We start from the raw sequence: 72,089 nt of genomic DNA on the forward strand, positions 1-72,089 counted from the left end.
AATACGGGTGTAACCATGTAAATATGAATTAAGTGGGGAGTCGAATATTACAATTCCAATCATTATAGAAGTGTAGATCCGCCACGTAAAGGATATTGATTTATTCATGCGATCTGGAATAGCGGGAGTAGCGGTTAAGAAAATGGAACGGGTGTGTGTGTTAGATGGCTCTAGCTATCTGCGGGTATGCAGATAGCTAGTTTAAAATAAACAGAGACCATTAGAGTAACGCGAGATAAAATTGAGAGAAAACTGTTCGCGTCGTAATTTATAGCTGTTGCGTGTTGTTGAGAAAATATTTTCATGCTTGTAGCGTGTGGGTATAGAAATACTTGCCGATAATCTCTGCTCAAACTTAAATCGCTTGTCAGGCTTAGTCTCCACGAAGTGTATCAAAAGTAATTTTGCCAGACAGAGCTAATCTTTCTTCACACTATTAGTTATCTCTTGTGTACGACTATTAAGAGAAGTGAAACGATTGATCAGACAATTCAGCTACTATTGCAGACAAGACATTGCCCACCTCCACATCACTCCACGGTGCTAAATTTAATTGATATATAGCATAATATGCTTTCTTTTTTCTTTTTCCACACTGTATAGACAGAAACTCCCATCTTACACGTGAAATATTTATACCACCAATTTTATTTAAAATTACGTCTTATATCTCCTAAGTTATTTATTTTTTATATGATCAATAGTATTTAAGTTTATTTACAGATATATTATAACAGCAATATAACATAATAAAACGAGAAGTACCCAAATTCAAAGAGCACCTAAAAACTAGTTGTCGTCTCTAAATCGCAACAAATTCATCGTTATAAAATACATTTCTTGAGAGAAAACAGGTCCATTTTCAACTCAAAATGGTTCTACTAAAAAGTAAATAAAATAAAACAGAAAGTGCGTCCGCGTAACCAGAAAATGTTGGCACTCCATCGGTTACGACGACGAGGATTCCAGTTGATCCGATCAACAGAACAGCCTGCTCGTGAAATTAACGTGCAAGTGGCTGAGCACTCCACAGACACGTGTACCCTTACCGTAGTTCTCGGGGATATTCAGCGTGACACAGTGTGACAAGGCTGGCCCTTTGAATTACAGGTACAACAGAAACAGGAAGAAAGAGTGAGAGAAAGTTGTGGTGAAAGAGTACAGCAGGGTTCGCCACAAACCCCCTGCCGGAGCCTCGTGGAGCTTTAAGTGTTTTCGCTCAGTAAACACTCACAACGCCCGGTCTGGGAATCGAAACCGCGATCCTACGACCGCGAGTCCGCTGCCCTAACCACTGGGCCATTGTGCCTCCACAACCAGCAAATAGGCGGTTGATATTTAGAATTAGTTAAGAGAAAATGTTGCGATATGAGTATTTTCCAAACAATAAAAACAACAGAAAAATCGTAGAAATCAATAACACACTAAGATGTAGCTTAGATATTCCAGAATGCAAACAACTGGAATGCACCCAGAAAGGACAATGTCCTGAATTTTTGATTAAAATATCTAATAATTACCAAATGAAGTACTTTCAAATATTTGACAATTTAATGAAAAAAGCCCGAATAGTCTACAGATGGGGAATCGATCCTCAAGATTGACGAAACAGAAAACACCAGAATTACAGATCTATAACTTGTACATACGATATACAAAGCATTATAAGGCGACGAGCCGGCAGAAACGTTGGCACGCCGGGCGAAATGCATAGCGGTATTTTATCTGTCTTTACGTTCTGAGTTCAAATTCCGCCGAGGTCGACTTTACCATTCATCCCTGCGGGGTCGATAAATTAAGTACCAGTTACGCACTGGGGTCGATGTAATGGACTTAATCCGTTCGTCTGTTCTTGTTTGTTCCCTCTATGTTTAGCCCCTTGTGGGCAATAACGAAATAGGTATTTTATCTGCCTTTACGTTCTGAGTTCAAATTCCGCCGAGGTCGACTTTACCATTCATCCCTTCGGGGTCGATAACTTAAGTACCAGTTGCGTATTGAGTCGATCTAATTGATTGGCCCCTCTCCCCAAAAATTTCGGACCTTGTGCCTGGAGTTGAAAAGAATATTAAAGGCGGTGAGCTGGCAGAAACGTTAGCACGCCGGGCGAAATTCTTAGCAGTATTTCGTCTGTCTGTACCTTCTGAATTCAAATTCCGCCGAGGTCGGCTTTGCCTTTCATCCCTTTGGAGTCGATAAATTAAGCACCAGTTGCGTACTGGGTCGAGTTAATCGACTACTCCCCCCCCCCAAAAAAAAAATTTCGGGCTTGTACCTTGAGTAGAAAAGAATGTACAAAGCATTATAACATTATCAACCTTATTATTGCAAAGGTTATTATATATGCCACCTTGAGAAAATTAACTGACATGGAAAAAAAAAACATGTAGTTCTAGAAGTTATAAGAGAATTGTACCGCATAAGTTTCATGTGGCTATAAGGGAAACTAACTATAACTAAGGTCTGTACAAGTAATAGGAAGGATGCAAGAATTCGATTGGTTTCATTATCAGAAGAGTTTTGAAGATGTTCCTTGATAGAGGTTTCTGAAAGCATCATCCGTGAGCACGGCTACATCATAGTTAACTGCGTATGTGAAGTAAAAACATAATTTTACAGATCGAAACGAAAGAGTTAACATTTAAAAAAATCCCCAAACCGATAAGTAATTGATAAGCTCTTTTTTCCTTTCTTTATCTGTCTGTCTCTCTCTCTCTCTCTCTCTCTCTCTCTCTCTCTCTCTCTCTCTCTCTCTCTCTCTCTCAAACACACACACTATCTCTCTCCATTTGGTATCTTTCTGATGCTAATATCTGTAACCACCATATTAAAAGATTAATTACAGATAAACCTACTGTGGGATGATAGTCAAACATCTTTATTTTGAAACATTACTATGTTGTAAGTCGCATATGGAAACGTCAGGAAATCTTGTTTCATACGTTGTACATATTCACTTGGGAAATAAGTTTGAACATGGATTGGAAAAAGGCGTCCAAGCAACCTCCAGGAGAGGAAAAGTGATAAACACCAATATCACATTAGATAAGAAATAACGTTTGGGCAATTAGATTAAAGACAGACAAATACTTCCCAAACTAATGAATTAGATAATTTACAAAACACACGAAAGAAAGAAATATTCGGAAGGAATTTATGGACACATTAGATCAATACTAAAATTAAGGTAATATGTATCAATGCTCTTATGGCTCTAGTAATAACTAATCAGAGATAAAATTCTCTATAGGCAGCCAAGTGAGAATAAACGAGACTAGATACATGAACAAAGAAAATAATAACTACTGAGAAATATCAATAACCATGAAGACAGGGAGATAGGGATCTTCCATTAACTAATAAACAGTTATAAAATATCTACAGAAGGACTATAAAAATAGATAGCAAAGAATATAATACAAATGTCTACTTAACATGAACGAAACAATTCTGAGAAACTGTTTGTTTTTTATAGATGTAGAAATGACAGTTGACGTTCAAATCATGTGGTTGGGAGTCTAATCGTAATGCGAGGCACCATGAAAAGTGTCCTTTACCATGGCTGGACGCCGACCATGCATTGGGTGAAATGATAGACAGACACTGTGCAAAATCCTCTAATATGCGTGTGTGTGTGAAACAGAATACACGTAAATGTGTTTGTGTTTGTGTGTATGTGTGTACTGATTTATATTCTGTTATTACAAGCTGAGAGAATTCCAATTTAAGGCAATACCCCGATACTTGAAGTTTCGCGGAAATATTTATTTAGATGATAGCTCAAGCAAATCTTATTAAAGCCATCATTATAAACAAATATATGCAAATATGGATGATTAAACATAAATATTTCCATACATGAGCGTGTGTGTGTGTGTGTGTGTGTGTGTGTGTGTGTGTGTGTGTGTGTGTGTGTGTGTGTGTGTGTGTGTGTGTATGAGGGTGAGTGTCCTCGCGGTTTGTGCGCTTGTCCACGACCATAATATTTTATCTACTACATTTTTCTTGTTTCAGTCAGTTGATTGCAGCCATGCTGGGACACCACCTTGAAAAGTTTTAGTCGAATAAATCGACCCTAGGATTATTTTCTTAGAAGCCTAGTACTTATTCTATCAGTCTCTTTTGCCGAATCGCTAGGCTACGGGGACGTAAACACACTAGCGCAGGTTGTCAAGCGATGGTGGGTGAGAAACATGGGCATACACACACACACGCGCACACACACACACGCGCACACACACACACACACACACACACACACACACATATATATATATATATATATATATATATATATATATATATATATATATATACGACGGGCTTCTTTATGTTTCCGTCTACCAAATCCCATTCACAAGGCTTTGGTCAATCTGAGACTATAGTAGAAGACACTTGCCCAAGGTGCGACGCAATGAGACTGAACCTGGAACCAAGTGGTTAAGAAGCAAGCTTCTTACCACAATGCCCCGCCTGCACCTGGTTTTTATTCCTTGAACGGGCGATACGCGTTATCCTTGAGCGTGGCACATTGCTTCGCATGACTAGAGTTTACTGGCTGGAGATTAGTATCACCTGATGGCTATTGCAAATCTCTCTCCCTCCATCCATCGCATCCTGGATGTTCCGCTGGATCAAAGGATAGGAGAGTTGAGAATGTGTCTGTCTTCTCACAACTACAAAGACATCTAAAACAATTAACGAAAGCATGATATACAGGGTGTCCACAAGGTCTGGGTACATGGACTAAATAAAATCATAACATAAACAATTAAATATAAGAAATTATAATTTTTTAAAGTATGTGTTAATCCCCATGTACCCAGACTTTGTGGACACCCTGTATGTTACTGAGTCATACTCGTGCGCGGGTGACGGCTGGCTCTCTTTCAGACATATAGGTAAGAGAAGTAAAAGGATTTTATTGATACCAGAACATGACCGGTATCTTTTCATTGTCCCCAGTAAAATTTGAACTCAGAACGTAAAAATCATTATTATGATGACGGTGAGCTGACCGAATCGTTAGCACGCCGTGCATTTCCTCTCTTTATGTTCTGAGTTCAAATACCACCGGGGTTGATTTTGCCTATCATCTTTTCGGGGTCGATAAAATAAGTACCAGTTGAGCACAGGGGTCAATGTAATCGACTTAACTCCTGCCCCGAAACTGCTGACCTTGTGCCAAAATTTGAAAATAGATGGTAGACTGGCTGGACTGTGTGGGCGTCTGACAAAAATGTCTTGCGGCATTTAATAACGATCTTTTTACATTTTGAGTTTATATTCTGCCGAGGTCATCTTTGCGCTTTGATAAAACAAACTGCCAGTCAGATATGGTCATCGATATAACTGACTGCAACTCCTTCTAAAATTTGGGTCCTAGTGTCAGTATATGAAAACAAGAGAAAACATCTTGTACAGTTATTATTGTTGTTGGCACTCCGTCGCTTAAGACGTCGAGGGTTCCAGTTGATCCGATCAACAGAACAGCCTGCTCGTGAAATTAACGTGCAAGTGGCTGAGCACTCCACAGACACATGTACCCTTAACGTAGTTCTCGGGGATATTCAGCGTGACACAGTGTGACAAGGCTGACCCTTTGAATTACAGGTACAACAAAAACAGGAAGTAAGAGTGAGAGAAAGTTGTGGTGAAAGAGTACAGCAGGGTTCGCCAGCATCCCCTGCCGGAGCATTGTGGAGCTTTAGGTGTTTTCGCTCAATAAACACTCACAACGCCTGGTCTGGGAATCGAAACCGCGATCCTATGACCGCGAATCCGCTGCCCTAACCACTGGGCCATTGCGCCTCCACAGTTGTTATATACAATTGTTATATACTCTCTCTCCGTTCTTTCTCTTCCTCTCCCTTTCTCTCTCCCTCTCTCTCTCTCTCTCTCCCTCTCTCTCTCTCTCTCTCTCTCTCTCTCTCTCTCTCTCTCTCTCTCTCTCTCTCTCTCTCTCTCTCTCTCTCACACACACACACACACGCGCACTCTTTTCCTCTTCTCTAGCTTGTGATTTAAGGTCAAACTTTCCTCACTGCGAGCATAATCATATTTACAGAGCTTAAATCTGTTGATTCATAAAGTACACAGCAGGATACGAAGAAAATTGCTTCAGTCTGCTCCGGCAATTAGTGAGTATAAACAATTTAAAAGGGAAATAATTAAGTTTACCATCACGAAAAATGAATGTCTTAAAGTAAACCAATTTATTCCTGTTTTGTTTTACCAATTCATAGACTGCAGATATTTATTATGTTCTTTTTACACGCAAACGTTAGGTCATTGACTCTATTTACACATATCTGCTTAACGTACCCAATGCTAACTTGATGAGTATATGTCTCGGCTATGATAAATTTAAATAAGGTGATTCTGACAATAACCATAGCTACGAGTTTTCTATTTATGATTATGTTCACCATGCAACTTCTCTCAAGACAGCATTCATTACCAGAGTGAGAAGAAGGGAAGACTCCCTTCGCTCATGAATTACCATGGGCTTGCACTTATAAAGTTACCTTCCGAGGCACAAGTCTGGGCAAGGTTGTTTATGGAAGACCAGCAGTCGCTCATGCATACCAGCCTCCCCACTCCATGCTACCGATGTTATCCAAAGGAAAGGCAAAAGCTGATGCAGTTTAGCACCAGTGACATCGCAACTCATTTCTACAGCTGAGTGAACTGGAGCAACGTGAAATAAAGTGTCTTGCTCAAGAACAAAATGCGCAGCCCAGTCCGGGAATCGAAGTTACTACCTCTTCATTGTGAGCCCGACACTCTAACCACTGAGCCACTGTGCATTACCACAGTACTTCACATTCATTTGAATCCGTCTGAAACTTACTCCTTACTTGTATTTGCCAGCCCTCGGTGGGCTATGTGATGGCTAGCCGTTTCTGATATAAGTACCAGACTAGAAATTTATGGGGAGAGGATGAGTCGATTAAATCAACCTCAGTACTTCACTGGTTGAAAGACAGAGATGGCTTCAGTGGGCTTCAAACTTGGATTATCAGGCACTAGAACAAATACTGCATGTCATTTTTCCGGAGCTCTAAAGATTCAGCCAATTCACCGACCTTATGCAGACTCAGGAATAGCAATTTTGAGACGATAACATTTAACAGATGTCATCGACCTTGTTACTTGACTGGTACTTTATTTTATCGACCCCGAAAGATAAAATGTAAAGTTAATCCCGTTAGTGGCATTTGAACACGAACTGTAAATAGCCGACGTCATAACGATTCTGCCTTTTCTCTGCCCTTTCATCAAATATTATAACACAGTTGCATTAACCTTATCCGACAACATTAATCTTCCAATAGGGTATGGTGTAAAATATTTCGGACATTAACCTTCCGTATCAGACTAAATTTAAATTGCGAATTGCAAGCAATGAGAATTTAATGAGGACATCGGTATTATTCAATCTACTAAAAAGAAATAGCAATCAAATCTCTCTCAAATTCCAACTCACTGTCTTCCAAAAAGGTGATAGTATAGAGCGGGATTTTTAGTACAGAAAAAAAAAGCGACTGGCTGACCACAGCTGACCTGGAGTTAAACAATGACAACAACATATTCTGATGTTCATTCATACGTTTTGTAATAGTTTAGTCACATTTATGATGAATATTTATTGTCAATACTTAATAATTTTCATGACATTTTTTAAAATAATTTTTTATCATTTTTGACGCTAAACCAGCAATCTTCAGGGGAAGGACAAGTCGATTGCATCGTCCCTAGTACTTCACTTTTATCAGATAAAAAGGTGAAAGGCAATGTTGGCCTCGGTGGGATTTGAAATCAGAACGTAAAGAGCCGGACTACTCGTAAATACCGCTAACCATTTTATCCGGTGCGTTAATGATATTGCCATCACACCGTCTTACATATTTTTCTGACTAACAGTTTTACATCGAACCAAGATCACAAGGATGAAAGGCAAAGTCGACTTCGGCTGAATTTGAACTCAGAACGTAAAGACGGATGAAATGTCGCTAAATATTTTGTCCGGCGTGCTCACGGTTCTGCCAACTCACCACCTTCCTATTTTTTAATAATCCTTTCAACTGAAGGCATAAGACCTGAAATTTGTGGAGAGGGGTCTAGATTATATCGGCTCCAGTGCTGGTCCTTATTTTATTGAATATTAACACTCAGCCCCTTCCACTATAACCAGCACAAGATCCAATCCCTGCTGCGATGTGGTAGTGACTTGCGTGCTTCAATGACCCTAGGAGCTATGCTGGGAAGATCAAAGGTTCGGAGCCAGACTAACATGAGTCACATCTAGCGAGAGATAAAATTGTTTTGCGTGAGACAAGCACTGCTTTTTAGAATAAAAGCAAAGCCACCGAAGCTTTGACAACAATACAAACACCAACAAGATGTGGGAAAGAAAAGCCTTCCATCAGAGAAGGCGGGATACCAAAAAAGCAGGGATCCCAATGGAAAGAAGCAGAAACTAGAACCCAGAATCGAGAAAAGCGGAGAAAAGTTGCCAATGGCCTATATTCCATAGGGAGCAAAGGATTGAAGAAGGAGACTTACACTATAATTGAATGAGTAGGTAGCTCACTTATTCGACCAACTACAAAACTCCTCTTCGAAACCGGCGCAGATCCATATATTTTTTGCTTTACCAAACTTATAAGTCGAAACTCTTTTCGGTGTTGAAACGCTATGATTAAACTTTACGGGTATTTAAAATTGCTCTGATGTGAACAACTGCATAACTATGTCTTCGTTCTTCCATCTACACTTTAGATTTAGTAGGCAATGAATTCAGACGATGTCTTGGAATTACTGTGTCTAAAACAGCATTCGGTTTGATAAACGGAAAATAAATTTGCCGCGAATATTGGATTGCTCAGTAAGAAACTAGATAAATTGACAAATAGACAAGCTGTAACCAGTTAATGGGAGCTTTTTTATGGTGAATTCGCTCTTACACAAAGACAAAGAGTATTCAATAATCTTAGTGCAATAATTTCAGATGCTAGTGAATGAAGGAGGCCATGAGATAAACTATTAAAACAGCTTAACAGAAGTCCACGATTATTTTCCCTATAAACTATGCTTTAATGGTTGGAAATGTTAAAATCGTGTATTAGAAATAAATATGCTGAGTTCAATCCCAGACTAGGGCTGTGTGTACAGAATGTTGGGGCTAAATTTGACAGTTAGCTTAAAAGGAAAAGAAACCATAATATTCCATTCAAAAATAAAAGTATTTTACAAAATCAAAAATATCAACTAGATTATGGCTTGAATTTAACAGAAAATATGAAAAACCTCTAATAAAAAAAGTAAAACACGAACATAGTCGTGTTTTTAATGAAACGTGTATAAAGGAAAAGCTGACCCTCAGATATATATATATATATATATATATATATATATACATCCATATATATATATATATATATATATATATATATATATATATATATATATATATATATACATCCATATATATATATATATATATATATATATATATATATATACATCCATATATATATATATATATATATATCAATATATTATAAATTAACTACCAACAAAAATAATTGGTAAGCTAATTCAAAAAAATCATCACCAGAATAGCAGAAAAAAGCGACAGTGAAGGTATGCAGAAGGTATATATATATGTATATATATATATGTATATATATATATATATATATATATATATATATATGTGTGTGTGTGTGTGTGTGTGTGTGTGTGTGTGTGTGTGTGTGTGTGTGTGTGTGTGTGTGTGTGTGTGTGTGTGTATATATATTGAATTTAACAGTTTATAGCTCTCAGTTTATATCACACCCTCGAGACAGCTCTCAAACCTGGCGCATGCTTCTTCATTGTGTCTGTGGGAAGAACTTCCAACACCTCCAATTTTGGTCACCAGTTCGGCCTTGCTGTTAGAAGTAGAGCGGTTGGTGTCTTTTTCAACCACACCTCACACATTAAATTATATCCATATATTACATATATTTCTTGGCATTGAAAATAGATCTCAGGGTTAAAGGGAAATCTCTATGAATCGTATCTTCTTATCTTAAAGAACACACAGGGATTCGGAGCCCCTTAAAAACTAGTTTTAATGAAAAACTGGATGGTTTAGCCTCCAATATCACCGTTGTTCTGAAGCTAAGCAATAACAAACACGTATTTGACTGATCTCGAGTTCTCTATCTCATCTTATCAGTTGTAGCACTCTGCTATTGCTATCATAGAGACATTCATACTTTAATCGTTCCAAGAATTTCATACAACAGTGGTGGTGGCAATCGATCGAGAAAACGTTTTCGTTTTTATTTTTTTTCTTCCTTTAGTTACGGGGCAGGATTTGAGCGTACAATGCACGGAACTGTAACAGATACCGCATAACATCCCATCCGATCCCTTAATAACTCTACCAGTTCAACGCTCTGGGGGTGGTATTTCTTAATCGACCCTTAAATGATAAAAAGCAAAGTTGACTTCAGTGTAAGTTGAACTCGGGGTGCATGGAGTCAAAAAAATACTATGCCATATTCTATCCAATATTCTAAGTTCTCTACTGCTACTTCTCTGCTTATAACAATAGTATGTCCAAATATATGACCGGAGAACCGCTATATTTTGCTATGCAGTTTACGATTCAAACATGCTGGGCTATCATGATAAATGATATGATAATAATCATGTTCCAATGCAAATTTGGACAGATTGTTTTAAACTAAGAACTTCCGGATTCAAAACGCTATAATATCATAATTATTAATCTATTCTTTACGCGTGGTTTTATTTTCCTAACAATAAAAACAAAGAGCGTGTTTTCTTTTCCATTTACATCCATTATTCATCATGCTGAAATAATTATTTTTACAACCAGATTCTCTGTCTATCGCTAACCACTCATACTTTGAACTAAAAATGGAACAGGTTTTTGTCAGGTCAGACAAACTGAAATAAAAAGAATTATGATTAAATGATGGTCCTGTTTTTTTTTGTTTTTTTTTTTTTGTTTCTTTCCAGTATTTGACCATAATTTTGTTTATCTTTGTTTTTCCCAACCTGTCAAAATCCAGTTCTTTTGTTCTTTCATTTGAATGTTGTGATAAACAGGATATCTGAATGTAGAATAAAACAAAAAAATACTTGGTTACATTAATATATAAAAGAAAATAAAAAATATAAGTTCAATAGTTCAAATATCGAGGAATGAAACAGTCGGTCACACCAACCACACAAAAAAGGATGAAAAGCAAAACTGACCTCGTTGGAATTCGAACTCAAAATATATAGGGCCTCAAGTAAATACTACAGAGAGTTTTATGTGTTGCTCTATCCATTCTGTCAATGGTTACTGTTTGACATAAACATAATTATTCCTTCTCTTACCCGGAGGTACATTACACAGAATCTTAGACAAGGTGTGAATTGAAAGTACAGAGCGAAAACTGCAGCACCACAAATCCATAGTCACTATACTATAAATAAGCTGAATTACTGTTAGTCAACTACTTTTTAGACGACAATGCTATAAAGTCTTTCTCTCCAACAAATATAAGTATTTAGTTAATTAGATAAACTTATAAGTATAATCAGTTATAAGTTGAAAACTCTAAGACACGTTGATTGCTTTCACCAAAGATTCTACTAATTAAATATAAATATTATCTAAAAATGTTGTTCATGACTGTAAAGTTTACTTGTGAGACATCATTTTACCCGAATGACCATGGTTACTCATATATGAATTCTTATATTAACTGAGACTGTAATATAAATGGATTTCAACAACGTTATTAAATCAAGTATGAACATTTTGCAAATTACCTTCAATATCAATATTTCTATGAATACATCAAGATGGTGTTTTGTCGTATAAAGTATTTGAGATGCTAGAAACAAGGAAACAGTTTCAGTTGAGTGACCAAAACCGTGTTGATTTTGTTGGGTGCCCTTCGTTACTGATACAAATGCTGATGCTGATGTTCCTTCTCAGTTTCGACATATTCTTCAAACACTCTCTGTTGCCACCTTAATATGAGAGTCATGATGAATAGAAAGCAAACTAAATGGAAGGGGTATGAGAAATTGCAGATACCGTACATCGACTTTAGCTTTGGGGAACTGGAAGAGTTTTAGTCCTATCATTTTTAGTTTCTATTGAAATAACTGGTTTACTGCAAGGATTTGTCTGCTGAAGGTTTTGAATTTGAGAATCGCATACTTGTTAAACATGCATGAACAATAATGTCCCTACCGTCGCCACAATCTATATCGAAATGCTGTTACCTACCTACCTAGTTACCATGAATTGTTGATGTTACTAAAACTACTTTTTCTCTTTCGTTGCTCTTGCTGTTACAACTGATGATGATGAGGAGGAGGAGGAGGAGAAGTTGGAGGAGGTGGAGGAGGCTGTTTAATAGCGTAACTGTTGTCGAGTTACTACAACCTTTTCATAATACGGAGGAGGATGTTAAATCTCTTGGAAGTAATCGCGTATCTTTACTTACAGATATTTTCTCCGAGCGGAAAACCACAGATGGTTGAGTAAACATTATATATCTTTCTTGATTATGTTTCAGCTTAACTGAAATTAGCCTATCCTTTGTTAACCCTCAGCTACGATGATGATCTTTAGCTACAATACTGTCAAATTAAATGTATACATGTAAACATCTAACCTTCATTAGAGGAAAAGAAATGTTAAAAGTTTCACTAGTGATTCCCAAATGTTTCCGGCTGCTGTCCTTTGGCTCAAAATTGTATTTCCAGAGTTCTCACTGGGGTGGGTATGTTACATAATGTTATGGAATATAACACCAGGTATCGCTCAGGGGCACTATAAATCAAATTATTAGAAAGGTATTGGGATTGTGTTAACTTAACGGAATGCTTGTCTTCTTATGCAACCCCAATGCCCTCTCAAAGTAAATACTTGAGAACCACTAGTTTATACAGAAACATTAAATCTGGGGATAATTCTACTAATCTAAAGACAATCTGTATTATTTACGATCAGGTAACTTATACAGCGGCCTTGCTGATCAAGAAGCTAAAACTACCCTGAAAACCAATGTATAAACATATGACCTTCGCACTCTTTAAGGAACGATGGTCAACGTTCGAGTATGTTGGCTTGGGCACAAAAACACCATCGTGAAAAATAATATCTTAAAATTAAATTTAAAATTTTTTAATGGTACAACAATCAGCATCGCAAACAGATAGGACGACAAACTGTAACGAGTTCCTCTGCCTCACTTTAAGTTCTAAAATGCTAAAGATTGATTTATTAGCTTGTTGGATTACAGTTTTCACTCTCCATATGTGAGGAGGTATACAGCAGACCTACGTAGTTCAACACTAAGAGAAATAATTTCTGTCTTCATCGCTGAATCGTTACAGAGTAGGACAAAATGTTTTGCTACGTTTATGTTTAATTACAGACATTTACATTTTAAGTTCAAATACTGCCGAACATTACTTGACCTTTCACTATTCCAGGATCGATAACGTATGATAGCACGAGAACGATTCAAAATTCCTAGAAGCATCTTAAGTGTATATGAAATTATAATAGAATAAGGATATTTCCTTTGATAGCTTGACTGAACAAGTCTATCAAATTCTTTTATCATTAAAGGTAATTTACTAAAACAAAATGTTAAATTTATATTGTTTATACATTATATCATATTGTTTACGCAGATCTTGTTTATGCGCTCTTCGGATCAGTTTTTTTATGGACGAATGTTAAAACGTCTAAATGTGATGACTACAGAATTCCAGAATTCTATTATTTTCTTGATCAAAATTTAATCAGTTTTTTCTTTTTTGTTTCGAGTTATTTCGTTATGTCAATTTTGATAATATAAGTAACCAGCGAAGGAGTATTTAATCAGAATAACTACAGATCTTTCAAAATTGCCAAGTTTCACTATCACAGAGAAATTAAATAAAAATCTGGACTATTATATGTAAATTCCCGGCCATGATTTACATTGTAATTGAGCTATTAAGATTCATACAATTTTTAACGATTATATATTTAAGAATCTACTGTTTTGATTAGTGTTGGTCCGTCATAATTGATAACTTTTTCTTCAACATCGCAGTTATATTAGAATGATCTACTTTTATAAAGTGATATCTGTCAGAAATGATTATTTAGATATCTGTAGACCTTTCATATTTCATCATTTATAATTTTCTTGACTGAGATATGTCAAAAGCTTTTATTTTTGATAACCATTAACGTGTTAGGAATTGCTGATTTATCATGATCGCATTTGTATGCAGGATTTTGGAGCATCAGAAGTCCAGTCAGAATTGTTAATCAATATAACATGAAGCTGCCAGACTTTGCAAATTTTCTCATTGCGGATATGTCAAAATGTTCGGCTTCAAAGACCACGTATTCATCTTAGCTTCACAATTTTCATGATCACTGATATTTCAGAAATTTAAAACTTACAGACAATCAGACATGCCAGAGTTGATCATTTAGATGACCTCATGTGTATTAGAATATATAATTTTCATGATTGCCAATATGTCACCATTTTCAATGCTGATAACTGACGATATTTTAGGCATGAATTCGTTTTTGTATGAGATCGTTGGATGTGTCAGAATGTTTTATAGTCAAACAGACAGAATAGACATGATTGATGGTTCAGATAACTCTGAACTTGTGAGAATTCTTTTAGCGATTAAAAATATGTCAGAATTTTGAATTCTATTCACCGCTGATCAATCAGAAATGATAATTTTCATGATTAACAATCTGTGTAAATGTTCTCAGAGTGAGTACCAGTATTCATGAAGTACCTGTAAAAATGTCCACTGTTATGATTGCATTGATGGATGAATCAGATAGCGAAGTAATGTTGTTAATCGTTTAACATTAATCTCTGTCCATAGCTAACGTGGTGGTAGTTATTTAGGTACAGATATTTCAACGATTTAATGTGTGCATTTAGAAATTGGAGGATGTTTCATAATCATAATGCACTTAACTGAAATCAGTCAAACTTGTACACTATCGAGAGAAAGAAGTGTTTCTCTCTACAATTAACCATCTTGATGATAGAGTTTAACTAAGATTTCCTGTCACAATTTATGATATCAAGGATATCCAGGCGTTATAGTTGTCTCGCATTCTTTAAGTGTGGTTCTATCTCAAAGCGATAGCAGGTAAAACGGAACAATCGCAGGAAGGTAGTGATGGTGTTCGTAATCAAAGTTAGAAATTTGCTTAGTGAAAATATTTATCTTCGAGAAGCGTTTGTATATATTTACTATGCTTTTGTAACATCAATATTTACATTTTCGATCAACGCTTAACCGATTCTCCTCGCATATACACGTAAGAAGGGTGATGATAGCCATAATGATGACGACAACAACACTGATGACGAAAACGACGTTCACGATGACATTGATGATGGTGACAACTATGATGACAACGTCGACATGACTGTTGCTGATGATGAGGAGGAAGAAGGGGGGAAAGAAGGGGAATGAAGGGGAGGGAAAGAGGAGGAAGAGCTGGTAGAGGAGGAGGTGGAGTAAGAAGCGGAGAAAGAGGGGAGGGGACGAGGAGGCGAAGGAGGAGGAAGAGGAGGAGGAAGGAGTAGGGAGGAGGAAGGAGATGGGGAGGGGAAAGAGGAAGGAGATAGGGAAGGGGAGGAAGAGGAGTGATGATGATGATGATGAAGAGGAGGAGGAGGAGGGGATACGGAGAGGGGGATTTATAACGTTAGCAGATTTTCAATGAGATCCTGTAATTGATTTAATCAATACCAATACTCAGCATTTACCTTGTTGACTTCGTTACAGAATCAGTGAAAAATAAAAATAATAAATAATTGCCCTGCCTTGTTCAGTTTCGCTCGTTTTACGTCCTGCGTTCAAAGCTCATCAGATTCAACATTTCCTTCCATCCTTCAAGAATCGATAAAAAATAAAACATACAATTGATAGCAGTATCTCCCCGGAGTTTCCTAACAAGAAACCTAAACTAAGAATTCTGAGACACCTTGATGGAACGATGTCAGACAGGCACAGCTGTGTAGTTAAAATGCTCACTTTGCAACCACATGGATTCGGGTTCAGTCCTGCTGCGCGGCACCTAGGGCAAACGTCTTCTACTATAGCTCCGAGCTAACCAATGCTTTTGGTTGATGGAAACTGTGTAGATGTGTGTGTGTGTGTGTGTGTGTGTGTGTGTGTGTGTGTGTGTGTGTGTGTATGCGTGCGTGTGTGTGCGTGTTTGTGCGTGTTTGTGTGAAGCTCGCTGCTTGACAACCGGCTTTGGTTTATTTACGTCTTTGTAAAGTAGCGTTTCGGCATAAGAATAAGTGTGTAAGTACTGGAGTCGATTTGTTTGACTACCGTTTTCAATGCGGTGCCCCAGGATGGCTGCGGTTCAATGACTGAAACAAGTAAAAGTTAAAAAGATAAAATATAAGAATCTTATCATTAAAAGTATAATTGATGCGTTCAACAGTGCGTTTGGCCACATGTTGACACTAGAAGAAAAAATATCAGTTTCGAAGTTAGAAAGCAAAGCGATGCAACAAAATACCATATAGCAATGAGTTCATCTATCTTTCGTTTCTAATACACAACCGTCCAAATGAAAAATATTTTGGTTTTTAGCTGTATATTATTTTTCATTTTCTTCTTTTTCGTTTTTCGTTTTTCGTTTTTCTCTTCCAAATTCGTGTCTGTTGTGCCTGAAAATAGTAAATTTTAATTAAAGTCTACAGAATTGGGTCATTAGATATTCTGATTGTTGTTAATTAGTTGCTGTAGTTTTCAATCTTATGATAATTAAATAATGTTGTTTATTGTGATTAGATGTTTATAGTTGTTTGTTAATCAATGATATGCTTTAATGGTTGTAAAATTATCTGGTGGTTATTTCGAGTGGTTGGGTAATTTGTACTATAGTGACTACGCTAGTATTAAAATGTATATTTACGCTTGCGTATGTGAGAAAATGTTTGTGCGTGTGAGAGAACGAGCGTTTCAGTGTAGGCACAAAAGCACTAAGGTGGTTTATCATCGCACCAGGTTTGCAGTGTCGGTTCGAATTTCCGGTTGTCATTTATTTTAGTATTTCCCCAACCTAAACTTTTCTGGAGCAGGAAGATCAATATCAAGATGGCGTACAAGTATAAGTTGAATTTGAAAGATAATATTGGAATATATGGAGTATAATAATTAATAGTGGAGTAAATGTACAAATACATATAGCGTATTAAATATATGTATAATGATGACACCTAGCGTTTAACATATATATATATATATATATATATATATATATGTATGTATGTATATATTGATTAGATTTACCGATGAGAAAAAGGAGTTCTAGTAAGACGAAAATATAGGAAAAGTCGAGGAAGTTTATTAGTGCATCAAATTATAAATTATCTACATTGAAACTTTGAGTCTGAAGAAATCAGTTTTAACTTTAGATTCACATTTCTTTAACACATTCATTGATGGAATCTCTTACTTAGATATTCCAGGTCTGTCTTCGACACAGGAGTATTCGGAAAACTAGTGTAAGTCATGACAGAACAAAAGAAGTTGATCTCACTAATTATCTCTAATATTTTAAAATCGTTTAACAAGTAAAAATGAACTCCTGCAAGCCTAATCGGGATGATAGCAGCATCATAGTAGTTTTGGCTGCCAAGAATAACGGCTACTGTATTTATGAAAGAGAACAAATATGCTGCTAAACTAAATTAACACGATAATAGAGGATGACAATGGAATGGTTAACGAAATTCCTTATCTTAACACAGCACATGTGATCACGTCAACTAAAAAATAAGAATATGAATCAACTTATCATATTAGTATCGCTTCTATCGCTTCTTTCAGTGACAGTTTCAAAGAGTATCGTAAGAGTATTATCATTCATACTGTTGATCTGAAATTATCAGATTGTCCGCAACGCTTTTCAACCGAATTTGATAGAGAGGGAGAGAATACGGTTAAAGCTATTCTACTATAACTTGTTACAACAGAGATCTTTTCCTCTTCTTCTTTTCTTTTTCAGCTATGACCAAAGGAAAAATATTATCTTGACCAGTGATTCTCATTTTTTTCTTTTTTGTTCGTGACAAGGTGGTGATCGGAAAAAATATTCATGGTGCACTTCTCATGGAAAGTTAAAAATTGGCGCACTTTGATTAGAAAGTTTTCACAGTACAATAAAAACTGTTTTAAAAATCATCTTTTAAAAAATAAAATAGAAATCAACTGCTTACCATGTATTAATTGTACATAATTCTTTCCACTATAGGTACAGGACCTGAAATTTTAAGGGATGGGTATAGTCGACCCAGAGGTTCACTGGTACTTATCTTATCGACCACGGAAGGTTGAAAAGCAAAGTTGACGTTCGGCGGAATTTCAACTCAAAACGTAAAATCGGAATAAATACAGCGAAGTATTTTGTCCGGCGTGCCAAAGATTCTACCAGCTCCCTGTCTTAAAAGTGTCCCGTGATCACATGACTGACCAGACTATCAAATGTTGTTACACATCGCTGGTCACAATGCATTATGCATTGTTTCAGTCTTCAAATGACACCAACCCGCTGGCTAGGATGGCAGGCCAACATTCCCCACCGAAAGGGGGACTGGAGCAACATGAAATAACCCATGTCCTAGCGATCGTGAGCGCAACAGCCTAACCACTAGGTCACGCGCCTTCAGGTCTTATACATGTACATAAAAAAATTATGAATAACAACGTTTATCAAGACTTTCAAGCGTTAGCATAAATTTTATAGCGCCTTAAATTTTATTATTTTATAAATCCACACACTCCTAGATACCACTTCTAGATACCACTTCATCTCTTTGTGTTGAAAATCTAACTTTGAGATTCGATTAATAATGATTGATAAAATAACCAGGTTGAAAAAAGTGCTGAAAATTATTTGATAGGCTAATAAAATTTTCAGAATTTGGTATCCACCATAAAATAAACGAATGTGTTTTAGGCTGGCTCGGTTATATGATAATCTGAGTCTAATACAGGATTTCACCTCTTTTAATCACTTATGGATTCGTGTGTTTAGAGCAATGTTTCCTAACCTGGGGTGTAAAAATTTGTTTCAGGGGTGGAAATTTAAATTAAACATCGTTTGTATTTGAATACTACTTGAGAAGAGTTAAAGAGGAGTGTCAGCCGATGCGATTTGACATCAATGGAGTGTTAGTGTAACGAAACTTTGGTAAACACCGGTGTAGAACATAATAACTTACGAAAGTAGAACCTGTGAATTACAAAGTATTCTCATATTCATTCAAGATCGTGATAGGCAATAGAATTTATTGAATTCTCTTATTAAATAATTGTATGTCCTGCACAGACCACAATCAGTTTCCTTAGATTGTGATTTTACTTTATGGACATGTATACATGTAAGCATAAATCATCTGAATATGACTGACGATTGGACCTGACGATTGGACCTGACGATAGCTGTAAGACGAAGCCCTTAAGCAGTAAATGTAAAGCGAAAAACAAATCGTAATACGGCGCGATTCGAATGCCATATTTACTTTTCCTCCGAACTTAGCTTGCTTTGCTAATGTTATTTACTTGGTAAGTGGTTGTTTAAGCGAAACCTTACTTGAATAGTATTGTAAAAGTACCCTAACATCAAGATGTTTCGGATCTAGTCTTTTTCATTCGCAAAATGAGACCTCTTTAATTTTGCTCAGATTGCTTTCAATTTTGGTGTTTCGATGCAACTCTGAATTTTGATTACGATCAACCAATTACTTTATCTCGTAAATTAAAGAATCTGATGTTATTTGGAATTAAAGTTGGGAAATTTGGGTAATTTTAGCCAATCAACAGACAGCGAGGCATTAGCAGCTTGTTGCCATGACAACCACACATTGTGTTGTGTTCCACCTGTATGTTGTGTTGATTCTTCATACAACGAGACTTACTTCACCCGCGGGTTTTGGTTTAATAAAAATTTATATTTATCAATTAGAATTTTATTATAGATATTTTTCGTCAATTGTCGTAATATTTTACATATTTTTCATATATAACAAAAGTTATTTGCGATGTTTATACAGTTTCTTGACATTATGACGGTGAATGGAATACGTGAACTTAGTACAGATAATTTGACATTATTTTTGAATTCTGCATGCAAAAACATGTAGGATACAAGTATTCTTTTTCTTGGGACAAATTTTTTGTTGGCCGGTGTTATTCTTATCGTAGTTTACAAATCCAAGCATGAAAACGTTACTCAACTTTGAAGTTTTGGAGACACACACACACATGCACTTGTATATTAATGCTGTACACAAATACATGATAGGTAATCATAATTCTGAAATACTCATAAACAGATGCAGACAAATATATTTATATTACAAATTTTAAAAAAATAATAAAAATATAGAATCAAGGAAGAAGCAAAAGAAACTGTAGGATAATAATATTGATTTTATTAGGTATTTCTGTTTATTTTTAAACCTACAATGAAGAGGTCATTTCACAGACGCTAAACGATAAATTTCACAGGGTACAACCTTAAAATTGACACCACTCCGCTAAACGCAGAAAATTTGTCTCGCTATTGGCTATAAATACATGATTTTTTCGATTTTTAAACCTTTGTAACTTTTTCCTCCAATTTTTTTTCTCCACAACATCATACATTCATAGCAATTAGACTAGAAAACTATATTGTTATAGCCAATTTTCAGATTTTTTGCAAATAAAAAAAAAACTATATCCGATATTTGTGCTAAAATGGAATAAGCAGAACAAGGATAAGACACGTGGGATAGAGAGTTGTTGATGAGGTCAAAGGATGTGTGACGAAAAAGCTTTGACAAAGAAACTAAAATAATAAAGCAGCATGAGATCGAGAGGAGGGGACGATGGGTTACATACCCCAGAATAAATGGTGTACTTAACTGCGTCCTACGCCCTGTGGCGTCCTTAACTGAGTCCTGTGGTGGCATTGCCGCAGTGAATAACCAGCGACACTCGCTGTAGAAGCTACTCCATATCATGGGGTTCATTTCTCAGACGGGCCGCGGTTATCTCTATTTTGCGGAGGAAATTGGTAGTACAGGATCTTAGAATACCGAACATCTCGACGGCGACCGTCACAAACTAATGGCGGCCGGCCGAGCCCCTGTATGTGTTGATTTTTCTCTCCTCCGCGTTACGGGTAGCGACACCCGGGTTTGCGGCCGATGCTGTAAGGTTAAACATCAGATCTTTTGCGCTCATCATGACAGCCAAAAGTTTCTGACACACAACAAACTCTCTTTTCGATTTGCAAATTAAAATTACTACAGCTGTGGTGGTGACATATACCAGGTTTGAAATTCAAACGTTGCTTCAGTCATTGTGCTATGCATTTCTGAATATGATACATAGTTCAGCTTCCTTCGGTATGCATGACATGATAAAACGAAATTCGATTCCTCATTTCCGGTTGAGTGGTTAGCAGTATGAAGTGCATCCGTCTGTGAAAGCTCTTGCTTCACCACCCAAAAAAAAAATTATTTCACCCATGCTACAGTTTTGAAAAGTGGAAGTGACGCAGTTAAAAAAAATGATAGTTCCATGCCAATATAATATTTTAATGTCATAAACCAACAGAGTTGATAAGACTGAAATGGAAGCTAATCAACTCTTTTAATGTATACGCAACATTAAGCATTCCGCATATAACATTTTGGATATTTTATTAATATTTTCTACAAAATATTTTTGATGTTTTATTTGTTTTCTTTTGTGTGTTTTTTGTTTATTTGCCTGCTGTTGCTTGTTTTATGTTTGATGATGGGGGGATGGTTGCTAAGTAATTATGATCTTACTCTCCTGACTCATAAACGATGATTTCAAAACTTCATGCAGCTGTAGAAATATCTGACTTACCATGGTTACTGATACCGGATATGCTAAACATTATAATAACATAAAGCTGAAATGTCGTTATGTAAAAGAAATATTTCATTCTCTCAATGTAAATACACTATAGCCATCAATAGAGCAAAAACTACAAAGTAAAAAAGATTAATATTCCTATGAATACCTTTATGTATGTGCGCGTGTTTGTGTGTCCGTATGAGTGTGTATGCGTGCGCGGGTTTGTATTGATACTGAAAATAAAGTGAATCGTGCAAATATAAAGAGTATATTTATGAGAGATAACATTAAAAATCTCACGTTTTTATTCTCTCTCATATATGTATTCCTTATATTCCCCATGTTCTGCTTTGTTTAAATGGTAAACATATAATATATTCGTCATTCAATCCAAGGTATGTATATAGTTTCTGTTTGCCAAACTGTGCCAAAAGTTCGAGCTTATTCTGTCGAAAATCGAGCAGTTTTTGCAACATTGTATGACGAAGACTTTTTATCTTTGAATCAGTCAGTCATATGATACTATGTTGACGGGAAAAGTTGTGAAAGGTCTGTGATAAATACACGTATAAGGTATTTCCATAAATATGTTTGCTGCTAAAAGAAGACATTTGACAAATATGAGACAGAAAAACAAACTATCTAAGCTTCTTAGCTGCGAAATTTTTCAGCATCTTCTCAACGTTTGTCACAAAGTTTTGAAAGAATTCCGAAGTTTTAGATGCCATTATTCCTTATTCATTGACTGAACATGACTGGCTATTCACAATATAAAAATAAGCTCAATGTTTCCTACAGTGAATGTAAATATAAGACACACGCAAATGCAATTTGATGACCCTGTCGCCATGAGTTTATTGAAGTAATTTTGTAGTCTGTCGAATGAAATGGCGGAACTTTTTTCGGTGCAATGACCCTGTCACCGTGGGTTTCTTGAAGTAGCTCTGTTGTCTGTCGAAGGAAATGGTGGGACTCTTTTTGGTGCGTTGGATCTAGCCCTTCTGTGACTTCAGTCCATGTTGTACAATATGTGTAATATGCGTAGTTTATATGTTCACTGAAATTTTCCTGGCAGACGATGGCTACATGCACGTTATGACTGAGATGTTCAGATGTACTAGTAAGTGATTAGATGTTCCAATTTAATTGTTTGAAAAAGTCACAATGATATGTAAAATAAAATAGATTATGTTATCCTGGCATGACTGGAAAATGACTGCACTTGGTGTCGTACATGTTGTTTAGCTCCAGGTCGTTTCTGATTGCGCACACTTGCAGCCATACATATTTCAGCTCTTCTCTCCCACCCTTCTCTCGAATATTGAATACATAGAACTTCATTACAACTGTATTCTCTTTTCAAAGTGGTAACATAAATTTTGAGGGATATTTGATTGCTATTCATTGAATCTCTAGTGACTACGTAAAATCTTTCTGGGTACTTTCTTGAAGTGGCAATTTGATGCATTTATTTGTCGATAAAGCTTCAGTCAGTTCATAGCAAAATCTCTACTGATTCAGGAACATCTTTATAATCCCACCGGTTAAATTTTCAGGAAAAACCATCCCAATTCTGAAATGATTAGGTTGAAATTCCTGAATCAACAAATCTAATAGTATTATATGGTTATACACTCATTCACTCACTCAAACATACACACGCACACACATACATACACACAAGCACACACACTCACAAACACACACACATTCTCACACGCACACGTACTCATACACGAATATACATATACATACATCTATGTTAATATCATATGAGAATATTTTTGTAACACTGAAACAATATATTCATTATAGAAAATAATCCTTAGTAGCTATCTCACTCAAGATTGCTTTGCATAATAATAATAATAATAATAATAATAATAATAATAATAATAATAATAATAATAATATGAACTACATGAACTTCTAACTTGTTGTCTCTTGAGGTCTCTGGGTGAGACTTGGATCCAACTTGTACAAATGCAAAGCAAAAGTCAAACATAAAATAATAATAATAATAATAATAATAATAATAATAATAATAATAATAATAATAATAATAATAATAATAATAACTATAAAAATGAAAACGAAAATTGAGAAGGAGTGCATCAGAATGGGGAAGATACTAATGAAATCAAAGCTAAATGGCCCAAATCTAGTAAAGGCTGTAAATACTTGGGTAGTATCATTACTTAGATACTCAGTAGCTTTTGTAGATTGGACAAAAACTGAATTAGCAAAGCTAGACAGAACTGGGAAGGAATTCAGCTGGAATGGAGGACTCCACCCAAGAGAGGAGTAGCAAGATTATATTTACCTAGAAAGGAAGGCGAAAGAGGGTTAATATCAGTAGAAGTCTGCGTGAAGTTAGTTAGAGTAGATATAGACACCTACATAGGTAATAGTAAAGAAAGTTTATTAAAAGCTGCTAGAGTCACAGTATGGCATAAGGTAACCAAAAGTCCAAACGAACTTAAAAATCATAAAAAAGAACAGAAATTATCTGACTGGCAGGAGGTGTTGTATTGTAGATTCCCAAAGATAGTTGCAGCAAATGGTAGTAGTGAGACATGATTATGGTTGCAGATAGGAAAGCTGAAAAGGGAGACAGGGAGTTTGTTAGTAGCAGTACAAAATCAAGCATTAAAGACTAATTGGATAAAAGCCAAGATACACAAAAACCAATTAGATTGCCAATGAAGGTTATACAAATCAAAAGAGGAAAGCATTACTCATATAGTTTGTGAATATAGCACAGAAAGAATACAAGACGTGACAACCTATGGAGAGTAATCCACTGGGAGCTATGTAGAAAGCTAGGATTTGAACATGCTGTTAAATGGTATGAATATGAACCTAATAAATTACTAGAAAGTAAGAAATGCAAGACGTTGCTCTTTTATTATTATCATTATTATTATTATTATTATTATCATTATTATTATTGTTGTAGTAGTAGTAGTAGTAGTAGTAGTAAACCGTCCAGTTCATACCAGAATGGAAAAGGGGACATTAAATGATGACGACGACGACGACGACGACGACTAAGATGACGATGAGGATGATGAAGGATGTATATGTGCGTTTGTACATCTGAGTATATGTGCTTGGTTATATGCTCATATGTCCATATTTACCAGTGTAAGTCTGTGCTGCACCCTTTTACATCTAAATAAGGGTAGAAATCTATAAAATAAGTAACTGTCTGAAATAAACATGTGTGATAATTATAATCAACTAAATAAAAATACGAAATGCAGTTATAGCCAGCATGGTCTCACTGCAATGACTGGAAACATTAAAACAATAAAATGTCTTCTTTACGCACAAATATCTTAAATTTTTAAAGCGTTGTACATTAAATGAAATTGCTTACCCCATTCTACAGTATTAGCATTATTGGCCATCGCTTTCGAGTATGTTGATTGTTCACCTCTTTCATAACGTTACACATCACAAAATTTCCATTACCTATTAACACTTATAAATATTAGTCCATCTCCAAATTTCGTGCAGTCAGTTGAATTGATTCCAAGTACATTACTGTTGCTTTTTAATAATTCTAAAAAGATGAAGATAGATATAACTGAATTTGGTTACTTTTGAACTCGGAAATAAGAAAAGGAATCAAAATATAGTTAACTAACGTTTTACAATTTAAGTTAGTTCCATCATTTTCTGCCTCTGATTAGCACCACCATTATTTCGAGTTTTTTCAGTCAAGAATTCCGCCATCTTGAGCTCACTAGCATCACTCCTGTCATCTCAGGTCTCCAACCATCTTCATTACCTCGGACTTCCAGCCAGCTCTTCCGTCATCACAGGTCTCCAACTAACTTTTATTATATCGAGCCTCCGACCAGTTCCTCTTTCATCTCGTATTTCCAACTATTTCTACTCGGATTTCGAACTAGCACCTCCGTCTTTTTGAACTACCTACTAGATCCATCGTCTTGGGCCTCTAACGAGCTCCTCCACCTCGAGCCTCTAACCATCTCATCCATCGTATCAGCCTTTCTATCACCTATGTCATCACGGGCCCAGATCAGCTGCGTCCTTTTCTTCTTCCAACCTGCTCCTCCCATCTAGGCCCCCCCCCCAAACCAATTCTATAATTTCGTGTCTCCGTTAAATGCGTATTTTGATCAGTTATCAAAGCATTGGGGGAGGTGGGGGTTGTTGATCGTAAAGAGAAATTACATAAAAACTTCACATTTCTTCGTAAAGCCTACATAACCTCCTTTATAAATTGCGCTAGTCTCTCTTTGATCTTGAACCTACTATATTTACATATTCTTCATTTCTTTTTCACCAGGCTGAGTGACAGTTTCATTGCAATTCTCGTCACATTTTCAATGCAACGTTAATTCGTTTCATTTCCAAGAAAGATATCTCATCAAAAGATCTCATTTATCTCCACATTTTTTTTTTCCTGAAGAAACTTGTATCAGCTATGTATATAGATAATTAGCGCATACATGAATAATTATAATGCTGTCAAACTTATGGGACCAATTTCTCCAGCATTTCCCATATTAATATTATTCATAGCTAGTACCGTGAATTGATAGAATTGACAGAAACTTTGCCATAGTGGATTAAATGCGTTATAGTGTTTCATTTTCTCCCACGTTCTTAGTTCAAATATAGAGTGATGTCTGTTTCAAAGTCATTATACAGCATCTTCTAATAAATTTATCTTTAAATTAGCCTTGAATGTTATGAATATAAAAAAAACATATCTCCGTCAATAAGAGGGTAATAATCAGCCAGACGAATAAGATTACATTATTTTGATTCCATTTCTCTGTATTCTTAATAGACATCCCGCAAAAGCCAACTTCCTTTTGTAACCTCATGGGCGTTTATTTTAATATATTCGACACCCCTAAGGGGATGAACGGGCAGAATCGTTAGCACGCCGGGCAAGATGCTTTGCGGCATTTCGCCCGTCATTACGGTCTGAGTTCAAATTCCACCCAGGTCAACTTTGCCTTTCATCCTTTCAGGGTCATAAAATAAGTACCAATTGCTTACTGGGGTCGATGCAATTGACTTATCCCTACTCCGAAATCGGTGATCTTGTGCCAAAATTTGAAATCAATAAAATCGTTACGCTTGTCGAGAACATCCATCCTTTAATAATGTTTTTAATAGTGAATTAGTGAAGGTGCATGGCCTGATGTCTAGGCTCTTCGTCTCGTGATTATAAAGTTATGTGTGGATGTTTGTGTGAGTGTGAGCGTCTTTGTGCGTGTGTGCGCGTGTTGGCGCTCGCTCATGTATGTGAGTATCTTTCTATGTACAGATGTATAATACTGCAACCAGTCATGTCCGTTTCGAGTCTAAGGAAGTTATCTTAGCTATTCGATAATTTAAGACATCGATAAATTCATACCAAACTGAAATAAATAATTTGGTGAATACTATGATTTGGTATACAAAACAAAATTAAAACGTGACGTGGTTCTCCAATCCTGTCACAATGAAACCAGTAACAGGTGGAGTCTCATATAACTGTTGAAATGTGTTGTCAAACAAGACATGTTAACTTTTAAAACAATAGGCTTCAAAGCGGCGTTGGATGTGTTGGTATGAAGAGCATATCTAGTGTAGATGTTTGGCAAAATACGATAGTAATGGAAACATTCTGAGTTGACAAAGCTTTCAACAGTTTCTCTTACAACACCAAAATAAAGCAGAGGAATATAAAAAATTCTTCAGCAAGATATTGATCTCGAACAATAGTTTATCTCTAAAAGCGCATTCTTTAGGGAACAGCTGCTACAAAATTATATTTCCACTTCTCTCTCTCTCTCTCTCTCTCTCTCTCTCTCTCTCTCTCTCTCTCTCTCTCTCTCTCTCTCTCTCTCTCTCACTCCTTCTGTCTCCCTCTCTCTCCTCTCACACACATACACTGATATATACTCAAATGTATATTGTATGTGTAAGCGTTTAGATCTCTGTTGTATATATATATTATATATACATATATATATATATATATATATATATATATATATATATATATATATATATATATATATATATATATATATCCATATATATATATATATATGTATCAATAGATAGATAGATAGATAGATAGATAGATAGATAGATAGATTGGTAGTTCTATAGGTAGGTTGTAGGTAGGTATGCTTGTAGATAGATATTTAGACATAGAGCTACATATATATATAACCCACTCTTAACAAACAATGATTAAATCCATCTCACTTGGGGTTTAAAAATCTTATCCCTGTAACCAAAACACAAAAAATCTCTCAGATATCATCATTTCTATAAATAGATTTGGCATCATTTCTAAGAACAGCCAAACACCTACTGCGGTTTAAAAATCTTATCCCTACAACCCACACAAAACAATAAATTAAAATATCATCATGTCTAAAAATAGATTTAACATCAATTCTAAAAATAGCCAGACACCTACTGCTGCCATCCAAAGGAATTGGTATAAAAGACAGAAAACCAGCCAACTTATTACAGTCTGTTAAAGATTGTCATACCGGCCATGACGAAGGGAAATAGCCCTGAAACTCGAGTCGCCTTTATATATATATATTTATATTTATATATTTATATATTTGATCCTTTATATTGAACACTCAATATTTCATCTACATTCAATACTTTATTTCATGGTGCCATCCATTTTTATTTTATTTTATATTATATATTGTATATTATATTATATATTGTATATTCCATATTCTATACCCCACATTAGTTCTGCAGGAATATAAATAAAACATAAAAAACAGACAGTGTTGGAACTCTTTTAAGCAAAATAATATATTCCTCTATACACAATCATACAAAAAAATCCACCTTTTTTTGTATTTATTTTTACTCGCATATATATATATATATATATATATATATATATATATATATATATATATACCTAAATATACACACACACATATATATACATGTTCAAATATATGTGTATGTGTGTGAGTACATGTATTCATATATATATATATATATATATATATATATATATATATATATGCACACATCTCGGAGCCAGTATGTATATGTGCCCATATTCATGCATGCATGTATTTAGAATTTACAAACGAGCAAGTTAATTCTCGATGTAATAAATTTTTGAAGCTAATATATTTTCAGAAATCACTTGTATCAGTCCATAAATTTAATTTTGATAGAGAATGAATTTCAATGAAATTATTGAATAAAAAAAGTCAAATAAACATGATGTGAGTAAATCATTAGTTTTATTACTATATATATACATATATATATATATATATATATATATATATATATATATATATATATATATATATATATATATATATACATATACATATATAGATAGATAAATATATATATATAAATAGATAGATAGATAGATAGATAGATAGATAGATAAACATATATATATACTCATAACATATACACACATGTATATGCATATATATATAAATATATATATATATATATATATATATATATATATATATATACTCATATATTTACTACACACACGCATATAAATAATTATACATATATACATATACGTGTGTCCGTGTTTGTATTTATTTTTATGTGTTTGCATGTATGTTTGTGCGTGTGTATGTATATATATATATATATATATATATATATATATATATACGCTATACATGCATTATTTTATCACTGTTATTACTTTTTAGTGGTAAAGTTATTAATTTCGTTGTTGTTATTGCTCTTATACGCATACTCATACATTTATATGTATGTATGTATGTATGTATGTATGTATGTATGTATGTATGTATGTGATTTCATGAATAGTGGAAAAATATGTATGCATCGTTTGGTAAAAATAATGTACCTGATTTGCATACAAGTCACATGAATATGTATGAGATTTTTAAGAAGAGGAAAATCTAGCAATGAAAAATATATATAACAGGAAATAAATAGCTCTTCTAGGAGAAAGTTGGCTGAAGTATTACACACATCTAATAGGCATACATACAAACATACACACACACACGCATCCAGATATAAGCACACATTCCGACATACGCCCGCACTAACACTAAGAGACGCATACACACATCAAGTTGATTTTCACATGCACGCAAATATATATACATATATATATATATACATATGTATGTATGTATATGTATACATAGGCATAAACATATACATGTATATAGATCTATTAAATGTATATATAACTTAGAGAACTTAGATATGTATGTGTGTATGAATATATAAGTAAATATTATTTCATATATGCATATACATATACAATATTATGCATACACATATTTGACTTTCTGTATACATTAATATATATATACACTCACACATTACTCTAGATGCATGCATACGTAGTTACAATACGTAAATGCAAACAGCTTTCTTGCAAACAGCCTATCTTCGTCGCATAGTATCAACAGTATCTACTAACAAACAAGCGTCGAAGTGCATCTTCCTTAGATCAAGCTTGCGTATATGAAGCAAATGGCGTCATAAAATTTAGAAACATACTTCCATCCCTACCAAATAAATATAACTTGATATACGTTTTGGAGACACACAACAAAGGAGACCAAAAGCTCCCCTGTAATAGAGCAACAAACACATAGCTATGTTATCAGAAAATTTCAGAGTGACTGTAACATTGATACTAATAAGATGGTCTGGAGGTAAAAGTAATAAGAAAATGCCTGATGCAAGAAAGGAACACAGTTGTCTGTAAGACACCCAAATTGGATAACAGATGGATACTCAATGGAATAAACAGATGCATTTGTCCGAAAATGTCATCACAATACTTACTGCCTGTGGTGCACGATGTAAAGACCAAAATGCTTTCCAATGAAGTCCATAGAAAAGATTTTCCTGAAGATCAGAATATATGAAGTTACAGTGACATAGGAAGGTATGCAAACTCATAACAAAAAAGAATGCTAGTAGAAAGTATCTTAGAGCTTTTGGCAGATACTAAAAAGCTAGACACAATTATCTGGAACGGTGAAAAGAAAGTTTGTAAAGCTACAGAAATCAATTGTTCTGTAGACGTCAACATAATGATGAAAATAAAAGAAAAAGTAGTATAAGTACTGATTTAATGAGAGATCTGCAGATACTGCACCCGGAATAAAACTTTATATTTATGTCTGCTATTATCGGACTACTTGGCTGTGTGTATGACATCTTCATCTCTGACAAGCTGTGGTGCTGGGGACTTCACAATGCAAGAGAACCCTTTCTGAGTTCTTGAAGGTTATAAATGGAATTCAAAGCCATTAATGGAATAGTGAGAATCTTTGAAAAACAGTATTCTAGAAGTCAGCGTGTTGTAGGTACAAGTACACATGGGGAGACATACAAACATATACGTATATAAATACGTAAGTCAAAACATACACTTATGCATGCAAATGACATACATATAAACATACATTTATATATACATATATGTATGTATATTTAAATGGTAAGTAGCTTGCTTACAAACCGCATGGTTCCGGGTTCAGTCCCACACCTTGGGCAAGTGTCTTCGACTATAGCCTCGGGCCGACCAAAGCCTTGTGAGTGGATTTGGTAGACGGAAACTGAAAGAAGCCCGTCGTATGTATGTGTATATATATATATATATATATGTATGGGTGTGTATATGTTTGTGTGTCTGTGTTTGTCCCCCCAACATCGCTTGACAACCGATACTGGTGTGTTTACATCTCCGTAACTAAGCGTTTCAGCACAAGAGACCGATAGAATAAGTACTAGGCTTCCAAAGAATAAATCCTGGGGTCGATTTGCTCGACTAAAGGCGGCGCTCCATCATGGCTACAGTCAAATGACTGAAACACATAAAAGAGTAAGAGAGTAATACATTTTAATTGATTCTCCATTCTCTGGGAAGAATTCACATAAATTTCAACTAAAAACATACATAAGCACACACACACGCACACTACATACATACATACATACATACATACATACATACATACATACGTATGCATGTGTATATATGTGTGTGTGTGTGTGTGTGTGTGTGTGTGTGTGTGTGTGTGTGTGTGTGTGTGTGTGTGTGTGTCTTTTAAATTCATTTATGGTAACGTTAAGTGTATGCAAATAAAGCTCCTATTTCAGTGTGTCGGCTACCGTATAATGTCACTGACTAGTGAGTCAGTTTTTCGAGGTTGCATCATGGTTATACCGATATAATGTAGGATAAATAGCGTAGGATAAATACCGGATACTCACATATAATACGGACTATATTTTACTCACACCAAGGATACAGACACTAATGTTAAAGTTATGTGACTTGTGGAAACGCGCATAGCAATGTGTTTAAATATTTATAGATTCCATCCTAAAATTATTGTTATTATTATATGTATATGGCTTGGCGATAACTATTAATTTCCAGTACCGCTGCCGTAGTCTCCTTTAGAGAGACTTAGAAATATTAATAACTCTATTTCTGAAAACCAGTGGATAGATTCCACTGAAATTAGATAAATAACCTTCGAGCAGATAGTCAGCAGCGCCGCCTGGCTAGGGCTTGGCTGCTCTGCATTGACAAGGGGCAACACCCTGAAACTAGTCTGCAGATGCCAAACCAGCAGGGGGACACTGCTGACCTCCCCTGTTCGAAGGTTATAAAGGACACAGGTTTCGTGTGTCACATAGCTAGCTAGAGGCGATGGCTTCTTGGAGCTAATTCACGGCAGCTTTCGTCCTAATTTTGGGACTGCCATGTTGGCTTGGCGATAACTATTAATTTCCAGTACCGCTGCCGTAGTCTCCTTTAGAGAGACTTAGAAATATTAATAACTCTATTTATATATATATATATATATATATATATATATATACATATATGTATGCATGTGCATACACACACACATACACACACACACACACACACACACACACATACACACACATATATATATATATATATATATATATATATATATATATATATATATATATATATATATATAATTTAATACAAGTTTTGCCATACACGACAAAATCATTTTACAGTTACGTCAGATAATATCAAGTAAAACATCGTAACACAAAATAAATTCGTTTGTTTTTTTCTTTTCAGTATCAAATGTACTTTATTTTTTTACTTCGTTTGTTAATCATGTCACTTGAAGTGTGAAAACTTGCTTGGATGTTTTCTTCTAGCTTTTACAAGAATTATTATACTATTCTGATCTAATTTTACATGTACAAGAAGACTATATAGTTTTTTATGTTTGAGTAAGATATGAGGAGAAGTACTTGGTTATCGATTGTGTGATAGACTAAGTATTATGGAAAAAAATGTTCACATTTCTATGATAATCGCATTACCGAATATTTGGTCTTTAAATTCATTTGTACTATATACATTGCAATGGGGCCGTCTTTGATAATTTAAACGGTGTGCAATAATGGTATTGAGATTGAGCGATGTCAACTGTCATGAATAAATATAATTACTATGTTCCCCTACAGCAGTATGTGATTACATTTTATTGAATCACCATTGCTATAAAAGACATTGCAACTCTCTCAACACATATACGCACACATAAACCCAAACTTATATATATATATATATATATATATATATATATATATATATATATATATATATATATATATATATTAACGTTTGTGTGTATATGTGTGTGTGTGCGTGAGTGAGTGTGTGTGTGTATGTGTGTGTGCGTGAGTGAGTGTGTGTGTGTATGTGTGTATGTGTGTGTGTGCCTCTGTGTGTGTGTGTGTGTGTGTGTGTGTGTGTGTGTGTGTGTGTGTGTGTGTGTGTGTGTGTGTGTGTGTGTGTGATGAATGAACAACCATAGGAAGTGAAACAGCGAGAGGGACAAATTTTACCAAAAGTTTTATCAGATTAACGCTTGAAAGGAAAGGAAAAGGACGTTTAAGGTTTCGAATGCAATCCCTTCATGAGAATTAAGAAAAAAGGGACGAGGGGTGGTGGAGAGGGGAAAAATATTTAGGTGACCGGGTGAGTATGTAGTTCTAATAGGCCGGGTGTTGTGCTCATGTATAAGAGGGTACCTTGAAGGTAGATGGGCTTAAGGAGAAGGATGTGATGTGTGGGTTGATAACCCATGCACGCACATACGCATACACAAACACACACTTATATACATACACACACACTCATACATACACATATAACGATGCATATTCAAAAATTTAAAAGCATGAAAATTGTAAATACAATATAATTGTGTGTCTGTTTGAATTTGTATGGTGTATATATGCTAGGAAGCCGAGCGAGATGCTTAGCAGCATTTCTTCTGTCTTTACGTTCTGGGCCCAAATTCCACTGAGGTCGACTTTGCCTTTCATCCTTTCAGGGTCGATAAAATTAGTAACAGTTGAACACTGGGGTTGATGTAATCAGCTTAACCCTCTCCCAAAATTTGAGACCAATGTTATGCAATATACATGCATACAAACAGATTAATACAAACAGATTAATACAAACAGATTAATACAAACAGATTAATATTTGTAAATTCATGGGAGCGTAGTTATGCGGTGTGCACTTCTTATTTGACTATGTTTATCAATACTTCTATTGAATATACTACAATGTATGAGCGTCACTGTATCACATTTACTTTAATTCCGCTTTCTCAAGTATTTTCGAATAACTGCTAATTTCCCACCCTTTCCACCCTTCATTTTTAATTGAATGTTTTAAATTGATTTTCAACCTTCTACCTACTCCATGATTAAATAGTATTTTTTTTTTTAATCTAATTAATTTCGCCATAAAACATGGATTTACACTTAATGTAAACATTAACATGTTTTCTCATAAATTTAAACTTCGAGCCTTGACCAAATACTTTGCCGTTAATTCCTGTAATTTTCTGTTCCAAATGAATAATTTCATTAAATAAAAGCAAACTTGATTTTAGAAGAATTCCTTTCTTACCAAGAGGCTTGTCGGATGAAAGCAACTTAGCACTCAATCAATAGCTTTGAAAGTTGTTTTATTACATTAAGATTTCGTCGGTCAATCTGATATTTACTAGGAATATTTCTGAAAATACTTCCGGCGCCAGTCTCTCTCTTTTTCTCCAATATACGTAGAGTTAACGTCGTTATATAACCGCTTTTCAACCAACTCAAAATTGCCGACGCTGTTTTCTTTACATTTATCCCCTTTAAGAGAAGCGCATATAGATATGTGTTACGGTTTCACACACACACACACACACACACACACACACACACACACACACACACACACATACACAAATACATTCGTACACGTATACACGCGTTCAGATGTATTTGTACGCGTTTGCATGTGTATGCGCGTGCATGCATGCGTATGTGTGTGTGTATATGTGTGTGTATGTGCGCGCGCGTGTGTGTGTGTGTGTGTGTATGTGTGTGTGTGTGTGTGTGTGTGTGTGTGTGTGTGTTTAAGCGTTTCTTGCAATGAAAGCTGCTTGTGACAGTCCTTTCCTGTTTGAATCAAGTGACTTCCATCTTTTTTCATATATAGATAAACACACACGCATGCACACAGACGACACGCGCGAGACGTCGGTGCACGCACACACACGCACACACAGGCTCGCGCGCGCGCACATACACACGCAAACACGCACACACATACACACACACACACACACACATATATATATATATATATATATATATATATATATATATATATATATATATATATATATTTTTTTTTTTTTTTTTTTTTTTTAGGTGATTTTAAATGTCTTGCCCGCTCACGTTTTTGGTATGCTGCTATATTTCATGTTGAGAACTTTTTAGGTCTTAATAGACACAAAATGTGATCTATTTCTAGCGCATTAATTGTCCACGTTAGTGGTCGACGTTATTTTTAATATATATATATATATATCCGTTCATTGATGACTGTCGGAAGAAAAGGAACTTGATATCGGAGTCGGGATAAATAATATATTTTGGTTGAGTAAGACTTGTGTGTTTCGCTTGTGCGTACTCAGAGCCATTCGTTTCACTAAGAGAATAAAACTGTATGTACGTATGTATGTATGTAAGTACATAGGTATGTATGTATGTAGGTACGTACGTGTGTATATATGTATATATGTATGCATGTACGTATGCATGTATGTATGTACGTATGCAGGAATGTATGTATGTACGTATGTATATATGTATGTACGTACGTATGTATGTATGCATGTATGCATGCATGCATGTATGCATGTATATAGGTATGTATAGCCTTTTTCTCTTTTGGGTGGCTTTAGCCATGAGATTGCGGCCATGCTGGAACACCGAAATAAGGAAAGTTGAGCTGATCAAAACAACCTCAGTACTTATTCTTTGTTTGGGACTCATTCTATCGCATCCTCTTTGCTGAACTGCTAGTTTACTGAAACGTAAACAAACCAGCACAGGTCGTCAAGCAACGAGAGTCAATCGCAAATATACACACACGCACGCGCACATCTCTCTCTCTCTCTGTCTCTCTCTCTCTCCATATATATATAGTCAAAATAAGCAACAAGGATAACGAGAGGTAAAGCAGTACGATCGTTTCAAGCAACACCATTTAATTGAACAATGTAATCATTACATCAATTTGAAATGGAGAGCAATCTTCAGCTGCACAAAGACATAGAATTTAATTAAATTAGAACAGATCTTTTAACTGATACTAAACATCAGTCTTTTATTGATATTAGCTATACAAGTTGAATTTAAAATTTTTACTCCAATATATTTTAAATCATTATACTTTTTCTATATAAATCTTCTCTATTTGTGTTAATAAGCTAAATATACTTTACCATAGTATTGGTAATTTAGCTATTTAATTTCTATAGTATTCTGCTCTAATTGATTATTTTATTTCATTTCTTTATTAATTAATTACTAACCTTTATTCATAAATAAATTAAGCAAATCTTTGTATCTCTATTAATTCATAGTTAGCATATATAAAACTGTACTGATATATTTACTGCATATATATAAAAAAAAACTCCTTAGAATATAATTTTATTAATATATAATTAGAATGTTCTTTTACCTCAATACTCCTTTATTAATATCAGTATATACCTATTAATCAATATTCATAGATATGATGAGTTAGTTTTTTAAGTGTACAGAATATATAAATATTAAACTATTTCTGAATAATTTTCTTTTTTTTCTTCCCTCTATTGTGGTGAAAGTTTGGTATATACTCAAAAGTATCCATAAATTTCTATCCTTTTGTTAATAGATTCTTACTAATAACCTTATGAATAGCCATAAACTTTGTTTGTATACAGTATAGCAGCATTGTTTTAAAACTTTTAACTATAGTGCAACATGATAAGACTTCCCTTGTTTCATTATAAATGGTCTGCTAGTGGGTGACCCCTTAGTTGTCAGCCAACATCTTCTTTTAACTTTTCCTTTACCAAACCTCATGAGTTTATGACTATACCAACCACGATTTCTGTCTGCTCTATCACCCCTAACCCTAATAGATAATGCCCTTTATTCTCTTACGCTTTAGATATACAGGGTTTGATATGATAGTCTATAAATCTAAACTAAGAAAAAGTAAATAAAATCAGTGACAGGCAGTCTTCTTCTTCTTTGACATTTTATTTATTAGCTTCCATCGTGTGGCTAAAGCAGGATGTTCTCTGTCTCCCTAACCGCTGGGAGATTTTAGGCATCATTATGCTAATGTGTCCAGCTGTTCTAATTTTAATTAAATTCTATGTCTTTGTGCAGCTGAAGATTACTCTGCATTTTAAATTGATGTAATGATTACATTGTTCAATTAAATGGAGTTGCATGAAGCGACCGTACTGCTTTACCTCTGGATATATCCTTGTTGCTTTTTTTTTTAATCACCTTACTTTGAAATTGTATGGATAATACCGTACTAAATTCTGGTGCCTAAACTTAAGTACCATATTCACCTGAATCTAAATTTTTGCTGACCTCATCTACCATACCCTATATATATATATATATATATATATATATATATATATATATATATATATATATATATATATATATATATATATATATATATATATACACATACATATATATATATACATATATATATATATATATATACATATATATATATATATATATATATATATATATATATATATATATATATATATATATATATATATATATATATATATATATATATATATATTCTTAAGTATATATGTATGTGTACCTGACCGCGACGAGTTTTCGTACATTTTCCTTCTAACAATTTCGTTCACAAGTTATTGGTTAGCACAGCGCTGCAGTGCAGGACACTTGCTCAAAATGTCATGCAGTAGAACTGAACCCAAATCCACCTTGGTTACCCATGTTCCATCAGTCTTCCATTTCTAGCCAGTACTACTACACATCTAACAGTAAAAGTTTCCAAGTTATTCTCTCCGTATTACGAGGTACAGATCTGGAATTGATTTGTGGTTTGGGGATGTATATTCATGATGATTTCATATTGTTAAAGGTTCCTCAGCTTCTATGCATATTGTGACAATTTACACGAGACCAACCTTATCGCTAATGTCTTTCGCTGTGACCACCGTATTCCTTGTCTGTATATTGTGAGACTAGCCTATGAGCAGACGTGTCATACGCTACTTCAGCGTATCTCCCCACACTCGGTATTAAATATGAAACATACATTCTTCAAACGATAAACAGTTATCTTTAGCTGTTATTCTAAGAACACAACGAAGCAAAGAAAGCCTCATAGGTTTGAAAATGCATAAGTACTTCCCCCCATTTCATACTTGTGTGGTGATTTCAGGCAAAGATGTGCTTGTTTTGCTTACATAATAATGCCAGATATTTGGCTTTTTTCAGCATGATATATAAAAAGTTGGTCTTTAATTGTTAGCCTTATCAAGGGATGAGAGTGGAGTTCGACTTTTGTCGGTAACATTTAAAATGCTTGAAGTATTTGGAAAATATGTCCTTGCGTGAGAGTGTTGTTGCTGTTGTTGCTCTGGTCCGATGTATCACTACTCACTTAAGTTTTGTTCTGTTTAAAGATGTTATTATTACTTTTAATTTTGAAGTAAATATTTTGCTGTAAAGCATGTTCTTCATTTTCTGGCCTTTTGCAAAAAAATTATATGCCATTGAAGTTTAAGTTGATAAAATCGAGAACGTAAAAAGCGATATGAAAAATACGTCTGAACAAGTAAACAGCCAATAATAATACTGATGATGATGATGGGGCTGATGATGATGATGATGATGATGATGATGATGATGATGATGATGATGATGATTACAATTAATGTTGTTGTTGTTCCGCGAAGCAGAAACTATTGAATATGTTCCCTATTTCTAAGGAAGGTTCTGGGGGGTTTTTTGTGTTTGTTTGTTTCTTTTTTTTTTTTTTTTTTTTCCTCTCTCTTGCTATTATTTTATCATTCTCAGATTAGAATCAACAATTCAACAAAGAATTTCCCAAACAATGACTCTGCTTTATATATGAACATTTATAGTTTATCGGTTTTTTGTTTTTTTTATTATTTCCATGTGATTCATTTGAGGAGCATCATTTGCGAAGCCATATTTTTGTATATCGGAACTACTTTAAAACTGTACACGTAAATTGTATTTTATGAGACATCATATCTTTAATATAAAAGTGAGCAAATAGATAAATTGATAAACTATTTTCTTTGATTCTTAACTTATTTTGTCCTTTTTTCTTCTTTCTATCTCTTGTTATTGTTGGAATTGAAATAGTCTATTAAAAATTGTTCAGCTTATAGAACAAACATGGAACGTATTTTGGATTTAGACTTTCAATATATTTAACATGAAGGCGGCGAGTAGGCAGAAACATTAGCACGCCGGGCGAAATGCTTAGCGGTTCTGATTTGGCAGTTGGAAGCTGAAATAAGCCCATCGTATATAGATATAGAGACACGACGGGCTTCTTTCAGCTTCCATCTACCAAATCAACCCATAAGGCCTGAGGCTATAGTAGAAGACACTTGTCAAGGTGCTGCGCAGTGGGACTGAACCCAAGACCAAATATTTGGGAAGGCTATTGCATTCAGGACATTATTTTTTAACGTAATTATCCAAATGGATGTTATTGTCAAAAAAGTTGAAAAGGACGTTTTATTAAACAAATGAGACACGTGTCATATTATGTATGTATGGGTGAGTGAGTGGGTGAGTGATTGAGTGAGTGAGTGAGTGAGTGAGTAAGTGAGTGAGTGAGTGAGTGAGTGAATGAGGGGAGGGAGCGGAGGAAGGAAGGAGGGAGTGAGTGTTTGCAAAGGTGCTAGACATATAGCATAGAAATTATTAGATAGTCGATGTTTACAGATGAACTCATAGTTACACAGACAGACAAACAGACAGACCTATAGATAGATATGTAGATAGAGAGAGGGAGGGAGATTGATAGAGAGAGGGAAGGAGATAGATAGATAGATAGATAGATAGATAGATAGATAGATAGATAGATAGATAGATAGATAGATAGATAAAGAATATATTATGCAGAATAATGAAAATAACAATAGGAACAGTTCATAAACATGATGTTAAGACAGTATAAAAGATTAGTATTTGCATCAGAATATTGTCTGTGGAAAACAGCTTTAAGAATATATGTTTTCATAAACGGTGAATATGCCATTGTTATATAAGAATAAATATCTGTTTAGATAAGATAATGTATAATACAAGAACAAGGTAGCAACAACTTCAATTCAACATAAATAACAACTACAATGAAGCGAATACACAAGACTAAATTGCAACAAAGAAGATATAATAGGATATCAGCCCTGATATGTATATATACTTAAGCCGACCAAATACGTGTATAAATGTGTGTGCGCGAGCGCGTTGTGTGTGTGTGTGTGTGTGTGTGTGTGTGTGTGTGTGTGTGTGTGTGTGTGTAAAATTGCTGGTGAGTGTCTGCGTATGTATATGCATAATTTGTTTTTCATCCAATGACTGCTTTTTAAGAGAGACAAATGCATGTCAGTGATTATATATATATATATATGAAGATATACATATATGCATGTGTGTGCGTATGCACGTGTATGCGTGAATGTGTGTATGTATCTGGATGTGTATATATATTTGTAAACACACACATATATATATATATATATATATATATATATATATATATATATATATATATATAATTATTACAATTAAAAGGGTAAAGGATTATCAATTTATTAATAAATAATAATTAATAATTTTTACCAAGCCCTTCGGTATGTAAGCACCATTATCGGTGTGGAACTTATTTAAAAGTTCTTATATATATATATATATATATATATATATATATATTCTGATCTGCAGTATGCACCTCAGATATTTACTACTTCCGAAGTTCCGCTCACTATGAAACGTATGTAGCCCAGATTTTATCAACCCCATTCCTTAACTCTTAACTATTTTTATTCGCATAACTGGCAACACTGGCTGCCCACCTTGAAATATGAATATGAAATAATTTTTTTCAGCATATCGTAGTTCGATACGGAAAAAATCCACAACCTTCCGCCCTAGTAAACAACTATTTTTCATGAAAGTTATTTTTTTATGTATATATTTTATACGAATTGTTTCAAGCTTACCGTTTTCCTACACCTCGATCCTTGGATCCTACACTTATATAGATAGATAGATAGATAGATAGATAGATAGATAGATAGATAGATAGATAGATAAGGAGTATGAAGAATTTAAACATTCAAACTTTATGTTTATTTACAGTTGGTTTATTGTCCGACACGTGTTTCGATCGCATTAATTGCATATTGTAACATCTTTATATGCAGCGATTTATGCATTATTAGTACGATCTCTTCGGAATGTATATATATATATATATGACATCGATTTTCCTCCGTTATTAGTTTGAATTAAGCTCAGTAGTAGTAGTAGTAGTAGTAGTAGTAGTAGTAGTAGTAGTAGTAGTAGTAGTAGTAGTAAATCATGATGTTCATCGATGAGCTGTTTTTCACAGCTGATAGTTTGGGCAAATTTCAGCGGCAGCAGTGTCGAACAATTATTATGAATAAACCGACTGTAAATAAGCGTAAAGTTTGAAAATTCAAATTCTCCATTCTCCTTCTTATCAATATTGTACTTTACGTTCTAAGTAACCAAGTAAAACCTGTAATATCGGATGGGAGTTAAAGGAAATTTACCATAAAACGCACCATCTGAAGGAACCAGCCTTGGCATTTTAAATAGAGAAATTCGGAATCTGCCTTGATATCATATCTCTCCTTTTACTATATATAGAACAAAAGCGGGGTGTATTTCCAGGAAGGAAAACATATAGGAATATTTGTTGTTGAAAATGCACTTGAATTTGAAAAATTTGTAATTGTTTTTAAATAAAATTATTTATTATCTATATACATACCAAACTAGTTTCAACAATATCTTTTGTTTATCAATGGTAAACATTTAAAATAGCGAGGTAGAAAAATATGCTTGAAAGTTTCAATGTTTACAAGATTCAATAATATCAAATATGATTTTAAAATTCACAACATCCAATAATATATAAAATGTTGATCCTCTTGTTTAAATGCACAAAATTCAATAGTGTTAGAAGTGATCGATAAGAAATGCGGATCACCAAAGGTTCGGTCGTACTGAGTTCAGAGGGAGAAAAACAAGCGAGAAAATGAAGATAGTACTTTAACGAATCAAAAATCCGATCCGTTCGCAGAAAACGATTATAGATACACTGGATTCAAAAAATGCTGTTACAAGCATGCTGTAAAATACGTAAACAACGAGGAAAAATGGGAATCAGGACAAGTAAACACAGAGAAAATACTCGTCATCAGTTGGCGGCTGTCTATCTACTCCTCATTTCGAGCATTCAACTGTTGGTGGCGTCTTGTACCCATATATGCATCTACATATATATATATATATATATATATATATATATATATATATATATATATATAATATTATATATTATTTATTATTTAATTGAAAAAATCACCAAAGACATACATATGCCAAACCCAGGGGGCCTAAAATTGCGACCCATTATAGCTGGCCCAGCCTGTGAAACACACAGACTATGTCTATTTATGGACATCCTCCTGAAACCCTTCCTTAAATATCGAACTCAGGACCTTGTGGCCGTGAGTCGAATAACCTAACAAGTTAGGAATGCGCTTTCTGACTGATAAGACACATATCGAAACACCGGTGTCCCAGAATTCTTTATACTAATGAATGCGCTGTGCTATGAACATATATTTGTCATAAAGGAGCTGTTCTCCTCTGACGAATACACCACCGATTAGCATATCCGCGTTCGAATCTGCCAATACGTATTAAGAATAAATATGGAAGTCTTGTAGTATATACATATATGTGTGTACCTCTGTGTGTACCTCTGTGTGTATGTGTGTGTGTGTATCTATCTATTTATCTATCTACGTCTAAAGCTCTAATATAATTTAATATTTCATGAAGTAGAGTTATAACTCTTATTAGATTATTATTTCGCAGAATTGATTCCGTTCCGCCTTCTAGAATCTGGTGTAAACTGCTAAAACATCAAAGAAAGAAAAGCTTATATATTCTTGCAGGAATATACAATGGCATATTGTACAGCTCACTGATAATATAACATAATGGAGAAAGAATGTTTTTATCTATTCTGCCTTTGACAATCTTGTAAATGGATATTCTTTTACCCAGTTGTGATTAGCCAGCAGGAACAGACCCTATCCTTCTACAGTGTCTTGCAGATCAGCAGACAGGAATGGAAAAGTCAAGAATTCTACAATCTCTCCCTAATTTCATCACTCATACAATCACGTACTCACGCAATATTTTGTTAAAAGTTCCAGGAGTGATGTTGTTTGGAATGTCTATAGAATGACATCACTACACCTGGAACTTTTTAATAAAATCATTTACATAACCCAAAAACCACACATTCTACTCACTCTAAACGCAGTTTTATAAAATTTCCAAATCCTATACTCATGGCTAAGAAGTAGACTTCGGCAATTTTTCAGCTATAATATTTATTGACAATCCAAAGGAACTAACTGAAGTTTATGTAAATTTGTGTTACAACCGCTACCGAAATAAATTTACATTTAGCCCAGATTGATATTTAAGCTTTTAGCATTTAAACCGGCCATATCCAGCCAAAATAATCCAGCTGTTTTATCTTCAACCTAACCAAACCTGGTCTCTCATATTTACCCTAGAATATTATTCTAAAAATAAGCAATAACATCATTGAAATCTCAAAGCTGCAAGATAATGCTTGACTAATTGAAATCAATGTGACTAAATTAGCATTACATTTGACGGAGAAATCTGAATGCTCAAAGGAGGTGAAGAAACACTGGTTTAACCCAAACAGGGTCAAATGTTTTCTTTTGTGCATGAAACTTGAGTTACTGTCAGAAACCATTGAAGTTACTTTTGATAAAATCTGTATTAAATAATAACTGATATAAATGTTTGATGGCTGGTTGGTTGATTGATTTCTCTAGTCACGCTTTACATTGTACCGAGAAAGAGCAAAACAGTAAAAGAGGTGAGAGAATAAAAGATACAGAGAGAGTTAACATAGGAGGTGCAGGATGAGTACACATACTAGGTTTGGTGGTAAGCAGTGAGTAAAGGAAAGCTATATACACTCACACACAGTGAGAAAGAGCTATAAATACGGTGTAGGAGAAGAAGGGGAAGAAGAAGGGTGTGGATAGAGGAGGAGGAGAGAAGAATGAGAGAGGAAGCAGGAGGAGGAGGAGGAGGAGGAGGAGGAGGAGTAAGCGGGGAAGAGGAGTAAGCGGGGAAGAGGAGTAAGCGGGGAGTAGGAGGAGGAGTAAGCGGGGAGTAGGAGGAGGAGTAAGCGGGGGAAGTGGAGGAGGAGGAGTAAGCGGGGGAAGTGGAGGAGGAGTAAGCGGGGGAAGTGGAGGAGGAGTAAGCGGGGGAGGAGGGGGATGAGGAGGAGGAGGAGGAGGAGGAGGAGGAGGAGGAGGAGGAGGAGAGAAGAAAAAGAAGAAGAAGAAGAAGAAGAAGAAGAAGGGGAGTAGGAAGAGAAGATGGAAAAAGAGGAGGAGGTAGAGGAGGAGGAAGAAGGGAAGGAGGGAGAAGAGAAGGAGGGAGAAGAGAAGGAGGGAGATGAGGAGGAAGAGGAGAGAGCAAATGACAGCATACAAAGATAACATCGTAGAAAATAAGGCATTCGTTATAAAAAGAGAAAAAGACATAAAAATAATTACTATTTGGTAATTTATTCCAAATTTCTTTTTCGCAAATTTTCAATAATTTTTTTGTTTACATTTCGAAATGAGCTGTCAATTTACAAATCACTTTTATATGTATCTTGTATGTGTACATGTGTATGTGTGTCTATATGTATGTATATTTATGTACGCATATAATATTTATATATATATATATATATATTATGTATGTATGTATGTATGTACTTATGGATGTATGTAGAGGGAGGGAGAGGTATAGGTCCAGTCTCATGTCTCACCACCAGTTTTGATTCTCATAACTTTCTGAAAAGTGCACTTTTTTAATGAAATTTTACAAAAGGAGCTTTTCGATAGAGTAGGTTGCAATTATGTGATTAAATTGACAAGATGTAGAAAAATAACATCATATTTATTACAAATATAAAAACTAAAAATTTGTTTTATTTAATTTTTTATTTAAGATAATAAATACTTCTCTTTCGAAAATTAGTATTCATATCGTCATTTTATAATCACAAAATGATGAAATTTTGTAATTTTGTAAATGTTAAATTATGTATAATTATTTTAAGCATGCCATATATGCTGATATTGCCCATGGTGACAAAAAGTGTACTTCAAAAGTTACTTGTAGTATGACGAGCAATACTTTTGTATATTCGCAATTGTCAAAAGAACTGAGAAGTTGTTGCTGAACTTATCAACAAGCTAACTATATGTGTGTGAATGTGTGTGTACATGTATGTACATATGAATGTACGTATGTATATGTTTATATGTGTGTTTGTAATACATATATATAAATACAGATGTATATGTATATACATATATGTATATATATATATATATATATATATATATATATATATATATATATATATATATATATATATATATATATATATATATATATGTATATATATATATATATATATATATATATATATATATATATATATGTATATATATATATATATATATATATATATATATATATATATATATATATATATATATATATATATATGATGGTTGTCTACTCCTCATGCATAGTCTGACAACCTCTTGTACTTGCACCTTAGATCTATCATGGCGTCTGTTGTGGCTTTTTAAACCGGACAGTGTATTGAAAAAACACCCACATTGATTGCGTATCTGATTTGGACCACCAAGAGCTGCAGTTAAGTTCTGAGCTTTGTGGATCTTAAAATGCATTTTGAGGCCTCTGTTAGATTTTCAGACCTTATGGCATACACGGTATTGAGAGGTGTGCACAGATATATGGGCAGAGTAGTTGGTGTAGATTCGTTTTTCATGAGTCCACAAATATGATTTGAGCCGAGCAAAAGAAAGGCATGGTCTGTCACAAATTGTGCACACAAAAAGGTCGCTGAGATTCACCTTCTCGATCGCAACATACTTCTTTAAATTTCTCTCGAGTCTTGCATGTGTCATCTTGGCCTCCCCAAAGGCTTTCACTCCACTCCACACGTTTGTTCGCCATCCAACTCAATCTGAAGCAATGGTTTCTATGGCCTTTGGATCCATTCTAAGTGACTTCATGGTAGTCCTTATGTCGTCTTTAAACCTCTTTTTAGGTTTACACCGATTGCGTTTCCCCCCTGCCAGCTCGCCATAAAACAGTCGTTTGAGTGTGCGTTCTTCCACCATTCGAACAATATAGCCCGACCATCTTATTTGGTTTTTCAGAATTATTGATCTAATCGAAACGATCCCTGCAGACGCAAAGACATCTGTGTCTGGAGTAAAAAAAGCTCTATTTAATGTTTAAAATGCGGCGAAGTAATTTTTTTTTTGGTGGAATCGTTCTAACAATTTGAAGTGTCTTTCACAACACGTTCATGTTTCAGAAGAATACAACAGGGATGGTAAGACAAGCGATGTAAAGAGACAATCTTGTGTTGTTAACTATATGTCGTTGGCGCCAAACGCATGACTCCAAACCACCAAATGCTTGTGCTGCCGTTTGAATTCGCTGATGTATTTCTGTGTCCAGATTTCCATCATTTTGTACAGAGCTTCCGAAGTAGGTGAGAGTCAACAACCTCAAGTAACTTACCCTTAACGAAAATTTTAGGGGGCTCGCAAACAGCTCCACATGCAGGTTGATACATTACAATTGTTTTTTCTTCAAGCTGATGGTCAAGATAAAATCATCACAAGCTGAGTTAAATGTAGATACAAGAGACTGCAGGCCTAACTTTGGTATTGAGTGTTATACAAATGCCAGAACTGGCCGCCATTGCATTGTACCAAAGGCACCTTCCACTCCACCTAAATTCAGGACTAGGTATTGCAATAGTCTAGGGTTTAAAGGCCCACAGCTTTTCAATGCCCTGCCACAAAAATTAAGAAATTTGCATAAGGTGGAAGTACATGTCTTTAAAAAGGAATTAGACATCCTCCTCTCCACAATGCCGGATGAACCAACAGCCCGACATGAAGTACAGACGAGGGCAGCAGATTCAAACTCAATTATACCTCAAATGTACCAACAGCTGGGAAAAAGACACATACAGGAGTGGTGATGTGAAACACCCAGACTGAGGAAATCAGAAAGACCATGGTGGTGTTCCAGCATGACCACAGCCGCATGGCTGAAACGAGTAAAAGAGTAAATATATATATGTATATATATATATATATATATATATATATATATATATATATATATATATATATATATATATATATATATATATATATATATATATATATGTATGTATGTATGTATGTATGTATGTATGTATGTATGTATGTATGTATGAATGAATGCACGAGAGAGAGACAGACAGACATATATAGAAGTTTATATTATGTACATATGTGTGTGTAAATATATATTAGTATGCGGAAAAAACGTTGATTACTGAGTAAACTAAACGAAAGTTTCATCTTGAGATTTGTTAAAATAAAATACTCGTAAAATAGTTATTAATGGATTGATCTAGCAGATATTTGAGGAATATAAAAAGGGAAATAAGGCAGAGATATATGATCTTGAAATAAAAGGATATATATTATCTGAGATTGCTGATCAAGGTTAGAAAACTCGAGAGAAATTACAAATATATTGAACAAATTTCCTTATTTAGAAAGAAAGGAAGCAGGTTTCCAAAATAGTCCAATGAAAATATAGGATGTGTTGTGTTACAAATATAAGATATACAACGTTGAATAGAGATTAGAAGTCATTGAAAGAAACCTTATAAATTTAGAGATGTTGAAGGCAGAGTCAAAGAACAGAAAATATATTATAGTTGAACCGTAAATAACAATTCTTTAATGATTTCATTTTTATATTCGTAATAAAAAAAAAATCTGTCAACTTTGTAAAATTAAAAATCTTTGAAATATACTTTTCGATTTTCTGAATGTGTTTATTCTTGTCCCTAGAACATTTAAATCGTTCCAACTTTGTAAATCTTTGATCTACCCTAACAGTTAAATATCAAACACAGTAAATAAGTGTATAACTCATAGAACTGTCACACTTATCCTTCACCCCGTATAAATTTAGTATAGTTCTTCATAACATTTCTGCGTTAACATCTAAATTATTGGATCTATACTTCTATAGTTCAAGTAGACAGATACATGTGTGTGTGTGTGTGTGTGTGTGTGTGTGTGTGCACGCTTGCGCATGTTTGCGTGTATCTTTTATCTTTTACTTGTTTCAGTCATTAAAACTGCGGCCATGCTGGGGCACCGCCTTGAAGAATTTTCAGATGAATGAATCAAGCCTGGTACTTATTGTATCGGTCTCTTTTGCCAAACTGCTAGGTTACGGGGACGTAAGCACACCAACACCGGTTGTCAAGCGGTGGTGGGGAACAAAATACAGACACAAAGATGTAACATATATATATATATATATATATATATATACGACGGGCTTCCTTCAGTTTCCGTCCACCAAATCCACTCACAAGGATTTGATCGGCCTGAGGCTATAACAGAAGACACTTGCTGAAGGTGCCAAGCAGTGGGACTGAACCCGAAACTGTGGTCGGGAAGCAAGCTTCTTATTCCACAGTCACACCTGCGCATGAAGACAAGCATTTATATGAAGATATACAGATAATCATATTGAAATACGCACACCAATATGTGTGTGTTTGTCTGTCAGTCTTTGTGCGTGTGTGTGCGCTTGTGTATGTATGTCCGTGTGTGTATGTGTTTGTGTGCATGTATGCATATGTGTGTGTGTGTGTGAGAGAGACAGTGCGTGTGTATGTGTGTATGCACACACAGAGACACACACACGAATGCACGCACACATGAAAATGGATCAAAGTTCCTTCCCGAGCCATAGTCTGACAAAGGCGCTGTCAGGTGTTCTGTGGCACATATATTCCGCCACTCCACACAAACACACACACACACACACACACACACATACACACTGGGCGGGGGCGCCAGTCCGTCACAAGATTACTCATTTTTGCTAACTGAATGAACTGGAGTAACGTGATATGAAGTGTTTTTATCAAGAGCACAACGCATTCGCCCGGTCTAGGAATCGAAACCACATCTTACGATCATGAGTGCAACACTCTAACACTAAACCACACCCCTCCACGTATACAAATCATATACAAACACACACACACACACACACACACGCACATACATACATATATATATCTATAGATAGATAGATATACATAAATGTATGTGTGTATGTGTGTTTTGTGTGTGTGCGCGTGTGTATGTGCATGCCTATGTGTGTATTTATATAAGAGAATATTCCGGCATATCTATATATTTCATAATTATGAAATATATTTATCTATTTTTATATATTCTTGTATTTTTTAATACATAGTTCAGATATTTTCGAATATTATTTTTTTACATCTTAATTCCTAACTCCATCATGTATATTTTAATATTTGTTTTTAATTTTAATCTATTTACTTCATATGTCTATTTATGTGAACATATATAATTATCCATTCCAATATTTTCTATTATAATTCTTTAATAGTTACCAATTTATTTCATATAAGATACCATACTACCTAGTTATTACCAATTTTAAACACATATTCCTCTCTGGTATACGAACGTTAATTTAAAATGCAACCATATTTTATACGCCACTCTTTTTCTTTATAATTTTAGGTTATTTACTCTGAATTTATCAGATAACATTTGATTTAGGTTTATAACTATGAAATCATTCTGTCTCATTCAAATTCGACATCCCATTCACACACAACTTCTATTAACATTCATTCGTCGCTACCTCACAAATACTACCTAACGATAGTTTACCACTGTAGTCACTTAAGTATAAATAGCAACCACATATGGTTAGATTATATCTACAATTTTATTATTCGTTTTACTTTTCATATTAAAATTGGTTCTGTTTAGTTTTGCACCGTTTAATAAAAATTAATAAAAATATATACTATCTTCAAATAGTTAATCAAATTTTTGAAAACATTCCATTTAACCATCCATCTTCACTACCCACTATTCCTGGAAGAATCGTGGTGGTAGACCTCAGGCACCTCTTCCGATGGGTCCTATCAGAAGCAACAGTCACTACACTTTCCGGCTAGATTCCCAAGCGTGACCGAGACTATGGATATTAACCAGCCATCACGTTCTTCATCTTCCCCAGTGGTTCTTAAAGTGGACGGTACTGCCCTTCTGTGAGCGGTGAAAAGATCAAGAGGGGCGATGAAGAAGAGTGGGGCAATAATAGGGTGACCAAAAGGGTGGGGTGATGGATGTAACCCTCCAAAAATAAGTTTTATTTGTGAAATAGTTGTTTTGAATTTGTTGTAGAAAGAGGTCTGCATTTGTGGTGCTGGATGGGGGTGGTTGCGCTAGGAATGTGGCTTGGGTGTCAAGGGGGCGGCAGCCCGAAAACGTTTGGGAACCACTGACTTACCCCTACATCGGCTGCCAGCTGGCTCGGCTTCAAAAGTCTGTCTTACTATTCTTTACTGCGACATTCTAATCACGTGTCCTTAGTCCCAATGTGAAGACTAATTTTTTTTAATAGTTCACTAGTTTTTAAAATTCTTTGGTATAACGGCAACCACCTATTCTTAAATTATTCTTATTTATTAACAATGAACAGATACGATTTGGTAAAAGTAGACGATTTCTTTATTTAGGTTGATACAAGTGAAATGGGCCTTAAAACTCTCATAGCTAAAGCATGGTCTGCTCTGTCAAATATGGGCACCATTTGGAAATCAAATTTAAAGAACAATAGAAACCATGCCCTAAAACAATTGCACTGTATGAATTCTAACTTAGGCACTGGAAAGAAGACTAGATGGAACATACACAGAACTTCTGAGAGCTGCACTTAACATCCAATGGCTGTCCGATACAACATAAAGGAATCTTTATGGTAATCTTTCAATATTTACGTCAGCCAATAAAGGGAAGAAGATAAGATTCTGTAGACACTACTTGCCTAGCAAGGATGAAGTACTGAGTGAAATACTAGTGTGGAGATAGCCACATGGAAAGAGTTTGTCCTGCCAGCACATTTATTGACCAACTGGTTGAAAATTCTGGTCAGACCTACAAAAAGCAATGCAGGAGAGCGAATTCTGGAAGCAAGTGGTTGATGATGTTTACCTGCAGACAGTGGGGTATTAGGTAGTTACATTATATTATATTATATTATATTATATTATATTATGTTATACTATGCTATATTATATTATGTTATACTATACTATACCAATATCATATCATATCATATCATATTATATTATATTATACCATATTATATTATATTATATTATATTATATTATATTATATTATATTATATTATATTATATTATATTATATTATATTATATTATATTATATTATATTATATTATATTATATTATATTATATTATATTATATTATATTATATTATATTATATTATATTATATTATATTATATTATATTATATTATATTATATTATATTATATTATATTATATTATATTATATTATATTATATTATATTATATTATATTATATTATATTATATTATATTATATTATATTATATTATATTATATTATATTATATTATATTATATTATATTATATTATATTATATTATATTATATTATATTATATTATATTATATTATATTATATTATATTATATTATATTATATTATATTATATTATATTATATTATATTATATTATATTATATTATATTATATTATATTATATTATATTATATTATATTATATTATATTATATTATATTATATTATATTATATTATATTATATTATATTATATTATATTATATTATATTATATTATATTATATTATATTATATTATATTATATTATATTATATTATATTATATTATATTATATTATATTATATTATATTATATTATATTATATTATATTATATTATATTATATTATATTATATTATATTATATTATATTATATTATATTATATTATATTATATTATATTATATTATATTATATTATATTATATTATATTATATTATATTATATTATATTATATTATATTATATTATATTATATTATATTATATTATATTATATTATATTATATTATATTATATTATATTATATTATATTATATTATATTATATTATATTATATTATATTATATTATATTATATTATATTATATTATATTATATTATATTATATTATATTATATTATATTATATTATATTATATTATATTATAGGCAGTGAGTTGGCAGAATTGTTAGCACGCCGGGCGAAATGCTCAGCAGTATTTCTTCTGTCTTTACGTTCTGAGTTCAAATTCCACCGAGGTTGACTTTGCCTTTCATTCGGAATCGGTAAATTAAACACCAGTTGCGTACTGGGGTCGATCTAATCGATTGGCCCCCTCCCCAAGACATTTTGGGCCTTGTGCCTAGAGTAGAAAAGTATATTATATTTATATTGTATAATACATAGAAGACGCATTGCTCAGTGGTTAGGTCGCCGGGCTCACAATCATGAGGTAATGAGTTCGATTCCCAGACCAGGCTGTTGTGTTGTGTTCTTGAGAAAGATACTTTATTTCACGCTGCTTCAGTTCACTCATCTGTACAAATGAGTTCCCACGTCACTGGTGTCAATCTATATTGGCTTTGCTTTTCCCTTCGATAACATCAGTGGCGTGGAGAGAGGAGGCTGGTAGGCATGGTCGACTACTGGTCTTCCATAAACAATCTTGTCCGGACTTGTGCCTAAGAGGGGAACTTTCTTAACACCCCTGTTTCACCATTTCCAGTATGTTTTCTTCTGTAGAAGTTCTGTTTTGCTTCTTGTAATAATATATCCTTTGTAAGAAAAAACAACCCTCTTACCAAATATATATTTCCAGTTTCGTTTTTATTTTTGCAACCAAATAGTTATATGTTTGCTTATATCATTTCATACATCTATTACTTCTATCTTCACGGCTCAGAGAGCAATTTGTTCTACAAACGATTAAACAGATAAACGTATCAGATAGAGCCACTTGTTACGATTCGAAAAAGCAGATTTGTTTCTAACATTCGAAATTTTCATCTTATAATATAGATATATATTGTTGACATCATAAGAATATATAAACTTTAAAAAGAAAGAACAAGAAATAATTCTTTTGGGGAATATTGGATCTTGAAGCAGATAAGCTGTAAAAAACAGTGTGTAACTATTTTGTTAAAACCCTCTCTTTGAACAGAAAATGTCAAAATCTGCCCCAAGGATTCGAACGCACATTTCCAGTATATATATGAGAGGCATTCTACGATTGGACTTACCATTCCTTTATTCTTTCAAACAAGAATTGTATCTTGTTGACGTCATAAGAATTTGAAATAATTCTGTTGTGGAAGGTTGGATCACGAAGCAGATCAGTTGCACATTATATAGCAATACAAGAGTAAGTAAAAATTATATTCATTCTTGGTTCTGTAATTTATTAAAACAAAAGCAAGGCATGAACAATTGCATCATTTTTCGACATAATCTCCTTGCTTTTCAATGCACTTCTTCCAGTGACCCATGAACTTGTTGATGCAATCGGAGAAGAAGGTTTTTGGCAGGCCGCGCTGCCATTTCTGCACCTCTTCCAGCGCATCTTCGTCCGTAGCAAATCGTCGGCCTCATAAAGTATGTCTGGGCAGTCCAAAAAGGTGATGGTCGTAAGAGTCGAGAGCTGGACTGTATGCAGTGTTCCAGTGACTCGAAACCCAATTTCTCAAAGATTCCAATGGTGTGAGTAACTGTATGTGGGCATGCATTGTCGTGCAGCAATAACACTTGCTTTGACAATAGACCTTGACGTTTGGTGCGAATTACTGGTTTCAATTCTTTGGTCAGCATTTTACTGTAGCCTACACTGGTGGCTAAGACACGGAGGACAAAAGCCGTTCGATGGGCCTGGATAGCAGAGATGCAACGTGGTGACAAAGTCACAATTTCGTCTTTGATGGGCCGGGACGGACACATGCTATACGAATCCAAGCAGATATGTACAGAATTTCAGCGGCACTTCGCCTACTGTAAGCGGTGCGCGTGTGAGTTGAGAATGGGGTGGATTTCACCTGCTAACTTGGCAGCATACCGCGCCTTTTTTTCCAGTGATGCAGAGTTCTACGAAATGCCGATAACAGCCGAAGACATACGGGACGCGATGACGAGCTGCACAAGGGAGAAGTTGCCGGACTTGTTCGGGGTTCTCTTGGCAGATGTCTACCGCAACTGACAGTAGAACGGGAGATTACCCAGTGCTGTGAGCCGTAGCGTGGTGGTATTGCTGAAAAATGACCCGAACAAAGGGGAACAAATAGATAATTTTAGGCCAAAGGCGTTAGCCAAGACACTGGCGCTCGTCGTCGATAAACTGATCGGTGACGTGTAGACACGCGCTGTCCCAGACACATCTATCCACGACAACCTCTACCTCATACGCTACATCATAGAGAGGGTAGGGAAGGAGCCTGGTATGGATGGAGCCCGGATCAATACACGGCCGAAATCGGTCCCGTTTTCAGATTCTGGATCGCTGCAATGTACAGCGACATCTGTTCGGTGATCAAAGTAAATGGCCACCTATCGGAAACATTTGGCATCGCTCGTTCGGTCCGTCAAGGATTCCCACTCTCACTCCTTCTGTACGTACTGGCTCTCGAGCCATTACTAAGGAAGCTGGATATTTCGAGGGGTATCCTGCGTGACCTACGATGCTGAAAGTTCTTGTCGGCTTATGCGGACGACGTCACCGTAATAGTGTCGGACAGCTCGAAAATAATCGAGGTGATCAGCACTATCTTAAGGGAATACGGAATGATGATAGGAGCAAAGATTAATCAGGAAAAGTCAGTGGGCCTGCAGCTCGGCACCTGAAGAGGCAGGTCTATGCCAACCGACAGCGTTGTAGGGCACTGGACGGAAGAACCGGTCAAAATGCTCGGGGTTTGGTTTGGTCCGGACATCCAGACGGACAAGAACTGGGGGGGGGGAGGAGTAGGGTGGCCAATCCAGAAATAGGCAGAGAGGAAGCTGTACCAGAAGGGTCTGGCGAAGGTGGTGAATGCGTACATCGCTTTCACCATCTACCGCCTGACCGTCGTCCTTGCTCCACTTCGTGGCTGATCACGCAGGAGCCCTTGCCCTTCCAATTTCTGTGGAAGGGACGTGTTCCGCTCGTCAGATGGTCCATCTGCTGTCAGCACCCGCTGAGTGGAGAACTGAGCATACCGTGGCTAATCATGCGCAAACATGCGCTGAGGATGCGACATCTCCAGCACTTTCTTAATGATGAGCAGGTGTGGTCGCCGTTTGTCTGACAGGATTTTCTGCAGCTCGTCTCATTGACAACGTTACAGTTCTTGATCAAGTGTAGACTAAGAAGGGTGCTTCACACCTGGAGTATCGACAAGTGCTCACAACTTTCTGCCAGTAGGGCAATGCCGTCGGTGGAAATTCCACTATGGAGTTCTATAGGGAATTAGTGGTGGGCAAGAGCGACGAGGTCCTCAGGGAAACTCTGAGTCTCGAAAGGGATCAACTAGCTGTTTTTTCCGGAGCCTATTGATAACTTCCAGAAATCCCTAGCCTAGCACTGCTAACGGGGAGCTCTGCTGGTTTGAGCCAAGCTCTACACACATGGAAGTGCTGTCAGACAGACCTGTCCGAGATGTGCGCAGGGCGACGTAACTGCCCTGCATGCTCTCGTCCAGTGTCCATGCATTATTAACATGTACAGCTTTGTCAAATAGCTGTTGATGTATGTAGGATGGATCCGGTTATCAGCCGAGTCGGTCGTGAAGATCACCCTGCCGCCTTCTTTTAGCCAGGGAGGAAAGGCAAGTTTTCTTCTGTCTGGTGGCTGTGACGAAGGAGCTAGTGTGGTGAACGAGATTGAAAGGACAAAAGACGGATACCTTCCTCTTCAGCCAAGCCCTCATCGACTTTTTCAAGTTCCACTTGAAAAGAGAAGTGATGTGGAGAGGGAAATGCTGTCCCCACCACCACAGTATTCTTGTTGAAAGGTGGGTGAATGTGGCCTACTCTGAACATTCGCTTGCAAACCGGAGTTGTGAAGAAAAGGCACCTGTGTGGGATTCCTCGGTTGCCCCTAGGATAAACTCCCCCTTTTGAGAATTTTATTGTTAATTATTATTGCCCCTATGTGTTTTGTGTTCGGCCTTTGTGGCCAATAAAGAAAGTAGTAGTAGTAGTAGTAGTAGTAGTAGTAGTAGTAGTAGTAGTAGTAGTAATTCCACCGAAATCGACTTTGCCTTTCATCCTTTCGGGGCCGATTAAATAAGTATCAGTTAATCACTGGGGTCGATGTAATCGACTTAATCCCCTTGTCTGTCCTTGTTTGTCCCCTCTATGTTCAGCCCCCTGTGGGCAATAAATAAATAAATTATTATTATTATTAGTAGTAGTAGTAGTAGTATTATTATTATTATTATTATCATTATTATTATTGAGGCGGCAAGCTTGGCAGAATCGTTAACACGCTGGATGAAATGTTTAGCGGTACTGCGCCTGCCGCTAAGTTCTGAGTTCAAATTCCACCGAAGTCGACTTTGCCCTTCATCCGTCTGGGGCCGATTAAATAAGTACCAGTAACGTACTGGGGTCGATGTAATCGACTTATCCCTCTCCTCAAAATTTCAGGCCTTGAGCCTTTCATAAAAAGGATTATTTTTTTATTATTATTATATACAACCACTCGCACACACAAAAAAGAGAGAGAGGGGGGGAGAAAAAAAGAAAGAAAGAAAGAGAGGGTTTGCGTGTGTGTGTGTGTGTGGAGGGAGGGAGAGGGAGGCGGTGAGATAGTGAATAAAGTTTCTCTCGATGGTTTACGAAGTATACTATGTTCTTGTTTCTTTTCGCCATTGAGCTGATCTTTGATCAAAGATATTCTAAACGACATTATTCAATAAGCCCTTCGTTTTTAAGATAGCAATATCTAATATAAAGACAATCTTGCTGCTATTTCTTGCACGATAAGCAACCGAACAGAAGCCTCTCGCTGATTTGTAATGTTCGTCGGGTGTATTGTGAAGTTTGGAGTGGTACTTGAAGTGATTCTAATATATTCATATTTCATTTGGATTGTTAGTTTATGCTTCTCATGCTAAAACTCATTTGAATATTGCTATATTTCGATAGTAACTGTAGCCATAGTCAGTTGTAGCCAGTAGGGCTAAGGAATGCAAAATAAACATCAAACAGTTTGCAATATAAATAGAATATTAGATTTTTAGCTCTCAGGCATAAACTATCATTCTCTTGAAGCATGAATAGAATGAATAAATGGAAATATGGAAAAACTTACACCACTTAAAGAGACACACATATGCACAAACTCACATACACGCACGCATATATACTCATACACACCGCATACATATACACACAACACAAACTAGAAGTGTTTTTCAGAACGTGATTTTAATATTTCATATACGTGTTTATATGAATATATGTATATGTATAGATATATATACAAGTATATAAAGATACATAGATGTGCATATATATATATAATAAACGCATTTCCTTCAACGTGCCGTACTGAATGCGCGGCTATTCTTTTACTTGTTTCAGTCATTTGACTGCGGCCATGCTACCCCACAACTTGTTCTTTGTAATCCTAGTACTTATTCTATCGGGCTCTTTTGCCGAACCACTAAGTTATGAGGACGTAATCCCACCAACATCGGTTGTTAAGCGAAGTATGGGGGGACAAACACACACACACACACACACACACACACATATATATATATATATATATATACGACGGGCTTCTTTTAGTTTCCATTTACCAAATCCACTCACAAGGCTTTGGTCGGCCCGAGGCTATAGTACAAGACACTTGCTTAGGGTGCCACGTGGTGGGACTGAACTCAGAACCATGTGGCTGGTAAGCTAGCTATTTACCACACAGCCACTTCTGCGCCTATGTTCTAAAAAATGTTTATAACATATTCTTGTATCTTCGTGTTATAATTCATTCTTACAAACGCGACATGTGTATGTTGTTTGCTAAATGTAGCCTTGTGAAGCGATATAATTATTGCTTCCAGACAATCGTCTGTTTCTTTTAGGAATTCAATAAAATATGGAAGTAATTGCTATTAATGTTTTCCTATCTAGCTTTGTTTTATGGTGTGTTCTTTGTTTTGAAACGTTTTTAAATGCCAGTGCATCAGTTGTAATTATGAATTTTGTAACGTTCTCTTTTACAGTCAAATTTGTAAATAAAATAGGCCATTCTTAGTTTGCTCTGACTTTTACATACCTGTCGGGAATTGTCAATAAGTAGCTTGTTTTTTTTTTTTAATCCTATTGTCTTGTAATATATTACTAATGTCATAATAGGATACATTATGCGGTTTATTCTACGTGGTTTTTGATTATGTGTTCGTCACTTCTATACCTGGTATGCTTTTAATTTATGTAATGCACTTTTTGTGTCATTAAATAACGCACTGTCTAATGTATTTATTACATTATGTTTCTGCCTATACTCATTAGATGTTTGGTCTACTAGTCGATTTGAAAATCTGTTGTTAGTACTGTTTTATTCTGTGGATTTCTTTATCTAGTGCTGCATCGGTGAGAAATAATCTAAATGCTCTCGTAAGTGGTGATTTTACCACAGGTATTTCGTACTTTTATAAGCATTCACTAAATCAGTGTACGTTAAGCATTAGTTTGTGTTTTTCGTATCAGCTGATGTTATGTATGTACTGTTTTTATCTGAATATTTACGTCTAAAAAGGAAGAAGTTTTAGTATTTTTTAATGTTAAATTATAGTAACTAATTATTCTCTAAATCCTCATTTAATTTCTCAGCTACTAAAACTTGGAAAATTTGGGGAATAAAAACATTAAAACATTGATGATAAACTTCAAGACTTATTTTATGATGAGTGCAATAAAAATAAATACTGACAAAAGTGTAACCAAATACTCATGAGGAGACTCAAGTAAACCGTATACGACTTTCACCATAATGACCACGTAATAATGTACACAGTCTGTTCGGAGACAGGCAATGCACAAATCAACAATTAAAGTCAAAAACAAGTTTACAAAGATTTAAATGATAACACCAAGTAATTAGAAATCAAATTAAGTAAAATATTTACAATAAATAGGAACATCATACTTTCCCAACATTGAAGAAGAATTCGTATCATTACATATATATATATATTACAATGAAAATACATAAATATACCAACCCCACTCCGACATATAATATCCTGAATAAATACATTTACACATAAATCGCTAAACAAATATAACTCAGTATCGAAACAGACACATTGGAGAATTGCAGTATCAGGTCATCAGAAGAATACCTAGATGTTTTCAGAAGAAGCAAACGAAATAGGTGCCGCTTCTAGCCTACAGGATGAAATACTTTTCACTAATGACCCAGTAACAGAAACGATCACAATTAGATAATCTATACAAAGATTCAGAAATAAAGACACCTAACGAAAAACTGCTAGTAACCTGTGAAACGGAAGTGCCATTTTTACAGTCCACAAACCAAGCCATATAAACAGGAGATGGAGTAACAATTGGTTCTACCCTAGGTCCCATGTTCGTCAAATTCTACCTAGCAACAATAGAAAGCAGAATAATATATTTATAATATATACTAGTTGTAATGACCACATCAAAACAGTTGAGAAATAAAAGAACCTAGAGAACAAATCAATGACAAGGCTACCATTAAATCACTCGTATAATTTATCCTACAGGCTTCCAAACAGTTTCCATCTAACCAATTTCGTTCACAAAGCTTGGATTCACCTGAGGCGATGGTGAAAGAAGGTTGCCTAACATAACTGGCAGTAGTGGGATTGACACCGCGACTTCGTGATTGCAAAGTGAACTTGTTATCAATTTCGCTATGCTGCGGCCAAGGGTTTATTAAATCATGGCTTACTCGGATTAAGCAGGAGCAATAAAGTACAGTTAGCTACAAAGCAGATTCACCTGTTAACTTTTAAGAGTCTCGCCACCGACAAACAAGCACAGCAAGGTGACATTGCCGCCAGCAAAAATGAACCAATACCCTCTTAATGGTTTTCTAGTATCCTATCAGCTCGGCAACATACACTCAAATTCCATTGAATCAATTGTATATTTTACTTCTGAAATTCTATTATTCGCTTTGTGTTTGTAACTATAGACATATGAAACTGTAAATGGTTTTGCAAGAAAACAACTCCTGATGACTAATTACCTACTCCTCGAACGAACATATTTATTCTAACATATTCAGAACATATTCAGTGTTTATTTTAGGCAAAAAAATAAATGTGTATTTTCTTCTTCTCCATTCTTAAAGCGGACAATAAAATCTGATACTTCAAAATCAATTGAAACAAATATGCCATTTCGTATCACTTCTCTATATTGAATCCACTGACATCATAGTTTCGTCAATTTCATAGTTTTCATCTTAATGTACTCCTTTGAAATATAATAATAAACAGTAAAGTATTCATTCCAGGACTTCTGTTAGAATAACATGTCCATTGAAACCATTTTACTATGATAATTTTCTCCACAAACAACTTCCACGACAAAACAATGTAAGAGCTTCAGTGTTGTCGCTCGACATGTGATATTTAAATTGAGGAGAGTGATGTGGGTGGTCAAATCTCTCTCAATTTAAATCGTTTTTCCTTCAAAAATTATAAACTGGATAGTGTTATCCAAAGTACAGTAATATATTTGACAAAATAAGTTGAGTCGGATGGAAGAAATACGTTTGAGTATAGGTCTGACTCGATCAGCACTAATCTGGTGCGATTAGCAACGACAGTAACAACGCTTTCAAAGCTGGCAGAAACGTTAGCACGCCGGACGAAATGCTGAGCGGTATTTCGTCTGCCACTGCGTTCTGAGTTCAAATTCCGCCGCGGTCGACTTTGCCTTTCATCCTTTCGGGGTCGATAAATTAAGTACCAGTTACGTACTGGGGTCGATATAATCGACTTAATCCGTTTGTCTGTCCTTGTTTGTCCCCTCTGTGTGTAGCCCCTTGTGGACAGTAAAGAAATAGGTATTTCAAATACCGTCGAGGTTGACTTTGCCTTTCATCTTTTCGGGGTCGATAAATTAAGCACCAGTTACGTACTGGGGTCGATATAATCGACTTAATCCGTTTGTCTGTCCTTGTTTGTCCCCTCTGTGTGTAGCCCCTTGTGGGCAGTAAAGAAATAGGTATTTCAAATACCGTCGAGGTTGACTTTGCCTTTCATCTTTTCGGGGTCGATAAATTAAGCACCAGTTACGTACTGGGGTCGATATAATCGACTTAATCCGTTCGTCTGTTCTTGTTTGTTCCCTCCATGTTTAGCCCCTTGTGGGCAATAACGAAATAGGTATTTCAAATACCGTCGAGGTTGACTTTGCCTTTCATCTTTTCGGGGTCGATAAATTAAGCACCAGTTCGGTACTGGGGTCGATCGAATTTACTGGCCCCTCCCTAAAACTTTCGGTCCAGAGTAGAAAAAGAATAACAACGTTTTCAGTAGTATCACTAAAGCGAGATATTAGAGAAACTATTAATGATATTATTGCTAAAAGGAGCAGAAACATCGCTCGGAAAGCGATGTATTTATGTAATACATACTAAAAGGAAAAGTGGAACTCAGTACTTGAGAATATATACTTCTTTACATAATCGGTAGAAATACAAAAATGACTCGAGGGCCGATAGTTTCGGTCGGCACTTTCATAAATTCCACGTAACAAACTATCGCCCGCTCATTACATCAAAAAATCATCAAAGAAGATATACGTCCAAAATAATATTGTATTAATAGATTGATGTATAAATATATAAAGTATGATTATTTAAAATGCTTAAAAATCTAAAATATCTTACGATCGTTTAATTCATTGGTTTTCTGAAGCAGAGATAATAAATAGGTGTCTTTAGAAGGGATAGATATATCTTAAAGTGAAATTCCGAGATATTGTTTTTCCATGCTTAATGAATCCAGGTTTTAAGTGCTCTTTTTATAGAGAGAACTCAATATATATCGTTAATCAAATATATTCAATGAGAATACAATATACTGAATTTCTAATAAGCGCTCTTGGTAGGGAAATGTCTAAAACATTAAACGTATTTAGACATTCAATAAGACAGGAAAAGAAGCTACGAGTGTAATTTGTGCCTAGTACATGGCGTGCAAAATATTATAGAAAAAAGAAATCATTACAATTATGTGTGTGTGTGTGTGTGTGTGTGTGTGTGTATAGGCGCAGGAGTGGTTGTGTGGTAAGTAGCGTGGTTACCAACCACATGGTTCCGGGTTCAGTCCTACTGCGTGGCATCTTGGGCAAGTGTCTTCTACTATAGCCTCGGGCCAACCAAAGCCTTGCGGGTGGATTTGGTAGACGGAAACTGAAAGAAGACCGTCGTATATATATATATATATATATATATATATATATATATATATATATGTATATGTGTGTTTGTATGTCTGTGTTTGTCCCCCTGGCATTGCTCGACAACAGATGCTGGTGTGTTTATGTCCCCATCATCTGGCGGTTCGGCAAAAGAGACCGATAGAATAAGTACTAGGCTTACAAAAAATAAGTCCCGGGGTCGATTTGCTCGACTAATATATATATATATACGTATGTATATATACGTATATATGTGTGTATATATATATATATATATATATATATATATATATATATATATATATATATATATATATATATATATATATATATATATATATATATACATGTATATATACAAACACATGTGTGTGTGTGTGTGTGTGTGTGTGTGTGTGTGTGTGTGTGTGTGTGTGTGCGTGCGTGTGTTTTGTGATTTGTGTTTGTCCTCTACAACCACTTGTTGACCGGTGTTGATTTGTGTTTGTGACTCCGTTATCTAGCGGCTCGACAAAAGAGGCCAACAGAATGAAAATTAGGCTAAAAACAAACGTACTGCGGACGATTTGCTCGACTGACCCCTTCAGTGCTGTGACCCAGCATGGCCACAGTCCAATGACTGACGCAAGTAAAAGATAAAAGACAGACAGACAGACAGATAGATAGATAGATAGATAGATAGATAGATAGATAGATAGATAGATAGATAGATAGATAGATAGTGACACAGAAATCAAACTGCGAATTGCAATCATCCAACTTGATTGATAACATTGAATTACAATAGAAAAGATCGACTGGTGCTATTGCATAGCTGAAAGGGAATGGCAATTGAAATAACTGATAAGTGAAAATATTTAGAAGGGTCTATCCTAGAAAATGAAAGAAAAATGGTGAGAGAACTGAAACGGATTGCCTAAAGAGACGAAATTATGTATTTATGCGAAAGAAATCGAAATTGATCAATAGAATTGGTAGACCGTATATATGAAAAAAATGTAATTAATAATTATAGTAACAGCAGAATTGGGAACATTATTAATACTGGTTTCAAATTTTGGCACAAAACCAGCAATTTTGGTGGAGTGGTTAGTCGATTATATCGATCCCAGCACTCAACGTGTACTCATTTTATCGACCCCGAAAGGATGAAAGGCAAGATCGACTTCGGCGGAATTTGAACTCAGAACGTGAAGGCGGGCGAAAAACCGCGAAGCATTTTGCGTAGCATGCTAACGAATCTGCCAGCTCACCGCTCTGATCATTATTGATGTCTGATGCTGTTTTCGAAAATAGTCTCCTTAGAATGTATGGCGCTTTGCTTCGGAGTAAAGAATACGGCTTTTCCGACCGGAAATTACGTCAGTTACACATGCATAGAAAGACTGCGTTATTTTGAAAACTAGAGTATTACGCAGTGACATGTGGGTTTTTCTCAGGTTTTTCTCAGACATGTAGGCTTTTCCCGTGTGGTTACCATTTTTAGCATCACAAGTTGCCCGTAAAGTGGGCATCGTATTCGACTGGTTTGTACGTTTGGCATTGCGCGACCGTGTTTGAGGGAAAGTAAATAAGTAGGCCGCATGAGACATGGCTCACCATCAAGCGAGCTGCATTACTGAAAAGAAAAACCTGGAAATGGTTCGTTAGACGTGCTATTCAGAAATTCCCGCGGGCCGCAAGTTGCCCATGACTGTTATTGAGATTCCCATGCTGACTGTGGTTTGTGTATGTATATATATGTACATGTATATATGTGTGCATGTGTTGCTTGACAACCGATGCTGATGTGTTTACGTCCCCGTAACTTAGCGGTTCGGCAAAAAGAGACCGATAGAATAAGTACCAGGCTTACAAAGAATAAGTCCTGGGGTTGATTTTCTCGACTAAAGGCGGTGCTCCAGTATGGCCGCAGTCAAATGACTGAAGCAAGTAAAAGAGTAAAAGAGTATGTGTGTTGTGTGTGTGTGTGTGTGTGTGTGTGTGTGTGTGTGTATGTATGTTTGTATGTATGTATGTATGTATGTATGTATACATCTATATATGTTCAAACAATCCGTATTATTGTTTTATATATATATAGAGAGGTGGGGTTGTGTTCGGTGTATATGTTGGGTTTTCTTAATGTGTGCATAGTATATTCATATATTGATTAATGTTTGAGTAAAAATGTCTATGTTCCTATTGGGGGTGATAGGGGTCTTGGTGATGCTCTTGGTAGAGGTGATGATGATGGCAGGATCTTATCGGTTGTAATAGTGGTTTGCGGTGGTCATGGTGGTGGTGGTCTTAATGGGGATAGAGGGAGGGTTCTTATTGAGTAGACCTATGATGAAAGGGTCTGCAGTCATGCTATACTTTCACTTTCTATATCAGGGACACTAACGGCAAATGTGTCGTTTCCTTTCTTTTTAAGACATTAGTGTGATTTATCAGAAGTTTTGTGCATGAGTTTTTAAAATGTACTTGCGCATGTGTGTGTGTGTGTGTGTGTGTGTGTGTGTGTGTGTGTGTGTGTGTGTGTGTGTGTGTGTGTGTGTGTGTGTGTGTGTGTGTGTCAGAGAAGTCAAAGTTGATGCAGAAAGAGTAGGCAATGATTTCATTGGCTGAATTATATGAAATGCGCTTGGTCAAATATAACTGTTAATTAATGCGACACTGTACCCGGTTTTATTTCACTATTCGCGCTGTCAATCAAACAGAAATCTGGACAGCACAATAATACGGATTGTTTGAACATATATAAATGTATATGTTTATATATGTAAATGTATCTTTATACATATACATACATATATATATATATATGTGCGTGTGTGTGTGTGTGTGTGTGTGTGTGTGTGTGTGTGTGTGTGTGTGTGTGTGTGTGTGTATGCATATATGTGTGTGTGTGTATGCATATATGTGTGTGCGTGTGTGTATCTATATATATATATATATATATATATACAGACAATCACTACGTGTTGTCTGTCTGTATATGTAAGTATCTATGCCTATAGACATGTGTGAATGTGTATTCGTACGTGTGTCTATGCATGTGTGTATACATATGTATATTAGTAAATGTTATATAAACGTATATGTATATATATATATTTATGCATCTATGTGTCTATTTGCTTATATATGACTCTCTGTGTGTCTGTCTGTCTGAATGCGCGGCATATGGTGTGTGTTTGTGTGAGTGTGTGTGCGCGGGCGTGTGTGCGTGTGTGCGTGTGTGCGCGCGAGTATGTGGAGTGCGTGTGCGGTGTGTGTGCGAGTGTGTGTGTGTGCGTGCTAATCATTGAACTCTAGATAATTTGGCAAATGATGTCTATTCTTTGGCCAGAACGACCAATATCTGTAAAAATATCTTGACTGTAATAACTCATTCATTACACTAGAAGAATATTTACAGAGTCAGTAGACCAAAAACTTTCTGTCTCCTATCACTTTTCATCATTCCACACCATTCCACCACTATCCAAGAATAACTTGTCACATTTAATTTTTCCGACCATAGCTTAGTGAAATAATAATGAATCTTAGTAGTTTGTTAGGTGTATATGACTGATAGAAAAACATTCAGACCAGTAATTTTTATTCTCGATCATGTGCATATACATTCTTAACACGTTCAAGCAGATTTGAACATAAATATGCAAATATTTGTTGTATTTCACCTTCGGAGAGTGACTTCCCCCTACAGACGAGGTGTGTTGACAAACAACTCTGTTCAGTTGCGTTGCGGGGTGGGCACTTTGAGACATCAGCGTTTCAATTAATGTCTCTCTTCAGTCAAAGCTACCCGCCCTCAGATTTCTTGTCTATAGAATTCAGTAAATGAATTATTTGCCGATGCATAGAAATGTCTGCTAAATCGATCTTAAGTTATCATGAGCGCATATAATAGCGAGAACCAAAACGATTATTTAATGATCTATAGATTCATTCTTAACCAGTTCTAGTAAATTTGAACGTGACTATGTTAATCGTTTGCCCTGTCTGTTCTATTAGGTCGTCAGGTATGAAATTTGTAGAAAAGAAAAGAAAGTTTGCTAATGTTTTATAAATACAAGGAATATTTTTATTCATCAAAGTATGCACCCATATTCTCAATACACTTTTACCGTTTAAGCAGTATCTTGTCAAGCTCGGAACTGTAAAATCCTGGCAATCAAGAGTCAATAAAATCTTGGAAGGCCTGGTTTACAGCATCGTCGAAATTAAATGTTTTTCTTATCAAAAAGTTATCCAAATTCTGGAAGAAGTGGTAGCCAGTGGGGGCGAGATCAGGTGAGTATGGTGGATGATGGAGAACTTCCAACTCCAACTCCTGTAGTTTCGTCAATGTCATTCTTGTGATGTGTGGTCTGCCGTTGTCTTGCAATAAAATAGGAGTGGATCTATTGACTAATCTAGGCTGTATTTTGTAAGTTTCTTCATCATTTAGTCCAGTTGGCTGCTGCATACTTCGGCCGTGATTGATCAGCCAGGTTTAATGAAATAATAATAGATCACACCTGCGCCAGAACACCAAACACACACCATCAGCTTCTTTTGGTGAATTTTGCTTTTTGGACTGTGTTTTGGTGGCTCGTCTTTGTCCAACCATCGTGCTGAACGCTTACGGTTGTTGTATTGGATCCATTTCTCAATTCCATTCAAAAATGATTCATTTTGGTGACGAGAAAGTAGCATAATGCAGGCTTCCAAACTTTGCTGCTTCTGATTTTCATTGAGTCCCTGTGGAACCCACCTATCCAACTTTTTCCCTTTACCAATTTGAACTAGGTGAGTCAATAGTGTTTGCTTGCTAACACCAAACAACAACGATAATTCACGGGCACTTTGAGAGGGATCTGATGCGACTGAGATAGTGGGATGTAATTTGACAGAGAGATTTTGCGGTTAACAGAAATCTAGAAATAGCAATGAGGTTCTCTCGATCACTTAGCGATGTTTGATTGCAATAATCTCAGAAAAAAATTCAAAATAAAAAAGAATGCTTTCTAAATTTGACACTCGAAATCACATCATTTGGACATGACTTATTGTTATTTCGTATTTCCTTTGAAGACTCTAAAGAAATGAAAGATTAAATCAACAACATCAGACTCTAGAATCTATAACGCAAAGGTTCCTGATAAAACAAGAACAAAAAAGTTCTTACTTAAATTGTGAAAGATGTTTTGTCTGAGGTTTTATTATTTCTACAAATACAAGTTCCAGTCCTTGTTGCAGTGTAATGGTTTGTATGCTCTCAATAACAATGAGAGCTATGCCAGCAGAGCACAAGCTCGTGCTGGGGTCTTCAACGCTGGACAGGTTAAAGGATGGGGGGGCCATACTAATATGGACCATCTCTTCACAGAAGTAAAAATGGATTTGCGATAGGGTCAAAAATCTTACTTAAAAGAAAAGCAAATTTACAAAAGCATCGATGACAATTCAAAATCAACACGATGAGGAAGGAATGCCTTCAGTGAATGAAACATGATGTGGTGGGCTGAAAATGCAAGCATCCAACTGGGAAGAAACAGAAAAGGCAGCCCAGTATCGAGAACAGTGAAGAAAAGTCCTCGGTGGCTCATTACAAAGGGCTTGAGTAAAAAGTACATTCATTATTAGATAATGACATGCATTTATTCCAACATTCCATCACTTCTGACATTCCATTGCATACAATTTTTATTTATTTTCTCAGAGCACAGATAACCGGAGCCAATACCACAGGGAGTTCTTCCCAACCCTCTGATGAATCAGCTAATTTGTTGACTAATCGTTATGGAACAATAATTATTGAGTCATAACAAAATTATAATTATTCACTTGCAATTACTTTATTCATCTTATTGCTAACAATTAACTTTCTATATAGTTTCATCACTTAGAACTAGAGCACATTAAACGATCATAAAACATATAATTAAGTGGAGGAATAACAATACTGAATATAATGAGAAAAAATTAATGTCGTACAATTACAAGTATTATGAAGAGAAAAATCATTGGCGTTAATAATACTCTTTGTTTAAAACAGGCAATGGATGTAAATTGATTAAAAAGTGAATGAGGATATGCATGCATTAGGAAATGAGTCTTATCATTGCTCTATACGGCCACAACTCTGAGCATATATCACCAGTGAAGTATAGTCTTATTTGTGACTTTAGAATAATATTGGATAAAGATTTTGAGTGTAAAATACATTCATTGACTAGTTAACTTTAAGTAACGCGATGGAAAATTTCCCAGGGATGCGTTCAGTATTAAGAGAATATGATTAAGTGAATATAATGAATCAAATACAATATGGCGAGTTAAATATCCTGTAGTCAAGTGAAATGAAGAAAAAAACATAAACGGACATGCGAAATCCAAATTTATTAAAAATTGAATGGAGACATACAATAGAGAGTGAGTCTGATATTTTGGTAAGCACGGTGACACCTGCAGATATGAGGGTGAATCAGAAAGTAATTCAAGTAAAAAAAATTGTATTAGACTAACCTGCATACATTCCGGGCTTACTAAAACTTCTCAGTGAAAAATAGTTTTACTTGTACTTACTACCAGCTTCAGCAAAAATTAAACTCCTTTTTCACCGCATATTTCTTCATCCCGCCCGACTGTTCAATGTTTAATCAATTTGAAGTTGTTTCCCTTGTCCATCTTAAAAAGAATTATCATTAATACTCATGATTTTTCCCCTCATTACGTGTGTAATATTAATTAGAAAAGACATTCACACACATATACCGAGAGGGGTAAGAGGAAGGTCTGTTGATATTCTTGAAATTCCAATGTAGGAGCCTTGGATCTAGGTTAGAAACCAGGTCTTTCTCTATTGGCAAGAAATTTTGAAATAAAACTGACTAATGACATACTTACATACATAGAAGCATGAATGCATACACACATTGGATACCGCTGTGTAGCTTTGAATATATTCAAAAGTTGAGAGATAAAATGACAGACAGAATGATGACGCTTTGATTTTTCCAAAATTCTGAGTGACTTTACAATTTATATTTGATATAGTAAATAAAAAAATTATAACTCTGCTATATAATCTTATTCTATTTTGTTTTAATTCATTTTTTTCTGGTTTTGTTTTGCTTTGTTTTTGTTTTGTTTGTGTTTGTTTCTTTGTTTTTGTTGTATTTTTTTTTCTTTTAGTTATCTATTTCGAAATGATTGAAGTCATTGCAATGCTTGTTATAAGAATTTTACTTATGTCTAAACATAAATAAAAGGTGCCAGCTATGGAAATTTAGCAAAAAACAAATTTGAATAATTTCAATATTGATAGCATCTTCTGTTGGAAACTAAAACACTGTAAAAAATAGTAATTTATTTTTACAGTAAATCTTGAAGAAATCTTAGGAATAATAATTATGGACAAAATTACAAAATTACGAAGTAAAACAAAAACAACGTACTGTAATTGATATAGATAAATTTAAATGTGGAAAATTAATTTGAATAAGAATCTACAAAATCATAGAAAATATTGAAAATTACAAAATTGCCTCTGAGATATATTTCGTTTGTTCTATGTTGGTAACTGATTTCCCAGTAGAAACTTTGTATAAAGTTTATAACTTTGATAGAACAATATCTTCGAATAGAACTGTAAGAAGTAATGTATAAATAAAATTATCAATAAATATGTATTTGTATACATGTATGTAAATATGTATGTATGTATGTATGTATGTATAGTGTGAGGGTGTATGGCCTAATGATTTTGAGTGTTGCATTCCTGATCGCGAGATCGTGGTTCCAATTCCTCGACCAGGTGGTGTGTTTTGTTCTTGAGCAAAATACTTTATCTCACATCGATCTGCGATCACTGCGACACCTGACGTGTAGTATACTGCACATTTGTAACAAACATTTGTCTTTACAAGATGTTTGTTACGGCTGATGTAACTGGAATGTCTGTTGCACCTGGTGCCTCTCCTAGGTATCTTACATTTGTTGAGTATATTACGTATCTTGTGTCTCTTATACCTTGTATCCTTCGTGTGTCTGTTGGAAATGTAGTGTTTCCCTAAAGTATCTATTACGTCTGTTATATCTGTTCTGTTAGTATATATGTTAGTGGAGGCGCAATGGCCCAGTGGTTAGAGCAGTGGACTCGCGGTCATAGGATCGCGGTTTCGATTCCCAGACCGGGCATTGTGAGTGTTTATTGAGCGAAAACACCTAAAGCTCCACGAGGCTCCGGCAGGGGATGGTGGCGAACCCTGCTGTACTCTTCCACCACAACTTTCTCTCACTCTTACTTCCTGTTTCTGTTGTGCCTGTAATTCAAAGGGCCAGCCTTGTTACACTATGTGTCATGCTGAATGTCCCCGAGAACTACGTTAAGGGTACATGTGTCTGTGGAGTGCTCAACCACTTGCACGTTAATTTCACGAGTAGGCTGTTCTGTTGATCGGATCAACTGGAACCCTCGACGTTGTAAGCGACGGAGTGCCAACAAGTATATATGTCATACATCCAGTATATGGGTTGGTAACAAACATCTGTCTATACAAGATGTTACAGCTGATATAACTGGTATTTCTGTTGCATCTGGTGCCTCTACTAGGTTTCTTATATTACGTATTTGTCTCCCTCGAATACCTATTACGTCTATTATATCTGCTGTGTTAGTATATATGTCATACCACCTGTATATTGGTTTCTTAAAAACCAGTTATTGCTGTTATACTTGTTCGGTGAAATAGCCATAATAGGAGGAGCTTTTTACATAACTTAATAATCGTATCTTAATTTGTTGTGTCTTGTTAAGTCTGTTACACCTTTTATGTCTAGTTT

At 35.2% G+C, this 72,089-nt stretch overlaps 1 long non-coding RNA gene across 1 annotated transcript; it reads right to left on the reverse strand.

The window, feature by feature from the left end:
- Positions 1-22,799: 22,799 nt before the first annotated feature.
- Positions 22,800-35,259, reverse strand: LOC106884009 (uncharacterized). Its single transcript, XR_016243320.1, has 2 exons — positions 34,967-35,259; positions 22,800-23,545 (listed from the first exon to the last, which is right to left on the reverse strand). It is a non-coding gene; the product is annotated as an uncharacterized LOC106884009 (long non-coding RNA).
- Between the last annotated feature and the right edge of the window lie 36,830 nt (positions 35,260-72,089).

The sequence above is a fragment of the Octopus bimaculoides genome, chromosome 10, assembly GCF_046866305.1.
Source record: "Octopus bimaculoides isolate indiv1 chromosome 10, ASM4686630v1, whole genome shotgun sequence".
NCBI classification, from domain to species: Eukaryota; Metazoa; Mollusca; class Cephalopoda; order Octopoda; family Octopodidae; genus Octopus; species Octopus bimaculoides.